The 72,089-nt window shown below is 32.0% G+C and overlaps 1 pseudogene; it reads right to left on the bottom strand.

The window, feature by feature from the left end:
• Window positions 1-16,658: 16,658 nt before the first annotated feature.
• LOC129302606 (probable LRR receptor-like serine/threonine-protein kinase At3g47570) lies at window positions 16,659-19,816 on the bottom strand (annotated as a pseudogene).
• Window positions 19,817-72,089: the final 52,273 nt, after the last annotated feature.

Raw genomic sequence — 72,089 nt, 5'->3', positions numbered from 1 at the left:
TAATGAACGTGGTAGGGATCATTTTCAATGTGTATGTGCCAAGGACCACTTAATTATATTAGTTAATGTAATTTCTTTTTAAGTTATCATATCATTAGTATATGCTTTTATTTCAATACCTGTGGTGGGGAGCACTTTAGTGTATGATTTCTTTTTAAGTAAAGATATCTTGACATCTTGACATTATGACAACTCTATGGCTTTAGAATGCCAAGCCATTATATTTTATAAGCAGGTGGTTAGAGTTTAGTTGTTGTGCTCTTACCACATGTTTAATTGGAAAGTCTGGCAAAGGTGCTTTTGTAAAAATTATCATTAAGAGTTTAATCCCAGCCAAAGTTTTGTTTAAAAAGATTTTAGAAAGGTTATAGGTTAACGCAACTCATAAAAAGTGAAATGAATTGATATTGAATGAGTCTTGAAGAGTTCATAATCAAACACGAAGAACAGAGCATAAAAAATGATGTTTATACCGAAATATGTGAGATTATATGGCAAGAGATCATTTGTACTAGTATAAGAGAGTTTTATATCGGTATAAGACAAGGATAAACTTAAAAATGAAGGTTTGTATTGGTACAAGGGGTTTGTGTACCGAAATAAGGAAGAATTATATGGTTTATATCAGAATAAGACTACCTATACCAGAGTAACGAATATAGTTATGGAATAAAATATGGATCAACTTGAAATAGTTATAACTATCTCATTTTAACTCCAAATTAGAAAAATGACCTTAGAAATCTCTAGATGTCTAGTTTCCAGAAAAAATAAGAACCACGAAAAAATTCAAATTATTTTGAGAGATATGATCAAAAAGTTGAGCAAAGGTCAATAGCATTTTTCTGACGAACTAGAAGATTCAACAGCCAACTTTGAAAAATCATATCTATTTCATATAAAATCCATTTTGAATGAAATTAAGTTCTTTGGAAATATGTTCAAGTCTATTTCAAATGAAGGAATAGGGAGTTAGAGATTTAAGCATATAGACCAATACCCTTAATTGCTATTAACACAAATTAGTTTCTCTGTAAAAACAAAATTTTCTTTATTTTATAATCATAAAAATTAGGGTTCAACAACTTCCGACCCCTAGCTAAGGACCTTTTTACCAAGCTTGAGCTTGATTCTTGTAATTGAATCACATAGACATATATTTCAATCTTATTTCTTCTCTTTTATTACACTTGCTAGTTATTTTCCTTTTCCTTATTTAGGCTTGTCTTTTAGTAGATCCTTATTCTTACGAGCTAGTTTCTTTATGGCATTTATGCTTGTACTATTAAATATGGTGATTGTTTTACATAGAGTCAATAACTTTTCTTTTGAAATGCTTCTACATATCACCATGTTTTTATTCCATAGGAGAATACCACCATCATGTATCAGATTACTAGTGCATTAGTTTCCATGTTGATGATATATGTTTTTTGGAATGGGGGACAAGGACAACTTAAGAATGAAATCCAAAGTAAATGGCATATTAATGTTAATCACAGTCATTAACACTAACTTACAAATAATAAAAATTACAAAGTATTCCTCATTCCTTCACAAAAGTTACACATGATTGTCATGAAATTATGCAAACAATGAAAAAGAGCCAAGAAACATTAAGAGCTATAATTTCCATTGTATATTTCTTCTTCTTAAGCTCTACTTCACTATCAAGTTTCCCTTATTACTTCTTCAACCCCTTCACCTCTGCATGAATGACATTGAGCTCTTTACATATGACTTCTCTCTCATCTCTTCCTCTCACAATAGCATTTTGATCACATAATCTATCAATGCGATCCAGTAACTCATGTATGATTTCCTTTTCCCTCAACCCTAATCTTTAATCATGCCATGAGAAGTACCTACAACCACCTCCCTGCCATTTTGTTTCAAATATATCAAAAATAATGAAATATATATTGAACAAATTACAAGCTTCAATTTACCTAGTGATACATTGGGGAACCATAAAACCTTCTCCCTAGGTTGTCATCACTCCATAAGGTCCATCACACAGCTGATAAGTCATAATGACAGTACTTAGGTAGACCTTTATAATCTTACTCCCTATCACATTGTCAAAGCATAGTGACCTTCCTTTTACTACTTCTCATTGAAGAAGATGAAGTCTTAGAAATTCTCAACACCTAAAATAGCTGCCGCTATAACTAGAAGGAAAAGGTTGAACCAAGTTAAGATTGCCTTTAATGTTAAAACAGGAAGCCACATATACGGCAAAAGAATGAAGTTTAGACATGTTAGAGGGCTACCTCAGATTTTTCTTGGGCCCTACAAGTCGCCACATCATGATATAATGGTGAATTTCATGGGCTCTTAATAGAAGGGCTTTTTTAGACCTTAGAAAAGTACGTCAGTGGGAAAATTGCCCCACTTGAGAGTATAGGGTGCCCAACACTCTTAAAAAATAAGTACAGGGATAAAATTAGACATTAACCCTTTATTGCCATTTGTATTTTTAATTCATATACAATTGTATAGACTAGGTCAACCTTGGTTACTGAGTGGTTGTACTCATCCCTCATTCTTTAATATTTTCAAGGCCTAGTTCATCAGATCAAGATAGAAGAAAATGACTAGAGGCCTAGGACTTAGTGGAAATTGTACTTATAGGCCTATAGTTTTTACTTATTTGTGTATTTAGATTGTTAACTTGCCAACTAGGATTTCATTCTATCATTTTGACTACTTGCATTATCATTGTGAAAATCATGTGTATTTTATGTGCTAAGTTAGTGAGATGTGGTTGTAAAACTTGTATGGGGCCAAAATACTAGTGTAAGAAGGGAAAAGTATGTTTTGGGTAGTTTTGGATGAAGATTGATGATTTATGTAGGATTACCTCCCCCTTTGTGTTCTTGTGAATTGAAGGAGGGTTGAGGTTGAATTTATGATATATATATATATATATATATATGTATTGGAATGATTGAGGTGCATTGCACGAGTCTTAGATGGTTTAGTAAGTATGGTTTAAAGGTTGGTGTAGGTTTTCGGCACATGTATGGGAGTTTGGGCACCCTAATTATATGCATTTGTGAAAAAGGAGTGAAATTGTTACTAGGTGTTCGACTTTTGATAAAAAATAATTTAGTTGTGAAACACCATTAGTTAGAGTTAGGAGAAAGCTCTCTATAGACACCTAAATTACCTCAATTGGACATTGGATGAAGAATTGGGATGCATTAAAAATTCATCCCTAATGTTGTCATTTGACAGCAAAATGCTATCAAATTCATCATCCCTAGTACACCTATATTTAGCCACGGTGCATGTGTTGTTTCCTGCACTATTTTACTATTTTGAGGTTATACACTATAACATCTTGAATTCCAGGAAGCTAGTTGCTAATTAAGAGTAAATTAGTAATTAGTGGATTGATTATAGTTTTGAGTGTTCGATTAATGTATGTTGCTGGTTGGTTGGTGTGGTTATAAAATTAGATGGTATAGTAGCAATTCAGGACATAATGTGGGAGCAACAGTAAGGATTGTCTCACTGTGCCATACACCACGACTTATGCTACGTGCGCTATAGCACATGGTACATAATTTTACTTAAGGGCTAGGTCTCAGCTTGTGGAATTAGAAAAGCAAGGAAGGGAAAATTATTTAAGATTTAAAAAGAAGGTTTCTCCACTAAGGCAACTAATATCTGGCAATCGAGAGTTTACTTCGGCTAGTGACTTGGTGGGTAATTGAATTAGGAAGTTTTAAGGGGTTATAATTTAAGGAAAAGGTTTAAAAAGGGCTTTCGAATGCAAAACTAAGGTTTTGTGATTGGTCAGAAGTTTAATGGTTAAACCTTTAGGATATGAGCAAAATTAATCCATATTATTATGTTAAAAATGAATAAAATTAGTAAATAGATGAGTTAGGAGGGTGTATTGGTCATTTGGATAACCTATAGGGCTAATGACGATAAATGATGGATTATGTGAATTCAAAATGCTTTAGTTAAATTATTTTATATAGTTAAATTGTTTTATATATTGAGAGATTTGGCTTGGCCAAATTAGTACCTGTAAGTATTAAGAATTGACTAAGGGACATTACATTATGTAGATTAAGCATTTGTGACGTTACTCGTGAGAATCTACACTCTTAGGAACTTTATGTGATTGGTACCCTTAGTAAGAAGGGTAGAAAGGTAACTAAAGTAACCCTTATACTTGTTTATTTGTGAAATTGTTTACAATTATGTTATATAACTATATGCATTGTGATTTTTAAACTGATAGAGTAGCAATATTGTGAAAGGAATATACATGCGGGTGAGTGAGTGAAATGCGTAAGATGAGACATATACATAGACATGTGCATTGCATCTTCAAGTATACCTTAGACTAGGATAAGGGGTCACAACTCTACTCTATGTAATGCTAGGATGTCTTAAAGGTCTTGAGCCTAGAGCTTGACTCTACCAGGAAGGACCAAAGAGATCCTGAAAGTCTTGAGTGTAGAGCTTGACTCTGCCAAGAAGGACCTAGGAAAATGATCCACGAGTATACCCTAAACTAGGGTAGGGGTCGTGGTCTTACTTTATGTAAGGTTAGGAAGTCCTGATAGTCTAAGCATTAAGAAAACTCCACTATGTAGGATTTAGGAGACTATCCATACGTGATGAGGATACCTAGCCTAAGACAAAGGTTTAGTAGGTCCTATTTATGTAAGGTTGGAAGTCTTGGTTCTAACATAGAGCTTGCTTCGCTAGGGAGAACTGGGAGTGCATGAGCATATTATCATATGAAAGATATCCTGTGAATGCATGCTTTACTATTTTATAAAATGATGCTACTTTATCTGTTGTTTATGATTTTACGTACTAATCAATATTTGGGGTTTATCCATATTACTGAAACAAATGTCTCACTTTGTTACCTTTGTATATAAGTGAAGAGAGCACAAGAAGGCCGAGAAAGGGAGTGAGGAAAGAGTAGCTTCAATTGGTAGTAGCATGCCCACTTGTGCATAATGAATATATAAAGTTATAGACAGAGATTTAAGTTGCCAATTAAGATGCATAGTGTATGTAAATATGAATATGTGAATATGTATATAATTTGTGGTTGAAAACTTACTTGTATATATGATTCTGAATCTCGTCGAGGGTACCATAATAGTGGGAATGTGGGTAGGCTTAGATGCTAATCAAGTAAGTACATGTTATTGTATAACTTGTTCCACTTGTATTGAATGTGGATTTTATTATGTGGAATTATGTGTATATGTGAGAAATTAACCCAAATAGTGAGGCTTGGACCTATTTAAAGGAGTCAAGTATGTTTTTGATTCCTGATCATATGTTGAAGCTTAGCTCTATATGAGGAAGTCGGATGATTGAAAGTGGAACAAGTTTATGTGTGTATGTAGTTATATGTATTGTGCCTCATATAAGTCCACAAGTGTGTAATATGGTGTTGAGAGGTCAAATTGAATATCTAATGTGATGTATGAGATTTAATGTGTTAGTTAGGTGTATATAGTCTTTCTGGACTTAGTTCAAGGCCCAAAGTCGTCTAATGAGACAAGGAATGATAATTGAACACTTAGGATGCAAGTTTTGAAGAAAAAGTAGCTTGTTGTACCCAGGTGTCTAATTTTATATCGAACTATTAGATCATGTCCAAACTTATCTCATTAGATAAAATATGTTATAAGCTTTGTGTGGGCACTTAAATCACTCCAATTAGATATTGGATGTGAAAATAGCGCATAGCAAAAGTTCACCCTGCGAACTATTATTTAACAATAAAAATTGTTATCATATGCACCATGGCTTATTATGTGCCATGCCACTACACATGGCAAAGAAGGGAGAGAGCTTGTGGCTCCATACCACATGCCACAGTGCATGATGGTCTGAGCTACAGCATATGACCCCTTTTCCAGGAAAAGTATTTGTGTTTTCTTGAGTTGTCTTTATGTTACGCTTCCGTTAGCCCTTTCATTTGAATATACTTTTTAAGAAGTTGAGATCCTGCATTTTTGAAAACAAATAAAAGGCTATTACTATGATATTATGTTATTATTATATTGTTGTTATTTGATGCTTGTGAGTTTTGGAATGGTAAAGTTCGAATGACACATGCGCAAATATTTTAAACTCTAATTTAGGAATATTAAAAGTGTATGAGATCATTTTAAATTGTGAAGACTTGATAATCCTTATTGGCTTTATTCCCTTGATTACCTTGGAATTTATAATTAATTGTGTTTAAGTAAGCAGATCTTACAATAGGTCCAAATTTCTCTAAAATTTCAAAGGGACCAATAAATGTAAGAGTCAATTTCTTAGCTTTTATTCATCTCCTAATACCAATCATTGGTGTGACTTTCAAGAACACATGGTCACCCGCCAGGAATTCTAATAGCCTCCTACGCTGATCGGTATAGCTCTTTTATCGATTCTGAGCTGTTACCAGCTTTTGCTTAATCATTTAGATCTTATAAGTGGTCAGGTCTACCAAATTTATACCTAACAAACTCCTCTCACTTAATTCCATCCAACACAGAGGTGATCAACATTTTCTTCCATACAAAGCTTCATACAGAGCCATTCCAATACTAGAATAGTAACTGTTGTTATAAGTGAATGTTGCCTATGGTAGATAAGTATCCCAGCTAACCCTTAACTCTAGAATACAGGCTTGTAACATATCCTCTAATATCAGAATAGTTCTCTCAATTTGGCCATCTGTTTATGGATGCTAGGCCGTGCTAAACCTCAATCTAGTTCCCATTGCTCTCTACAATAGCCTTCAAAAGTTCAATATGAATCTTGGATCATGGTCAGAGATAAATGTCCTTTGGTACTTTATGAAGCCTCACGATCTCATTCATATAGACCTCAGCATACTTATCAAGTGAATAGGTTATCTTCACTAGCAAGAAATGAGCTGACTTGGTCAAACGATCCACATTCACTCATATTACATCATGATCCGATTGAGTTCTAGGAAAAGTAGTGATGAAATCCATAGATATGTTATCCCATTTTCACTCAGGAATCTCGAGTGGTTGTAACATACTACTCAGCCTCTGGTGCTAAATCTTGACCTTTTAACATGTCAAGCATCGAGCCACAAGCTTTGTCACATCTTTCTTCATTCCTGGCTACCACCACATTTGCTTCATATCCTAATATATCTTGGTGACACTAAGGTGAATAGTGTATTTGCTATGGTGTGCTTCCTTTAGGATCGTGTTCCTTATCTCCTCATCACTCGGTACACAGATCCAATCTTAGTGAGTCACATTACACAACGTCATCTGTGGTGTTTTCCTCTAAGTATCCAAAAATGTTTCTAACAAGCGATACTCTCTAATCATCATGTGACTAACATGCATGGTGTTCTGGCTTCATACATTAGCTACTATATTGTCTTTACTTGGATGGTACTTAAGCTCAAAATTGTAGTCCTTAAGAAATACCATTCATCTATGTTGCATCATGTTAAGTTCTTTCTAATCTACCAAGTACTTCAAACTCTTATGGTCACTGAACATCTCAAACATAAAGACATACAGATAATGTCGCCATATATTCAAAGCAAAAACCACTACTGCCAACACCAAGTCATAAATCGAGTAATTCTCCTTATGTGGTTTCAATTTTCTAAAAGCGTAGGCCACAACATCCTCATCTTGCATTAGAACACACCCTAAGCCCTCCAACAAGGCATCTGTATAAACCACATACTATAGGCAAGGATCAGGGATGATAAGCAATGGAGCATACATCAGCTTCCTCTTCAACTCTTAAAATGCCAATTCCCACTTATCAGCCCATACATATGGCTGACCCTTTCAAGTTAACTTAGTTAATGGGGATGCAATCTGTGAAAATCCTTGAATGAATCACCGATAATACCTAGCTAATCCCAAAAAGCTTTTCATTTTTGTCACTGCAGTAGGTGGTTCCCACTTCAGAATGGCATCTACTTTATGTAGATCCATTGCAATCCCATTCACTGACACCATGTGACCTAAAAATCTTACTTCCTTTAGACAAAACTCACATTTACTGATCTTGGCATACAACTTGTTGTCCTTTAAAAGCTGTAGAATAGTAGAGAGATGCTTCACGTGCTCTTCCTCATCTTTTGAGTATATCAAAATGTTGTTGATGAACATAACTACAAACTTTTCGAGATAGGGATGAAATATTCTATTCATGTAGTCCATAAATACTACTGGAGCATTCATTAACCCAAACAGCATCACTAAAGATCATAATGGCCATATGTAGTACAAAAAGCAGTCTTCAGCAGATCCTCCACTCTAACTCATAGCTGATGGTAGCCTGATCATAGATCAATCTTAAAAAAATGCAATAGCTCTAACCAACTAATACAATAAATCATCAATCCTAGGTAATGCATACTTGTTCTTGACCGTTACCTTATTTAACTATCAATAGTCAATACACGATCTTATACTATCATCTTTCTTCTTCACAAACAATACCGGTGATTGCCACGGAGACATATTCAGCCTTATAAAACCCTTCTCTAGTAGTTCATCAAGTTGCTTCTTTAATTTTGCCAATTCAGATGGAGACGTTGGATACGGAGCCTTTAATATAGGTTCTATTCTGGGCATAAAGTCAATCAAAAATTTCACCTCTTTCTCAGGTAGCAACCCTGACACTTCTTTTGAGAAGACTTTGAGAAACTCATTTACTACCCTTATTTTCTCAATTCCTTTGTCATAGGTAGTGTGAACATAGAAGAACACCATGTAAGCCTAAAAACCATATTGGATACACTTTTATGCTTATATCACATACAAGAATTTCAATTAACTCAGTTTCATTATAGGTGCTATATACACTAGCAAGGATATTATCTTTCTTACACAGTCTGGTATCGTATTGTTTACCGACAACCAATCCATACTAACTACTACATCAATCTCAACCATGGGTAAATAGATTAAGTCAATGGTAGTTGACCTATTTTAAAACCTCATGTCAATACCCAGACAAGCACGGTTGGTCTTAACAAAAACTTCGCCGACATAGACATATTAATCACATAGGGTAAGGTATAAACAGACAATTTCAGCCTCAACATATAGTCATTAAATATACAAGAATGGGGTAGTATTGGAGTCAAAAAAGGTATCTATATCACAATTGTATAGAGAGATCTTACCTTTAATTAAATTTATAAATGCACTATCCTCCTCTTAGGACAATGCAAATACCCTCCTAAAAATAGTGGATATCTGCTCTGTGGTACCCATTCTACCCTCGTCACAATTTCTAGCTATATGTCCCCTTTTTCCATACTTGAAACAAGCCTAACACGTGCCCATATGATGCCTTTCATACTTAGCACACTACGAGGTCCTAACCATGCTACAAGTTGGTATAGGCACTGTAGAAGCCTGCTGAGATGGCTATGTACCACTAGTATTGTTCTTTAGCCCACTTCTTCTTTGAAAGAACCTCAAGACTAAGATCCCTTTTAAAGCGTCTTCTTTTTTCCAAAACTCTCAGAACTACTAAAGCTAAAACTAGATCTCTTGCTTACCCCTCTAGTAGGGATGAGAAATTATGAGAACTTGCCTTGACTATCTCATCTTTTCTCAATCTCTACCTCTCTACCTTTTCTCGTGATTATTCCATTTTCTCTAGTTGAGCAATTAGGGTTTGAGAAAACAAAGACCAAACATGATTCCTTTATTAAGACTTTTGGCATTGGAGGTTTGAGAGTATTTTAGAGCTAGATAACATCTAAAGTAAGGTTACTAAGCTCATTTCTTCTCTTTCTTTTCCATTTTCTCTAGTTGAAAAGTTCGGGTTTGAGTGTTAATGATGATTTTCCGTCCACATAAGTTATGGGTCTAAACCTAATACCCATTGGCTAAAATGCTTATAATGGGAGTTGTCTAGAGTATTCAAACTCCACATTAATGATTTTGAGAGTTGATAATTGTTAAGGGCCATTAATGGTTAAAAATTGGCATTTATTTGGGGAGTTAGGAGTGTTTGGTGATTATTAATGGTGTTTAATGGATCACTAATGGCAATGTGGGTTGTTCAGATCTAATAAACTCATTAGGCATGATTGGGAGTGGGTTTATGATTTTGATGAAAGGGAGAATATGGAGTGAAATGTTAGAAATTTCTCATAAAAAGATATTAATAAATGTCCTTATGATATAATTGTGGAGCAATCAATTGGCACCATTCAAGCTTAAGAAGAAGCTTTAGAAGTTAGCATTTTAAGGAGTAAACCTTTGACCTCTCAAATATTGAAGGTGGCTGGGGGGAAAGTCTAGTTTGTATAGTTATTTATCAATTAATTGTTTATTGAATTTATTGGTTTGAAACATGTTTGGTATTTTCAATACCTGTTGATGCAAATTTGGCATTGTTTGAAATTGTGTTGAATTATTGAAAGCAATATGTGTGTTTATACATTTGTGATTAATAACAATGATTAAAAGTATGTTATTATGTGTTGCTGGTATGTGGAGTATAGTAGAGAAAGAGAATTTTGTAAACATAATATGATAGGATTAATATGTATTGAATGGCATACAACTTGTTATTATATGCATAGTATAATCATTAGTAGGAGTTTTCTTAGGGAGAGAAGTAGATTAGTAAATCCACATGGTAATGGCGGCTTACCATTAGAATCAGAAGCTTGCCTTAGCACCGACTGTTAGAATTGGGAGGTAGCTAATGTTTCATAGTTGATTAAGGACTGTCTCACTTGTTATATGAGGGATTTGAACCTAATTAGTCTCTATCGATTCATAAGGATGCTAGGTTAGGGGTACACACCTCATGGTTGTTAGTTTGGGAAAAACTATGGTATGTAAGTGAGTGAGTTAACTCTGGCCTAGTAGCTCCTCGAGTTATGGATATAGCCACTAATAGCCACTAGCTTTATGTTGGAAGTAACAGGAAAGTATAAGGCTGGCATTGATCATAGAGTTATGGTTTCAGCTACATAGTTGTTATTATTGTGGATTGGCGTGTTATGGGGGCACATGGTTGTTATTATTACAATCCTATTATGTGCATTCTTGAATATATGAGACTATATGTGTTACATGCCTAGTCACATGGTTGTTATTTTTATAACTGAGGCTATATTTGATACATGTGATATTTGAGTTTGTTGCCATTTGCATCTATAATTAATTGATATGTAACTATATAAGCTAGGTTGACCTTGGTTATTGAGTGGTTATTGTCATAGGCCTAAAAAATGTTGCTTAAAGTTATAGGCAATAGTTTTTAAGTGTTTCTAATTTGAGTATTGCCTATTGCTTTAGGCAACATTTTTCTCATCTTTGGCCACATCTTTTGTAAAACTGTTGCCAAAAACTATCAGAATAGGCAACAGTTTTTAAGAGACCTATTGCAACACTTTTCAAATATTGCTTATCATGTAAAATAGGAAACATTTAAGAATTGTTTCAAAATAGTTAAATAGCTAAAATTTAATATTTCCTTCCTCTACCTAGATTTGAACCTTGAACCTATTGAAAAGAATAGGTGACTCCAACCACTCTTTTAACTTGAATTTTTGATATTATAATACAAAATATTATATATATATATATATATATATATAATTTTTTAATTAATTTTTAAAATTTATCCAAATAATGAATTTAAAAATTAAGAGAATAAATAAACAAAATTATATACAAAAATAGATTTAAAATAAATTTTTATATATAGAAAAACAACAAGCAGTAGTTCTTAAATTAAAGTTTCACAAATATGCAAAAGTATGGGATCATTTCAAACATGAGTGAATTTGCTAAAGAATGTGAAAACAAGATAATTCTTTAAAATTTTAGGCATGCACCATGGCTCGTCAAACGCATCATGCACCACGACTCACGGCACCCTACGTTGCAGCGTAATTGCATGATTTTTTATAGTAAATTCTGCTGTCAATTTAACAGCTTTTGGGGTAACTTTTGATGTGCCTTAATTCTCAATCCAATGTTTGATTGATGTGAACTAGGTATCTACGGAAAGCTTTTTCTGAGCTCTAACTAATGGCTTTGTTTTATAATCAAATTATTACTCAATCAAAATTTGGATACTCTTTTCTAAACAAGCACTTTTTCAACAATTTTTGCAAAACTAAGTGTCCAATTCTATTACCAAAAGCCAATAGCCATTCACACTAAATTGATTACATGCAAAATATCAAATCTAACTTGTGCACTGCACCATATCACATTAAACACTTATAGATCACATTTTCACTACTCATCCCATTAATCTCAAAAACATACAAGCGGGAGTTTAAGCACATTTTTATCAAGTAATCCTTAATCAACATATAATATTCTCAACTCTTACTTACATTAGAATTTTGGCCTTATCACAAATATCACATTTTATAAGCTCACTCTCTAGGACCCAAAATACACTTACAATTCACAAAACGCATAATACAAGTAAGGATTAAATGAACTATCCCTAGTTGATAATTGAAATTGTCAAATACACATAACGGCTCTAAAAATAAGAGGCATACTAAAAAGGATTATAGTCCTAAGCCTCCAGGTTCTTTCCTCTTTCTGATTCTCTTAAGCTATTTCTTGTAATATTGAAGATAGTGGGTTCAATACAATTACTCAGTAACCAAGGTCTAACTAACTCATATTAATACATGTCAATTAGTTTAAAATGCAAGTGGCAATTAAAATCAATTCTTTAAACCATGTAAAGTGTTGAAGAGTGCAACTTCACATTTTCAAGCATAATAGCACATATTCAAAAGTCAATGCTTTTTAACAATTTTCACCTCTAAGAGTTTGTCATATGATTCATTGACATAAACTCGAAAATGATTACGACTCAACTCATGATTATCATCATTAGGGTCATAATATAGACAACCATATGCCCTTACTCATTATATGCATGATCATACCTTCCTTGTATCCTCCTTATTCCTCTAGCATAAAAACGTGGGCTATAACATAATAGGGTAATCTATAATTCACGACTTCCCTAACCTAAATACTTGTGAGGGGATTACCTGGCCAAGGCTCACCCAACTTGCTTGTGAAACACAATTTCCTCATTTTCTCATGCTATGAGGTGCCATACTCCTTAGACTAGCTTCCTCGTTGAACTAGTGGATAGCTAGGTAGATTTAAGTCTCTCATTAAATTAGTGGGATAGTCCCTTATTGAATAAGTGGGATAATATGAATATAATCAATCCAGGCAAGCCATCACTCAGATTGAAGCCTTACCATATAGATTTAATTCTCTACTCCTCTTACTAGGCGAACCCCCACCTCTCAAAATTATGCAATGCATATTCATACAAAAATTCACATTTCACCTAATTCATAGAACTCCATATAACCGATTTAATTGAACTCTACCATTTTACAAATCATTGAACTCCTTAAACACATATTCATTGAACTCTAAATCACATTTTCATTGAACTTCTAATAAAACAAGTCATTGAACTCTAAATTTTAAAATCAATATACCTCACAGTTTCACAATCATTAAACTCCATAAATTTTAAAATCATTGTGCCTTACAATTTCACATTCATTGAACTCTATAAATTTTAAAATCATTAAATTCCTAGCAACTCAAATCATTGAACTCTCAATTACACAAATCATTGTACTCTTAAGTTTTCATAATCGTTGCACCTCACTCATTGGAAATCATTAGACTATATTAAATCACCATTTTAATAGTAGGCTTTTCAACTAAAATAAGCCACATTTGTATTTTAACCAATTTCACACAATTCAATCATCAAATATTATTCAACAAACTAATTAACAAACAAAAATATAGTATAGAATTCCTTTGGTTACCTCAAACCTTTGAGAGGTCAAAGGTTCTACCCTTTAAATACTCACTCTTAAAGCTTCCAAGAAGTTATAATGGTGCCTAGAATAGTCATTCTACAAGCATTTACAATGCAAGTTATCAATATTTATGTTTGAGATAATTTTCACTAATACTTCAACACTTCTTAATACTCAAGATTCATTCTTGACTCATGTAAAAGTACCCATAGGATTTCTTAGCTTCCTTTAATCCTCATTAATATCATTAAGCTCTCTAATGATTATTAATGGAACCACATTATTCTCAACCATCATATTTATGAGAATTTTCAGACATTTAATGTCCTTCAACCACCAATCAACATATACTCATAAATGCCAAGTTTACTTAGCTCAATCTACTTCTATTAAATCTATTTAAGTTAATGAGTTTGAACTCATAGCCTTTATGGACTGAAAATCACCATTATTAATCAAATCCTAACTTTTACCATCAAGAAAATAAAAGATGAGAGAAAGATTTAAGTGTAAGAAGCTTACCCTTGATGTTTATGAGCTCCAAATTACTCCTACTAGTTGGTTTCTTCAAGCCCTAACATAGCTCTTCAGACTCTTTCTCAATTTCCTTTATTTCTCCTTTGTTTTTTCTTTATTTTGCGACTTGTGACAGCAGGAATGTGACCGTGTGCCGCAGCGTATGGGACGAAGAGCACCTCCTAAGTGTGTTGCCACACATACACCGTGGTGGCTTATCCATAAGCCGTGGCATGTGGCACATAATCGGTCCCTTTTAGAATTTTTTTCCTCTCTAATTCTCGGGTAACTCGATTCTCCTTCGGACCTGCGTCTAGGGCTAAAATTGAAACCAAACATTCTTGTCAAGCCCTTCTAACTACACACCTCATTAACACACACTTAATAAATCTGATTAGGCTTATTTAACCTAATTTAAAATTGAGGATGTTACAGAAATGGTGCATGTCTCACATCTGTCAAACTTTCATGATAGTAAAAACTACCATGCATGTCACGGCGCATAATGTACATGCTGAAATACATGGTACAAAGCATGAATTTATGTTTTTGCACTACATGCCATAACACATGTGCCACAAATTGCTTGAAATTGCTATTTTGTCCTAAATGTGGCAATGATGCAATCCAAAAGCTTTTGTGGTGAATGAATATATATTTTTAGATGATTTGAAATATATAAAATAGTTATTGAAAATTTTGAGAAATAACGTAAATGAAATTGGATAAATATAAGTGGTAATGTTGAATAGATCATAATATATGTTTTTTTCTACTTTGAGACTTGAAAATTATAGAAATTGTTTAGATATATTTTGGAGATTTATGGATTAAGTCCACCATGATATGTTATATGTGAAAGATTAAGGCTGGGATTTTCTTTTATGCTTGATGGATTGTTATTTGGCATTTATGTTAATGATTAGATTCAATGTTACATTTTACATGTGGAAAATTGATATTAAGCTATGTTCTTTTGAATTTGTCATGGATTTAGGATGGGTGTGTGCCTTTTGGGTTGTTGAATATTAGCCCCAAGTAATTTAAAGATTTTGGATTGATACTCAGATAAAGTTTATATAAGAAAAATGACAATAGTATTACTTTGAGTATTAAGGAATTAAGAGGCGACCCATATTATAAAAGTAACTAACTAGGAGTAAGTTATATATTTGAATATGCATTAGGTAAGTGAATAACATTCAAATTAACTTATCAACGAATTTATTTTTATTGAAGTAGTATTTCCTTAAATAGATCACTCGCACAATTTCAAGTGGTGAATATTTGGTTAATTAAATTATTTGAGCTTGTGAAATCACATTATATATTATGATGGATAGATAAACTTCAGTATATGTGTGTATATCTTCTTGTAAAACATGCCTTCCAAATTGACAAAAATATTTTTACAAATTCTAGTAAGTCTTTACATGATAAAAGCAAGCATGGAAATTGGCAAATAAATATACTAATTAGTTTTTAAAGGAAGAGCTAGAATTATCCCATGATTGAACATTCTTACTAATTAAATATATTGATGATGGCTTAATGGTTGATTAAACATTGTGAGTTATGCCTAGAAAAGTTGGAAGAATATCTTCAATGTGAGATATGATTGGTTATGTTGGATTAAAAAATTATTTATATATTTTAAGAATGATTTTTAGTTGAAGAAGTCATGCATGAAATTTATTTATTTTTTAAAAAAGAAATTATGAAATGTGATTTTGAGAAGGATTGAGATTTTAAAAGTTTATGTGAGTCTCTTATTGAGAAGAAAAAAATTATATTTTGATAGTGATTATTTTATCACATGTTTGAAAATTAATTTTAAAGGGACTATATACAGAATACTAGTTGCTAACGGTAGTTGTGTTTGTTCGTAGCACTATAGTTAATGCCTAGATAGCTCAATATTCATGGAAAAATTACTCACATTTGATATTCATGAGCATCATACTCACATTTGTTATTAGTGGGTCTTGTACCTGTGTTTAATTTCATAGCTTCGAGTTACGTTTGATTAATATTACCCTCATGAATTGTGTGAAGATTTTTAAGGCATGACATTGTTAAGCCTAATTGAGGGCAGCTCTCTAAATGGTATTTTTTGCATTATCATTGACCATTTGAATAAAAATTTTCAATCCTTCTCATGGCTAAAATCCAAACACAATACAAAATACAAAAAAGAAATACATAAATAACTACATTCAAAAGCAAGCCATTGCTTACAACTACTAAATATGCTAGCTTCTAATCCATATAAAGAAATACAGCTTATTCATATGAGAATGTTGAATTGGGATAGCTTTTGCTTAATTGCAAGTAACTCTACTAAGACATCTTTTATCTCCATTCGTTTACTAGGAAATTGAGCACAACATACGACTCCAATCCTGGCAAAGCTAACTAGAGACTCTTGAACTTTATGTTTCATATTTGAATTCTGCAAAACCCTCGAATGGTCTCTATCAAAGACAACAAGAAAACTTGAATCCACTATCTTTGTGACTCCTTCTAGCAATGCTAACTCACAAAACTTGGGAAGGCTTAGATTTTCACTAAACATGCCATCTGTTGGCTTTTTTCCAGAGAGCATCTCTAGTAGAAGTATCCCATAGCTGTATACATCCCCTTGTGTTGTTACTCGGCCACCTTCTCCATACTCTAACCAAACATCAAGTGTGTATATATATATACATATAAGCACATTAAGATTAGAAGCCATAGTTATGCCAAAAGTGACGTTTTCCATAATTCTAGGTACCAATATTCAAAATTACATTTTCATTTACTCATAATATTTAATAAACATTGAAATTATTTTCTATTATTAACCTCAAGGTAAAATAAAAATAAGTACTAGTTGAAAAAATTCAAGTTCAACTACATAAAAGGAATTGTACCTGGAGGAATATACCCAATTGTTCCTTTAATTGATGAAGATGTAGTTTGATCTCTACTATCATCGCTTGTATGAAGAAGCATGGCTAATCCAAAGTCTCCTAAGTGTGCAACCATGTCATCATCAAGAAGAACATTACTTGGCTTGATGTCACAATGAACTATAGCTTCTCTAAAATCATGATGAAGATAATCCAAAGCATAAGCCACATCAATAGCAATATTGAGTCTTTGTGTGAAGTTTAGATATAAATTTCTAGGCTCACCATATCTACTTGACAACCAGTTCTCCAAACTCCATTAGGCATGAACTCAAAAACTATAGCCTTGAAATCATCACCTTTGTAATCGACACTTGAACATGAAGTTATGATCTTCAAAAGATTTCGATGTTGGACTTTGCTAAGAGCTTTGCATTCAGAGATAAAACTCTTTGTTGCCCCATGTGTTTGAAGATTTAGTACCTTTACAGCAATAGGTCTTTCAAAGTGATGAAGAAACCCACGGTACACAGAGCCAAAGCTTCCTATGCCAACCAAATTGGAAAAAGAAAATCCATTGGTTGCATTATGGAGCTCTCCATAAGAAATCCTCATATGTGTATTTTGTAGAGAAGAGGGGAAGGAAGACAAATTTTTTTTCTTTCTCCTCACACAAATTAGGAGGAATGTTGCTAAACATATAAGAGAACCACTTATCATGATGATGAGAATTATTATTTTGAAATACTTTGATTTACTCGAGCACGTAGGTAGCTTTAGCTGAGGTATTCCGCCACAAAGATTGCCATTCCCTATGAGTGAAATAGCAGTGATATTATCAAACACTCCTCCTTTTGGAACCTCACCATGAAAATGGTTGTGATAGGTTCAAGGACTCTAATATTGGAAGATCTTTTAGTTCATGTGGGATTGTGCCAAAAAAGTTATTGTTAGAAAGATCAAAGTTTTGGAGGGATTTTAAGGAACTAAAGGTTAATGGGATACTTCCTTGAAAAAAATTTCCCCTCATATTAAGATCTGTCAACATAAAGCATTTCCCAAGTTCCATTGGAATCTCGTTTTCTCCCAAATATAACTCTTGTAGATGCTCCAAGCTACCAAGATCATATGGAAGGCGGCCACTCAAGGAATTGCAAGTTGTGTCAAGAGTTATTAAGCCTTCTTGATGACCAAATATTTCATTGGGTATATTGCCATTCAAGTTATTTTTATGTAGATATAATTTTTGCATGCCCTTGCAATATCTAAAGCTAGCAGGAATGACTCCCTCTAAGTTATTGTCATGCAAGTCAAGATAAAACAACTTGGTAAGATTTCCAAATGCATCAGGAATTTGTCCTGAGAAGTGGTTTTCACCCAAGAATATTTTTCCAACACTGTCAAGCCTTCCAATCTCTTCAGGTATGTTGCCAGATATATTATTGGAACTTAGAGAAAGGTAAATGAGCTGAGACGAGAAATTACTAATTGATTTTGGCAATACACCACCAAATCCATTATTATCCAATTCTAACCATTCCATTTGACTACAATTTGTTAATGACAAGATGAAACCCAAATCATAACTTCCAAACCCCCCTAAATTATTATCAGTAGCTATAATTTCTTGAAGGTTCTGTAACCTTCCAAAAGTGGTTGGGAATGGGCCACTAAAAGCATTACCAAAAATTTCTAAAATTGCGAACCTAGAAATGTTGGAGAATGAAGATGGAATTGTTCCAGTCAACTTGTTGGATCCAACATTAAATGCTATAAGATTAGGGAAAACATGACCAATATTTGATGGAATGGTTCCATACAATTGGTTCATAGGAATGTCAAGACGTTGCATGTAGGAAAGATTATATAATTGATGAGGGATCATACCAGAAAAATTGTTATGACCGAGATAGAGCACGCGATGAGGGATCATACCAGAAAAATTGTTATGACCGAGATAGAGCACGCACAATTTTGACAATTGACCTAGAAATTTAGGTATATTTCCTTCCAAATTGTTATTTCCAAGAGTCAAGACTTCTAGTGATGAAAGATTTGCTAAGGAAGGTGGAACATTTCCATGAAATTTGTTGTCACCAAGTCTCAACATTGTAAGGTGTTGCATATATCCAAGCCAAAAGGGAATTTTGCCTGTCAAATTATTGTAACTAAAAAAAATCCCTTGAAGTTTAGAACAGTTAGCTAACTCAATAGGGGGCTCCCCATTGAGATTATTTTTACGCAAATCAAGAATTTGCAACCATTTAAGACGGCCAACTTGATTGGGAATTTCATCATGCAATCCATTATTCGAAAGATTGAGCAGCTTGAGAAAGGTTAAGTTACCTAATGTTGGTGCAATAGTGCCCCTCAAATCTTGATTTGTCACTTCCAAAGCTAAGACTCTCATGTGACGGAGATCACATGAAACACCTTCCCATTTGCAGAAGTGGACGGAATCATTCCATGAAGGTAGAGCTTCTGGATTGCCATTGGTTAACTTGTCCCTCACAGCAAGCAAAGCAAGCCTATCAGTCCCTAACCCAGTGGCCATGGCAGCTCTTGTTGGCCATGTAGTTTGAGAAGCTATGCAAAGCAGAAGATTGATGATAATGGACAGCAACATTGTGATTGTGGTGAAGTAATGTGCGAAAGGAAGCCTAGTGGTGTTAGCTTTATATTACTTTTAGGCATTGACGGCGAAATCTGAAATATCCAAGTCAACAAATTTTAATTTTCTTCTTCACTTCCAAAAAAAAAAAAAAATAGCTATATTTGAAAAAAAAATTCTCACGCGTTTGTTAAAAGATTTGAATGCGTATAATAGTGAAATGTTAAATTGCAAATATAAAAGTTTAAATAGAAAATTTGAAATTTTAAATAATATATAGGTTGTTATTTTTTTAACTATTTCAATACGGCAATAAAAGTTACATAAACAGTGCATACTTTTATATATAGAGATACATATTATATATATTATTGATATATATATACATATATAATATTCTACTAACTGCTGTTTCTAAAGTTGTTAAACTGGCGAGTTTAAATAAACTCATAATAGAAATGTAAATTTGTATCGCAAATTCAGATCGTAAACTAATAAGAGTTTATTTTTATTAAAATTAAATCCATATACATTGATAAATTATCATATACAAGACATAAAAATTTTGAAAAGGGGAAACTTATTTTTGGTATTTTTGTTTTCTTTTTTTTTTATTAATATTAGTTTTTGCATTTTATTTTTTTTTCTTTGAATCATGCTTTATAACTTTTATGAACTAAATTGTTCATAGTATATAATTAACTCGCTCAACTCAAAAAAAAAATTGATGAACTTAACAAGTTTAACCAAGCTCGCATCTAGTTCGAGTTTATGAATTAGTTAATACGATTTTATAAATTAGAAACATAAAAAAAGTAAACTCGAAGATAAACTCGCAAGTTTAACTAAATTTATATTTAGTCTGAACTTATGAGTGAGTTGATATGATTTTATAAACTAAAAATGTAAAAATATTAAATTCATATAATCAATTCGAGAATTTAACAATTACAACTGCTTTGTTTATTTGCTTCTTGGCTCCATTGATCTCGACCTTTATGCATTCACAATCTCTCCCAATCACCCCATTGGCGCTAGCGTGCGTTCTCTATTGAAGGCGTCGTGGTTCAACTTATTAATTGCTCCTTCGCTTCTTGGGTTCATCGGGTAGAAGCCAACCCTGCACGTGTGGGGTCTTGAATTCCAAGCCCCGATCGATGTTAAGTCTGTGAACATGAGAGGAAAATATCTGCCGTGGGACCCACACGCCGAAGGGGTCCATGTTAACATGACCTCTGCGAATGTTTTGGATGAGCGTTAAAGCAATCACGTCTCTTAGTTGTATTATTGTGGCGTGAAGAATGGATCCTAGACGTCTGAATTAAAAAATTTATAATTAAAGTTAAGATTTGATTGAGATTAGAAAAAAAATGTAATGTAATTTATGTTTAAATATTTTTTTTAAAATCAATTAAATAAATTGAATTTTGTTTAAAAGATTTAATTTAAAAACCAGTTGAGATGTATAATAATTAAAATGAAAATAAGTTTTTATATATATTTGTTTAAATATTAAACTTCAAATTATAATTTTTTAAAAAAGAGTCTATATTTTCATCAAGCTTGTTTTGATATTTTCTAAATATAAGCTATTTCCAAAAAAAAAAAAACAAGAAGACTATTCTTCTGCATTCAGTTTAGTGCTTTCTTGTCAATCGTATACTTGTTCAAATTTTTAAAGATTAAAAAATAGTCAAAAATATTTTCTTTAAAAAATTTATTCAAAAGGCAGTTGAGATATATAATGATAAAAATGTATGTATATATATATATATTGTGATTAAATTGATATTTTTTAAAAATATTAAAGCTAATAAGTTTTTTTAGAAGAGTAGATTAAAAATAAGGGTGTGCTAACAAACAAACATGAAACCTGAATAAATGTGGAAAAGGCAGAGTAAAGAAGAGGTAATAGGACAAGGTGAGAGAATAAAAAAAGAGAAATTGATAATTATTTTAAAGCCTCCCAGTATTGCGTCAGTGAAGAAGCTCCTTTAGGCAGCTTCTTTGAAAACGCTCATTTAACCCCAAAAGCTCTTTTGACATTTTTTTATCCAAACATGATTTTATATCTTGTAATGTACTTTATATTTTTTAACTAAGGTTTAGGCTCTCCCAACTTCAATTAGAAAATACAACAAACATGCCACTAGTCCCGGTTGATATTAAGTCTGTGAACATGAGAGGAAAAATCTGCCGTGGGACCCACACGCCGAAGGGGTTCATGTTAACATGCCCTCTGCGAATGTTTTGGTTGAGCCTTTAAAGTGATCCCCACGATGTCTAAAGGAAGAGTACGTCTCTTATTTGTTGGACTTTTAGTTGCATTATTATTGTGGCGTGAAGAATGGGTACTATAATTAGCGATCATATCCAATAAGAAACAACCTTAACATTAATTAACATTTGATTTTCCAATACAAAGGATATAGGTCCAATTATTTATGGGACCTTTATCAATTCCACAATGGACCAAATTGAAATTTGGCGGACGTATTTGTCCATTATTCGTTCCATAGAACAAGAAGTATGAATGTTGATGTTTGGCAAAAATGAGTAAGTTTTCAAGACAACTAAGGACACTTGCAAGCTAATTAAATGAAGACTTGTGCCTTCTCTAAACATTTTTCATTTTGTAACAATTAAACCCAAAGACTTTGGCCAAAAAAAAAAAACAAAAACCCAAAGATTCTGACATGGAAAATGAGGCACTTCACGCCCATGGAAACACCCATGAAATCACTCATTATTATCAAAGGCCAATTGAAAATCAAAGTAAGGGCTCACAAAAGAACTAAAAAGGACATGAACATTGGACCTCTGGATACACACTAGTAGTAGTTACTGCTAAACTACCAAGGGTGGTGAGCTACTATAAAAGCGGAATGCTCTACATTCTTTGAAAGTCGCCCTAAAGGGGAACCCCCACCACACCCAGATGGTGATCGGTACACAAAGAAGGTTAAGATAAGGAAGGAGAATAAGGAAGACGGTGATGACAATGCTATGGATGTTGATATTTCTTCATAAGCCTCTAAAGAGGAAACTCACGTCTCTCCGACCGCTGAGATGGTCCCTGAAATGCAAGAGGAGGCAGAGGTTGTTATGGTTCTTGCTAAGACACAACCAGAGAAGAAAGTGCTGTCCTTCAAGGATAAGCTACTTAACACTAATAGGACGCCATCAGAGGATGAGAGTAATATCAAGCTCCAAGAAGGTGATGTCACCATTGGTATGAATGAGGGGATTCCTACAATCAACTTCTCTGCTTAAGTTCTCAATGCATTGAATAAGATGGGTTTCGTGGTGGTCATTAAATTACTTGGTAGAACAATTAGTTACCGGTAGCTACGCATACATCTATGGAATACATAGCGCCCTACTGGACAATTCCAACTTATTGATCTTAATGATGAATGCTTTTTAGTTAAGTTTAGGGAAGAAGATTTTTAGAAAGCGTTAGTGGTTGGACTATGGGTTATCTTTGGATACTACCTAACAGTTCAACTATGGACTCCAACATTCAAACCTCAAGAGCACACTATCAACCAAGTGATTGGATAGGTGTACCTCCCTAGATTGCCAGCATGATATTATCACAAGAATATCATTCATTTTATGGGAAGCATTTTTAGAGCAGTCATTAAAGTGGATTACAACACTGATTTAGGAGATTGAGGGAAGTTTGCTCGCCTGGCTGTCAATATCAACCTTACTAAACCACTAACCTCAAAGATCTAGGTTGATGGGGAAATCATATACATAGAATATGAAAGCTTATCGCTGATTTGCTTTCACTGTGGAAGATATGGTTACCTTGAGGAAAGATGCCTAGAGACACTAGGTACGACGGCCATTGTTACATTTGAGCAACAGCAGCACAGCATGATGAGTGTCCCTCGAACAACCACAGACATGCTTGAAAAAGCCAAATATAGCTCTTGGATGCACCTACCTCCTCGCTACAGGCGCCAGTATGACAAAGGATATAAGAAGGACGACACCACCACTATCAAGGGTATTCCTACAGCATCAAAGTTTGAGGTGCTCATTAAGGTAAAGGAATTCGAGGAGCCAAGGCATGAAGTGTACGACACAATCAGGAATGTCAGATCTGCAAATAATGGTAACTCCACTATAATGAGGCCCTACGGCAAAGACCCACATCCTTCAAAGAAGAATGAAGTGGTGTACAGACCTAAGACACCAAAAGTGATGACTCCCAATATAGACTGCATCTTTAATGCACCATGTTATGCGGCTATAACTGCTCTAATATCATTGGATAAGAATTATCACCAGGAAATCATTATTAATTATCCTCGGCAACCTCCAAGAAAGCAAACCTCAGAATATATCAGCCAACCATCAAACTATAAGACCCAATCACTAAATGTTAACTTGCTGGACCATTAGCCAAAAACTCCAAATCCAGACCCAGACCGAAGAGGCATCAAATCAAATGTTGGGCTTCATCTTTAAAATCTAAAAGTGAAGCCAAATACAACAGCCACAGGGCCTTCTGTGAGAGCTTTAAAAGAAATAGCTCGAGGAATGCAAGAAGAGAATGCAAAAGAGATTAAGGATGAGGCAATTGCCATGCTTATTAAGGGAGTAGAATTTAGCTCAACTTTCGAGCATTAGTTTCTCCTTTTATTTATATCTATTTTCATCTGGAATTGTCAGGGAGCCTCTGGTAAAAAGGTTTCCCCCTGTTTTAAAATCGTTTATATCTAACTATAAACTAGATATAATTGTGATTGTAGAACCACATATCTCTGGCAATAAAGCAGACAAAGTCATCATGAGAATTGGATTTAAAACTTCTCACAAAATTGAGGCTTTTAGATTTTTTAGAGGCATTTGGATTCTTTGGTCGAACAAAGTGGATGTGAAAATCATTGTTAATCATATCAAATTTGTTCACATGGAAATCTGTAACAAGCTGGATAGCAAAAGGTTCTTTTTCTTAACCGTATATGAAGCCAACAAGCTTGTTTCAGGAATCTACTTTAGTCTGATTTATCTAATTTGGCCCCTTTTGTAACATCCTGAATTTCTAATCCTGTGTTAATGATTGATTAGGAAATGAGTTAGTGATTTAATGTGAGATTAGGGTTCTGGATAATGAAGTATTGTTTTGACTTATTGGGATGTTATATGAACAGATATGAGCAAAAGAGTAAAATCCCAAGGCAGAGCATGTGAGCATAGTGAGATTTCCCTCACTGTGTCAGCGCCGCGGTGCATGTTGCAAAACTTTGATTAATAGGGAGTGTCTATCTTGTGAAGAATAGAAGGGAAATAAGGAGAAGAAGGTATGGCATGGAGGAAGACCCAGGCTGTGCTAGGGCAAGTGATTTTGAGAGCAAGGATGACATTTCTAACCTATTTTTTATCGGGTAAGTCTCGTACTGCCTTAAGCTCTGATTCTACCCTATTTTCTCTTAGTTTTAACTATTGAGAAATTGAATTTGGGAGTTTAAAGGAGTTAATTTCTTACCCTATAATAATAGAAAGGTTCTTTCAAATTATACTAGTACTTTGTGACTGGTTTAAGTCGAAACGATAAAGCTTTGAAGTTATAGGCATAATTTGCCCCAATCTAGAGAAAGAGTAGTGAGAGAAAGTTGGCTAGAAAAGGTTAAAGTTTGTAGTGAGGGGTAATCAGTGGTAATATGCATAACCAAGTGTAAAGTGTGAAAATGATAGTGATTAGGTGCTTAATTGCGATAATTGGCACTTTTTGTCAATAGTGAAATTGACTTTGAATGTCAATTTTATGTCAATTCTAGTGTATGATGAGTAGATAAACAAAAAGAGATTCAAGTAAGGAAGTTACATGGGTAAATATTTCTATCGGACAGAAGGTTTGAGGTAACCATATAGTTTATTATGTTTATTAACTATTATAACTGTGTAGAAGTAAATATTAAATGAGAAATTATGGTTTTATGAGTTTTTATGCATGATTTGTTATTGAAAATGGTTTTAACATGAACATTGGTTTGTGAAATAAAATCTAAAAGGTGATTGATTTTAATTGATATATATATATATATATATATATGTATATATGTATACGTTATGACATTATATGCTATGGAAATATGAAGAAAAGCAGTGATAATTGTGAAAAGAGTATGATCATAAGGGGTGGGAGTTCACCCAAGATATATGGGGATGTGTGTGTATGGAGACATATGAGTGAAAAATTCATATGGTCGGGCTGGTACTATGAGACATTCGATGCAATATTATATGGGCTAATAGCATAGGTAATTTGATATGGCATACTATGGGACTGTTACTATAGGAAATTCAGGTAGTTTAGCAACTCCTTAGTGCCCGTTAGGGTACAGTTAAGAGTCAATATTGCCTTTACCACAAGTGTGTAAAGAGGGAAATCATAGTCCATAGGTGGGTTGGATTACCTTTGGCCAGATATTTCTACTACTAAAAGTGTGCTTAAGTCGATAAGTGGTTGATCCAGGAGAGCCTATGGTTTCATGTTAGGGAGCATTAGAGATTTGGTGGCTAGACAATCATGCTAGTATGTATTTGTGTGGAATTTCTTTGAAAAGATATAATTTCCTTATACATTACTATATATTTTATATTACTTTAGTCTTGTTACTTTGGCATGGTCATTTGTGGTAGTAAAAATTAAATGGACTATATTGGTTACTCAGATTTTTATCTCACTCGTAGTTATTCATATATTTTAGGTTATGGCACTAATAGGTTAAAGGAAAAGGACATAGTTTGAGTTAACATCTCTCACCTAAGCCTTTGTAAAAATTAGTGTAATGACTCTATAAATTGTTAGATATGAATATGTATAAGTTGCCTTAGGAATCAAAACATGTGCATAGTGTGTTGAATGTTATGTTTATTGGTTCTAAGCTCCCTAGCCCTTTGTATATGTATGAATGGTGAAATGATTGAATGGGCTAGCAAAGGAAAATGTGTATGTGTGAATATGCAATGTTAAAATTGTACGTGAAAATTATTGGCTTGTATGAGATTGAGAAATAAAAATGTGATTTTAGCCCAAAAATATAAAATGGACAGTTTACAGGCCAAATGCATGTATATGTGTTATGTTATGCATGTGTATAGTCAATCAAATGTGTATTGTCTATTTGGACATGATTAAGGCCCAAAAAGTGGCTAATGATGTTTGGTTTCAAAATGAGACACTTGAATGGCAAAATTTTGGCATAAAATAGTCAAAATGCACTTGGATGTCCCATTTTTGATAGAAATATCAGATTGAAATAAAACCAACGTCATTAGTTAGATTTTAAAATAAGCTTTGTGTGGGCGCTTAAACCACCCCAATCGAATATCGAATGTGGAAACGGTGCACATCTAAAATTCACACCACAAATCTACATTTTGATAGCAATGTCAAGTGTGTACGCCGTGACACATGTACCTGCATGTCATGGTGCATGGCACAAAGCAAACGGCTGTGGTCTCTGTACCATATGCCGTAGCACATGTGGTACAAGCTGCGGTGCGCGATGCCAAATTTAACTTTGTTTTATTAAAATGCACATTTTTTTAGAATTGGATGTACTCTTATATATTGCTTTTGTCATGCATAATATTTTAGATTCAAGTAATTTGTAAATGATTATCTGGAAATCTTTTATTGAGATCCCAATGTTTTCAAAGTTTTCCAATTAAATGATTAGGGATTGATTGTAGTTGAGTGCATGGTAATGTCAATAAGGGCATTACACCTTCTAGTGATCAAATTTGGCTCCTTGCTAGAGATTTCAATGCTACCCTAAATAATGTTGAACGCTGTGGTAGATCTGTACATACTAACTCTAGCTATAAGTTATTTCAAAGCTTTATGCATTAGCATGGGCTTCTAGACTTGGGATTTAATGGTCCTAAATATACATGGAGGAGGGGCACACTAATGGTTTTCTTAGACAGGGCTCTTTATAACTCTACATGGGCTACTAATTATATTTCTAGTTGGGTTGACCATTTTCCTAAGACTTTATCAGATCACATACCAATATTGGTTCATTTAGGCCTCCAAGCAAGTTAGGACTATCAACGAAGTCCTTTTTGATTTTTGGCTTCATGGCTCTCACATCCTAACTTTAAAGATCTTATAAAATGTACTTAGGCCTCAAATAACAACATCATGGAAAATATCACAAATTTCATAAAGGAAGCCAAAAATTGGAACACTAAAGACTTTAGTAATATCAAGAAAAGGAAAAACAAGCTACTAGTATGCATTTTAGGGGATCCAATAGAGACTTAAACATTCACCAAGTTACATCTTCCTTCAGGATCTAGATCAAGCATTACTTAGGTGACAAAAACACCTTATTTTATCACACTAAAACCTTGATTCGGTAAAGGCATAATCACATCTCCAAACTTCATAATGGGCAAGGTGATTGGATAAGAGATAAAGTGTCGCTCTCTAAAATGGCACGAGAATTCTTTATGAATCTATACTCATTAAAAGATCCTATTTTCATGCCTTCTCCAATCTCAAGTGCTTTCCCCATACTCTCTGATTCTTCTTATGCTATGATAGATAGAATGCTTTCTCATGAAGAAGTTAAACAAGCTTTATTTAAGATGAAGCCTCTTAAATCCCTTGGGATAGATGGTCTACATGCACTATTTTTTCAAAGTCAATGGGATGTGGTTGGATAAAATCTTTTCAATTTTGTAAGGACTTATGGCGAGGTCGAAGTCTTGATCCAAGGGTTAATCATACTTTGATTGCCATTATCCTCAAAATTAATAAGCCTCAGTACCTGAAAGAATTTTGACCCATTAGCCTCTATTTTATTGTCTAAAAGGTTACCACAAAGGTCCTTACTAATCAACTTCAGATTATCTTACTTGAAATCATAGCCCCTTTCTAATCGAGCTTCATATAAAACAAAAATATTGTTGATAATATCATCATACCGCAGGAAGTCATGTACTTTATGAGAAAGAAAAATAGGAGACATGGCTGGATGGCTATCAAGGTAGATCTCAAAATAGCCTTTAATAAACTAAGATGGGATTTCATAGAGGACACTCTGCATGATGCCTGAATCCTTGATTCAATAGTTTGACTAATTATGACTTATATCACAACTCTTATTATGCAAGTCCTCTAGAATGGAAACCATTTGCAACTTTCTCACCTAAAAGAGGTGTGAGACAGGGTGATCCTTTATCACCCTATGTCTTTGCCTTGTGAATGGAATGGCTTTCCCAAGCTATCTCTTGAAGTTAATCAAGGTTCTTGGCACACTATAAAAATAGGACATAAAGGAGTTCTTCTCTCCTACCTCTTTTTTTTATTGATAACCTCATTCTTTTTAGGGATACTTCTGCTTCTCAATGTGAGGCTATCCAATGTATTTTACAACAATTTTGTGCTTCTTTTGGTCAGGTGGTTAGCCAATCTAAAACGTAAATTTACTTCTCCTGAAATGTTAATGCTGCTACTACAAATGACATCTGCCTTAAGTTAGCTTTCAACGTACCACCTCCTTAAGGAGATACATAAGGGTACCTTTAATCATAGGGAGAGTTACTTCAAGAACCTACTCATATATTCTAGAAATACATCACCATAAGCTTGCAAGATAGAAAAGTCAACATCTTTTTCTTGTTAGACGCATTACTCTTACTAAGTTCGTTCACACTTTTCTCCTATTCTATACTATGCAAAGCACGGTCTTGCTACCTTTTAATTGTAATGAAATTGAGAAATTGATCAAAAACTTAATTTGTGGCCACACCAAAGACCATCATGGTGTTAACTTGGTTAAGTGGAGTAAGCTTTGTCAACCCCTAAACAAAAGCATTCATTAAGAAGCTTGCTTGCAAACTTATATATGAACTAAACCTACTATGGGTAAAGGTTTTGAGAGGAAAATATAATTTCCAATATAAAAACCTTGAAGATATCAGCAAAAGTAAGCCATCCTATTTATGGAGGAATATGTCTAAGGCTTGGCATGACACATTACTTCATACTAAATGAAATTTAGGGAATGACAGAGGACTTAAGTTTTAGATAGAATTCTAGATTAGTGAGTTAGGTCCTCTAAAATAGATGTCCTTCCTTTATTGATACACTTGAGTATGACCTTCTTAGACCTATATCAGATTATGTTGATGCTAACGGACAATAGAAGTAGCCCTTTTTCCAACATGTAGTACCTGATATAGTCTTTCAGGAACTCAGGAAACTATCTATAAATGTCAATAGTCAAAAGGCATTATCATGTTACTGGAATCTTCATGCCAATGTGAAATTTAGTATTAAGTCAGCATACAGAAAATCACAAGAAATAATGCTGATGCAATTTGGTAAAAAAATTTAGAATCTCCCTACTACTCAATGAGTTTATACTTTTATATGGCTCTTATTCAAAGAGAAATTGCTCACTAATACAGAAAGATTTTGAAGGAAGATGGCATTAGATCATGCATAATTGCCCATTATGTCATGATGTTTAAGAGGACATAAATTATGTTTTTAAAGGGTAAAAATTTGTAGCAGCTGTTTGGAAAAAGACATCACCAATTGACATGCATAGAGACTTCTATAGCAAGAGTATTAATGTGTGGTTTGTAATATTCTAAAAATTTTAAATTACGGATAATTGGGTAATTAAGGATAAATTAGACAATTGAGAGTTAACTTGGACTGCTGAAGATGATGATGATGATTATGATGATGATGTATGAATGGCTAATAGGTATATCGAATCCTAATTAGGGCTTAGAATTGGACCCTAAGTGGTATTGGGCTATATTTAGACTCAATTAGATGAATAGTGTTTGGAATTTGAAATTTCAATCTTTGGTCGCAGCCAAATTTCAAGTTTTAAGCTTTTAGACTTGCTTTTCAACTCAAAAAATTAGAGTTTTAAGTAGAAGTTCAAAGGTAAACAAAGAGGGCTCTGCTAGGGTTTATTTTAGACATCCAATTGAGTCTGTTTTGAGCTTCTAATAACTTAGGTAAGCATTTTCACCATGGTTTTTGTGTAGTTCTTAGGGAATCTGAAAATGAGTTGTAAGTTTGCTTAAAATTTTGACTTCAATGGGATTAATGAAAGTTTATTTAAGTGTCTAATATGTGGGTTATGATGCTATTGATGTTTTAAGATTTCAATGTGGTTTTGGAATAAACCTTAGAGCTAATTAGTTGAGCTCGAGAGATTATGAGTTATTAGTAGTGTTGGTTAGGCTAATAAGAGTCTAAGTGAACTAATGGAACCTAAAAATGAATTTGGTTGTAGGTAGATGACCATAATAGGATTTTTGGATTTAGGCTTTAATTAGAGTTAATTAAGGATAATTAATCATTAATGACTATAGGTGTATTTAATTGTAGATTGACCATTATCGGTGCTATTGAGCTTATTAGAGGCTCAATTTCATATTCACGAATATTCTTGGTTGGTAAACCAAGAGTTAAGGTAACCGAGAATTTTAATCATTGTATATCATAATGTCTATAACTATAAGTTATGCTGAGTTATCATTGGCTTGAGATGGGTTATATGGCCATGTTAGTTAATATAATGACTTTAAGTTAATGTTATGTAATAAACAAGCCTAATAGTGATAAAATTTCTTTATGGGTATGTGATAACCTACAAGTTTTGTTTATGAATGTGTTGAGTTATTGAGATATGTATGAATATATATTTGTATATGTTGACTAAACTTGTATGATCATAATGGGTGAGAGTTCACCCTAGAATAGTAAAAGATTATAATGGAACGTGGTGTGACCTCCATTAAATTTGCACACAGTGATTGACATATTTCATTGTTATATATGCTCAGTATTACCAACAACCTATAGGTATGGCATAGGTTAGGCACAATGCTCAGTATCACTGATCCTGGATTGGATGGTATGGGTCAAGCACTTATAATACCTTAAAATTTGAGTAAGGTGAACCCATGGTCTTAAAGTGAGTACGGGAGAGCCTTTGGCTGAGTAATCCCTCACAATTGGAGAGTAGGGCTAATCTAGTCACATGGGCTAGACTTATACGAGTTGTTAGCCTATGTGTTCAATCTGAAGATATAAGGAGGGATATAAGGTGGTTGCATTGATCATGCGGTGTACTATCTTGTGTTATAATGTGATTAATGTGTGATTGACCCATATGATATAAATTACCTATTAGTTTATATGTGCCACACTTTAATATGCTTTAATTAAGTTTCTTGGTTACTAAGATTGTTTAATCTCACTTTCGTTTGTTAATATCATTATAAGAGATGATAAAGATAAGGAAAAGGGGAAGGCATCAATGCCAAAAAAAGTAGAGCTTATCTTGTAAAATCTCTAGTTAATCTATGTGTAATTGACATTATTTTGCCAACACTAAGGGTTTTTTATATGGATTTATGTTTATTTAAAATTCACTTGTAATGGTAGCCTTAAACTTTGATTTTAGGCATTTCTAGACTGTCTTGACCATAGTAGAGTCCCAACACCTAAACTAACTATGGTAATAGGCCAAGATAGTTTCAAAAAGTATATTTTAACAAGGTAAATAAGTTTTATATTTTTTGGGTGATTATTTAGCTTGAATGCAAAAAGTTACATTTTTACCCCCTCATTATCTGTCTTATAGAGGTTGAGTAGTTAATTCTTATATTAAAAGTTGTTTGATGCTTTTATCTATTTGGATAAGTGTATTAGGATTTATGGAGTGTGGTTCAAGCCCTTGTGTGGGTTAATGGCTTATGGTTTCAGATTTGGACACTTGGTTGATGGTTTAGAGGAAAAAATGTAAAGTTTTGGTTTCGGGTGTCCAAATTCTCTATTTGATATCGGATTGATGTGAAACCAAAACCATTAGATACATTATGCAATTTTTGATATGTTGGCACTTGAATCACCTCAATCAAAGGTCTAAGTCAAAAGTTATATGTGTCAAAAATTCATGGTAAGGAGCTGTCATGACAGATGTCATGACAGATGTTGTTGAAGTCTTGGCTGTAGCCAAAGGGTGGCTGAGAGCATTTAGCCACAGCCAAAAGGGAATTGATTGCAGCCAAGTCTTCACTGGAAGTGTTGATAGTGGCTTCTTATGCTTTGGTCGTAGCTAAGTACTCCAGTTAAGCAAAAATAACTCTTTTTATTTTATTTTGACTTGTTTTTAACTCTAATTGATATTCATGCCTCCCAAATATCTTTTACTCTGATTTATAATGTGTAAATAACCTTTTACACTTGATTTTGAGATTAAATAATTAATGGAATCTCATTTCTACAAGATTTTCCTTACTTAACCTTTTGAGCTTTTATACTATCAAGGTTAATCTTCTTCTTTTCATAATATCTCTTATTATTGATTTAATTAATTGAAGTTATCATTAAATCTTTACCTTAAGGTTAATTTCTATGCTAATTATGTGTTTAATTAATAGAGGTATTACATGGTTGGCTGACACTTTAATTTGGATAACCCTTGAATTGACAATTCTTGAAAAGTTGATGCTAGTGTCCTATGCTGGAAATTATGGAATGTTAGGAACCGTGGTAGTTTTAAAAATGAAAATTTCAATGTGGATATCTTTTTAGCAGAAATTAGAGCTATAGTTGATCACTCGACTAGGACTTATATATAGTACTATGAAGTAATTCTCCGTCTTTTTGTATCTTGTACAGTTTAATTAATGAATTTATTCCATTTCCACTCCAAAAAAAAAAAAATCAAAGTACTACTCAATTTTACTTTAACGATATTTTATGGCCGTACAGTGCAAAGGAATATCAATCCACATTGTTTAAGAGAAACGGGAGAGAAAAGTGAATTTTATTAATTCTTTTAGAAAGACACCAAAAAGCAATTATAATTTTTTATTTCTTTAATAACTTCTATTAATTATATTTTTTATTTCTAGTATAATATTAGAATTCTTTTTAGTTATTAGAATATATAAATATAAATAATAATTTATTGTATTTTCACATATTATACAAAAAATATTACTAACATTTTATGTACGAGAGGATACATCTGCAGCACCATTCGTCCTGTCACACGGGAGACCAGCGAAGCACTGTCACTCTCAAACAAAACCATTCGATGACCCATGTCTATTGCAAGCAGTAAGGCCTTTTTCAGAGCTAAGGCCTCAGTCATGAAGGCAGGCAATGACTTAATTTTCTCAACAAACCCCCAAAGGTAATCACCCAAATGGTCTTTACAAACAATTCCAAGAGCTGTAGTTTTTGTTTTTGGCTTAAACGCCCCATCTAAATTAATCTTTAAATAACCAGCTGAAGGAAAATGCCATTTACTAACATGCTTGACACTATGTGCTCTTCCGATTTTATTTATAAATTATTTTTATTAGCTTTATCAATATTGATATAATAAAAATAAATGAAATTTTAAATACAATCCTTACAAAAAGTTAAAAAAAAATATAATATTAATTTTTTATCTCTTTCTCTTATTTTTTAAGAATAATTTAAAAATTTTAATTTACAATAAAATAATTTTATTAACCAATAACTTATGGAGTATATGCAAGGCACCAAGCATACAAGATTGGGAGTAATCAATAACCCCAAGAAACTGCGTTCTCTGAAGTGATGGCCGACACAAATTTTCTTGGCATATTCCGAGATGGTCACTGTCAAATGCACAAAGCATCATTACTTTTGATTTTATTGCTTGCACCGACCAAGAGTTTGTTTTTAGAAGTGAACATCGAAAAAGAGGAGTCTCTTCACATTTATTTTTTTCTTCCATTTCTTTTTATTTCTTCCAAATTCATTGTTTATTAATTTTACCATTTCTTTTCATTTCTTTCAAATTCATTGTTTATTAATTTTATTATTTAAAAAAATTATTTAATAAAATAATAAAAATGGTGGAAATAGGAGAAATGAAAAGAAAAAAATTGAAGATATTCTTCTCCCGAACACTAGACTAATATTAGTGAGGCTATAAAAGTCAATAAAGAACCACGTGTCACTTTGCCATCTGATAACCAGTGGCCCCAAGTTATTATAGCAAGGGTTGTAATTTTTCCACGCGTATTGACCATCCAAACGACAATCATGTGTCCATTATTTATTTATTTATTTATGCGTAGTTAAAGAAAATCAAATACGTACATCACTTAAATTTTATTTAAATGTGAGGGTTCATAACTGAAATTTTATCCAAATATAATTTTGACATTGTTTTATAAACAAAATTATACTTATTTTTAAATAAATTTGGGGTGTGGGGGGCCACAGCCCAAGCAAGATTGAAGAAACAGAATAGAGAGGGAATCGAAAATGGGAGATGTTCAAAAGCTTTATATTTCGATAGGGGGTTCCAAATTAAGTTTTCGTGTGGGAAATGAAAGACGTTAATTTCAAACTGACGGTTTGAAGTAAGAATAGTGTTGCGAGAGTGATTGCTTGAGAAAAAAGGTGAAGTGAAATAAAGACTCGTTTTTTAAAAAAAAAAAAAAATTGACAAGAAAGGATGGTGTAAGTAATAAGGGAGTGGATTTTTAAAGTAGGGCATTTTTAGAAGTCATGTTTGATTCAGAATGTAAAGTAATATTGAATAGTTTTTATATTTTTTTCAATTATATCCTTAACTTATATATACTATTCTTTTTTTAAATATGGTCCAATAAAACTTCAATTATCATTATTAATACACTTAGTATGTTGAAAAGATATGTAATTTTTTTAAAAGATTAAAATTTTAACTAATTTTTTAAACAGTAAAATGTTACCACTATCTTATGTTATGTATGGCATGGAGTAACCATTAGTTTATTATCATTTATTCATTGTAAATTTATAATTAATTAAAAGTTGACAAAAATGATTTAGTATTCTAAGATTTTAATTTTTTTCATTTTTTAATGGAAAATATAATTTTAAATTTTTATAACATTTAAATATATTTTTATATAATTATTATTAAATATATTTTTAAAAAACCTTATTAAATATCCCCCTCCCCACCCCCCCCCTCCGAGGTGGGGGGCGGGGGCGCTGGGCTAAGGTCCCCCGTCCAGGCGTCCACCGAACAGGTTATCCCATTACACTGCTAAGGTGTGGTTCTTTGACCTTCTAAAAAATTTTCACACTGAAAAAACAAATTTTATGACTCTGGAGAGAACCTGATAAATTTATAAATCATTATGCAAGATATAACATCATAAAACGTATAAAACTGAATATTTAAGCAAAAGGATTGGAGCTATTGAGACAACAGAAGAAGGCTTCAAAATGAAAATCAAGACCCAAATAATTTAATGTGTTTTTGCATTTATTGTATGGAGTATTTCTAACTTAAATTGGATTTCAAACTTAGCATTTTAAGATTCCTAACTTATTTGTGGTCAGGGTTATTTTTGTTGAATGGAGCTCTTCGAACTGATCATGTCGCCAGAAGAAACAAATAAACGAAGAGAAAGGTGAGATGGAGGAGATTTTTCAAGTTCTGATCCACATGAAATGCCAAACACAACTTTAAATATCCACATGGTATGACATGTTGGCAAGAATTAGTCAGATCACTACTTATGTCTCTATATAAAATCAGTGAGAAAATTAAATGCACCTCGTCCTCGTGAACTCATCCCACCAATAAGTTATCAACCCTAATCATGCTTATGAATTTAACTAACAAATAAGTAACCCGATAAAAAATTAAGTGCAATTGAGTTCAAAATAAAATAATCATATACATTCTAAGCTATAATAATAATCATATCGCATATCCAGATTATAACAAATATCTTTTTTTGACATTTCTTTTAATATAATAATAATAACAATTGTGTGTGGATCTTTCACCACTAATAAATGTTAAAAATTTGTCACATTGAAAAAAAAATCAATTTTTGGCTATAGAGAAAATAAGCTAATAATTTTTTAAATCATTATCCGAGATGTAACATCATATAACTTATAGAACTGTAGATTTAAGCGAGAGCATTGGGGTAGTGAGACATTGGAAGAAGGCTTCAAAATGAAAATCAAGATCCAAAGAATATCTGTCAACAAGGCCATCTGGGCCGAACATCGTGAGAACAAGCAAAAAAGGAGGAATTCAAGCTAGGATGCACAAATATTAATACGTGTCTAATACGATACATATTCAATATTTTGATATTTTTATTTTCAAAATATAAAATACGATCAATTTTCAATATGTGCATATATATACTTATAAAAAATAATAAAAACATTAAAATCATAATTATAATTTAAAAAATATCAAAAATAGCATACATATATAGTCCAGTAAAATAATATCAAGCAAAATATAGTCATTATTTGTACTTTTATTCCATCTAACAATTGCCTACCATCTACTCTTTACTTTTAAATGCCAAAAGATTATATTCTTATATTTTTATAATTAAAAATATAATTTTTATCTTTTTATTATATATAAAACTTATTTTTAAGGAAAATTTAATCTTTGATTTTAAAAGCAAATCACAAAAATATATTAGGAATAAAAAAGATTAATATATCAATATTTAATAAAATTTAATTTCTTAAAAATAGTTTTAAAGTATAGGTAGTCTAGAAGTATTAGATATATATATCGAAAATAATTTTTTTAAAATTAAAAAATAATATTTTGATATTCTACAGATGCGTATCGAAGAAGTATCAGTGAATATCAGTATCGAACACTATACCGATACGTAGGGATGTTCGATTTGTACCCATCCTGATTAGCCCAATTTTGTCCTAATTCGAAAACAATCAGGACTAGACTTTATAGGATAGAAAAAGGGTTCAGGACATGACAGACACGGGATTGCCTTTAGGACATCTCGTCCCATCCCGAATATTATATAGATATATATACATTAAATATATTAATTATTTAATATAATTTATACTTATGTTAATTATAATTTCATTAGCTTCCATTTTCATTTAAAACTAAAAGTCTTTTATATTGATAATTTTAATGACACCAAGTAAGTAGTACAGTGTAATATCTTTTTTTTATAGTATATTAATTATATTAATATAATTTATTATTATAGCTACCTATTTAATGAATTTTATTTATATCATATTTCTTGCTTTATTTTTGAAAGAGTCGCTAGCTTAACATATTTCAACTAAAAAAAAAGAATAATGACTTGATGCTGTGTTTCCCTCGTTTGCTGTTGTTACTCTTATAACTTAAATATCACATAGTTTAGAGATCACTTGTAATTATTTTCATAATATGTTATGTCTTAAATATTCTTGACTTTAAGTTATATACTTGTAGTTGTTATTGATGTAATTCAATAACTGTTGTAATTTATGTATTTATATTGTTTTGGCTTTAAGTTTAATAAGTCATGTGATTGAAAATTTTAATCAATGAATGTTATTATCTAGACTTTTTTCCCATATTGTCCACTTTGATATCCCGATCTCCTTCTGATTTCTAACAAGACGTAGGGCTGTGCAAAAGTCTCGTGGTCTCGTTCGGTCCGGTCCAACCCATGAAAATTCGGTCCTGCCCAGTCCTGTAAAATGCTGGTCCTATAGGACTAAAAAGACCAAAAAATAGGACTGATTTTTTAGGTAAGATCAGACTAGAGACCAAGCATCTGAACTAAGTGGTCCGGTTTGGTCCTATATAATTATTTTAATATAATTAAAATTAATTTATAAATTATTAATTAATAAGCCTTAGAAAAAAAGTCTTAATCCTGCCTTGCACTTTGCACTCTGATCGAAAAAAAACCTCAACACTGTTACTCAACAACACTTAGCATATGAGCCACTCACTCAACTTTGCTCTCACTCTCAATTTCTTCATTGTGCCAAAGCCCTAGCCCCTGCCTTGCACCTTGCACTCTGATCTTGATCTGTTTGAACTTTGAAGGAACATGTCTGTGGGCTGATTTTTATTACTTCTATTCTTGCTGATTTTTTTCCTCTGGTCTATTTTCGGTCTTTCCTCTGATTTTTTTATTAAAGTTATGTATTTAAATCATTTAGAGTTTGGACTGTAACTAAAATATTATTTTCTTGGTGTTAGAAATTATTATGGATTTATTATGATTATAAGTGTTTTTATTATCTTAATTGAGTTTGTTAAGTTGAAATAGATTATTGGTCATCATAGAGAAAAAAAAGAAAAAAAAGGCCAAGTGAGTATTGGACTAACAGGACCAGTCTCCCAGTCCTATGGACCAAGTCCAGTCTTGTTAATCTCCGAGTTTTCACAGGACCAGACCGGACTATGGGTTACCTAATCCAGTCCTTTTCATGAAAAGGACCAGACTCCGGGTTAGGTTAAAGTTCAATCCCGTCCAGTCTTTTATGCAGCCCTAACGAGACGGGACAAGGGAAAAAATTATAGTCCTAATTATTTTTTGGGACGGGACACTGGATAAGGGTATCCCGATCCTATCTTGTCCTATAAACACCCCTACCAATATAGATACGTGAGAAAATTTGAGATATCAATACTTTGTAGAATTCAAGCAATTCACTAGAAGAAATTCCCAAGTGAGATTGTGAGAAATTTGCCACTGCCAACAATAGACCATGGAATTAAGTAATACAGGATTTAGATTATCATATAATTTGTAATTAGGATAAATATATACTTAAGTGCATGTATAATCATTGTAGAGTGAGTTAAATTAGATTTCCTTTTGAATAATTATTTTAGACATAATATCATTAACTTGAGAGAAGGTTATAGGTGGATTAAAAGATATTTGTGCCTATTAATACTCTAGATTTACAAAATTAACCTTGGCATTAATTAGTTAGTTAAAAACAAAGTCTAAGAAGTTGCTTAGGGATTATTGTGTGATTATAGGTTGCCTTTAACATAAGTAGTTGTTGGATAATGTCACGGCCCAAAATATGAGTTGTGACTATCGTATAGGCTATGTTAATTTAGTTCCACTTAGCCTAGCAAGCCTTTAACTCATTACACCTCTCACACAAAATATCACAACAATAAATAAAATCAAATGAGAAAAACAAGCTTCATATGAAACCACGACTATTCATCTCACATTATACATTGACTCTAACACCACCATTATAGTCACAACATCATGAAATCTCATAAGACTTTTCAACTATTTGCAATATACTCCATCCATCTAAAGATAGCTACTCATAAAGCACTTTAACAGTTGTCTCATTTGAAAAAAAATAAATTAAAAGAGAAGTGAGTTTGCCATTGACTCAATAAGTATAAATAACAAAGTTTGCGGAAGGGAAGTAAACACACACAAGTGTTTTTCACAATTGACATTCAATGATAAATAAATGTATATCATAGTATTCAAAACTTCAAATATTCACTTTTACAAATTCTTTATATGTTAGAGAAAACCAATATTTCAAAGCTTTACTAATAGGTCAAACAATTATGTAACAACCACTAATTGTTCAATCCCAACATTTTCTACAATCAATAAACAATCACCAATTTTGGTGGGTAATAATCGTCCCACCTATAATACTGTATATGCATATTCTTTTCATGTACAATGATGAGGAATAACCATCTCACCCTTTGGCCCCAAAAAAAAAAACCATCTCACCCTTATATCATATAATGTATAACTTATGAGGAATAATCATCTCACCTACATAATATATCTTATATACATCTCCTGTATATAATTGTAAGGAATAATCATCTCACTTAATAGCATATCCATATATATAAATACTTGAAAGGGAGAGAAGTTGAATAGAAAGACAAACGGAAAACAATTGAAATAGGATTTTTAAAGAAAACAAATACAACCTTTTTTAAATAGAAATTAAAATTAAATTATTTTTTTAAAAAGAAAAAAATATATGATAATATGACTATAATTGTTCCTACAATCTAAAATTGCAGAGAAAGAAAAATAAAATTTAGATTTGCTTCCCAAACAAGGTAGATTAAAAGTTAAAAACAAAGAAAATGTTAGGTCTTAACGAGATAACAAAGGTTAAAATAAATAATGTCATCTTACTATTCATATACTCACCTATTGGGATCGTCAGTAGATATTCCTTTTTAGCCACTCTAAGATTTAACACCAGTTAAGAAGTTTTCATGAATATTACCTATAGATAATATTTTTATATAATCATTATAAATTATTAAGAACCAAAATTCCTTTCTTCTTTTTAATCAAAGGTATCCTATTTTTCATCTAAATTCCTAATACAGTTACTACTAGCAGTCAATAATTTTCTATTTAATATAATATAAATTGAGAGTAGGATTTATCTTATGGAGCCAAAAGGTTGTAATTTGAATATATAATTGGAGAAGATAAATTTTCAAACCCAAGATTCACATCAGCCATGCTCTGGAGATTGGTATTCCAAATAATCAATTAATTTTGTTTTCTTTTATAAAATACAAGAGGTGAGGAAGGAAGTGATTGATTGTTTCAATGAGTGTGGTACTGTCGCGCATAGCGAAGCAAAGTGAAAAAGGAGAGCAGAAATAAGGCAAGAAGGTTTAGGATACGGACGCCCATGACAAAATATAGGATAACATCATGAATAACCACCGTGTAATTAAAGAAATAAAAGCCAACGGGTTGGAGGAACTTGAGGATGAATTCCTAATGTATGAAGGGATAAAATACCCCGTATACAAGAAAGGCAAAATACTGAACAGAAATTGAAGGGGAGGAAAAAGAAAAAAAAAGGTTAAAATATATATTTAGTTCTTTAATTTTATACAACATTTTATTTTAGTTTTTTTAACTTTATAAAATATCTTTTTAATCCTTTAACCTTAATGTTGTTGGTTTTATCCCAATAAATTTTGACATTGAATGTTTAAATATTAACAAAACATTCTTAAATATTGACATATTAAGTTTAACTTTTTTTAAAATAATAATGAGTGACAAAAAATAATCATTTAAAACTAATAATGTTAGGGTTAAATGATTAAAAAGATATTTTATAAAATTAAAGGATTAAATTAAAATCTTATATAAAATTAGAGGACTAAAAGCATACTTTTTTTTTTAAATAACAAAGGATTACAAGGTAACACTAGGTCCCAAGCAGTTTAGCCCAAAGGTATAGAACCTACCCTATCATCATTCACCGCCTTACAGTAGCATAGATAATCCAACCTAGGCTATTGCTAGCATTAGCAATCAAAATATGGGCACCACAATTTGCCTCACGAAACATAAGGTTAATAGAAACATCCCAATTCCTACACAAAAGTAATCTAACTTGATCCACAATATTTATAAATGGGTGTTGATCATAATCACTACAAAAGATAAGGTTGATAGCATCAGCGCAGTCAGTAAAGACTCTTATCTTACGATATCCCTTGATCCAGCACAGTTGTAAACCATGTATGATCCCAAGAATCTCAATAATGGTCACCGGGAAATTTCCCACACAAGCATTAAATCCCATAATCTAATTAGCACTACTATCCCGGATAACTCTTCCACATTTAGCAATACCATCCTTCAGTGATCCATCAACATCAAGACGAACAGCGTTAAATTCCGGTCTAGTCTAACACTTCATATGAGAACGATGCCACCTTCCTAGATTATTATAAGGGCTTTGGATAAGACTCAGATCTGCTTTAGCTTCATGTAATGTAGCCAAACTAGATTTAGTCTTATCCAACCCTCCTTTGAGAAAATAAGCTTGCAGCAATCACACCAAATATCCCAACAAGTATAGCGAAACAAAAAATCCCAATTCCCATGGTACCTGCTCAGTAAATTCTCTTCCAGCTTCTCTTTTAAAGTTCCAGGTGATCCATTCATCTTTGTTTAGCTATTTAAATTGATTCCAAAGCTTCAGTTTGATCAGCATCTTCCATCTTTCTTCGGCGTGAGGACAATCTCTCAAGAGATGAAGCATATCCTCAGTTCTGTTCCATCCTAATGGGCAGACATCAGATAGTAGCAAACCCCAATTATATCTTAGTTCTGATGTGTGTAGTCTATCATTTGCCATTAGCCACATGAGGACTTTAATATTTTTCGGACCTTTCCATCTCCAAATTCTTGACTAGATGGTACCAGGGAGATGTATACGTACCTGCAAAAATGAAACCATATGCAGAATGAATGTTAAAATTACCATCCGAAGATGGTTTCCAAATAAATTTGTCCTGTCCTCTTGCAGCTCTCGAGGTCGAGGTGCAAGCAATTTGGTGAGTAATATGGCTAGGCAAAGAACCTTTTCCATCCGACTTATATCCCACCGCCCATTCCAAGTAGCATGATCAGCAACAAGTTCATTGACATCAAGGCCAGCATGAGTCACAAGTCTAATGAGGGGCAGGGAGCCCAATTTTTAGACCAGAATTTTGTATTATTCCCATTTCCAATCCTTTTGCCCACCTCCTTTATTAAACCTCTCCCAACATTTGTAGATACTCCGCTAGGTTAAAGTGGCACTGATTTGTTCTTTATAGTAGGTATTTCACCATCTCCGCAATTGTATTTGGCTCTTAGCACTTCAACCCACAAAGCATCTTCATTTTGAAGGAGCTTCCAGCAGAGCTTGTATACGAAAGCTCAATTTTGCTTCTCCAAGTCTTTAATTCCCAATCCTCCATCTTGCTTTCCTTTTTGAATGACATTCCAGGATATAAGATGTATCTTCTTCTGCTCATCAGTTGCCCCCTAGAGAAAGCTCCTATACAGTTTATCTATTTCCACGAGAAGCTTCTTTGGGAGTAACATGGTTTGCATTTAGTAAGCAAGCATTGCGGATGTGACAGATTTAATTAGCACTGCACGCCAAGCAATATTAAAGTATCCTCTTTTCCATCTGGATAAACGAGCTCTAGTCTTCTCCACGATCGGGGAGAATAGTGAAAAGGAGGCTCTCTTATGAATTAATGGGATTCCGAGGTATTTTCCCAAATCCCCTGTATATCCCACCTATAATTTTCTATTCAATTCCACACCCTTGTTGAAATGCACATTCCTAGAGCAACACATCTTTGTTTTCCTTCTATTCATTTTCTGCCTTGAGGATCAAAAGTATATTTTAACAAAAAATAAAAATAGAGAGAACATAGATGACATAAAAGATAGAAAAGCAAGAACGAAGAAAAGAAAAGAGCAAAGGTCACCTTAGCATATGCGGCAGGAATGAATGGATGGACTTTAAAAATATAGTCTAGGGTTTTCCTTTTTTCACAGTTAAGTTATTAGAATATATATATATATATATATATTTAAATTATATGTTTATTGTTTCATACAAAATAAGATTTTATAAAAAATTTAAAAGTTATTAAAATATTAAAATCAGATCATATATATGAATTATCTAAATAGCTCCCTAAGCTAACTTCCTAATCTCTTAAGATCTAAACTGATGTCAAATTATTATTATTATTATTATTATTATTACTATATCTTTCCACCAGAATCTTATTTAAGATTATCTGTTCTTTTTATTATTGTTTCCTACTTTATTATGATTTAATTTATCTATTTATTTTGCTCTCTTTATTTGATGGGTTTTCACAGATAATGTCACATCCACTTCATCATTCCATAGAAGCCAGATGCCCCCAAGAAGCCACTGGCTTCAATTCTAAGGGAGTAAACTCATCCCAATCTTCTTAATCACCTTATTAGCGTTGGTAACTGAATGCGAAGTTGCACGAGAACACTAACATCAAATTGAAAGATTTGAACAGAAGTCTTAAGAATTGGGATGTAGCTCCATTACAATTCCAAACTAATATTGATCGACATAATCATAAGAGAAGAAGAAATTAAAACTCTGTATTGGACTGCTTCTCGTCCTTGTCTTTCTTCTTCTTGCACGTAGACTCTTCATCTCATCCTGTTCCATGGCCTTAAAAGCAACCTCAAGGGCCTTTTTTCAATTTATCCAAGGGTTAAGATGCATTTTTGCTCCCGAATTATTTTTGAAGAGTACCAAGTGTTCTAAACTATTTGCATCATAATAATTTTATCCTAAAATAATTAAAATCTAATAAAAATGTACCTTAGCTTGAACCCACTTAACAAAACATGTGGCTTAGGGGCGGAGCAAAAAAATTTTATTAAGGAAGGCCGAGATGACGAAGTATAATTCAAAAAAAGTTATGTATATATATATATATATGTATATATATCACCGATATAATATAAATATTTTAACATATATATTTATATTTAACTTTGCACATGTATAACAATGTGTGTGTGTATTAAGTTTCTCATTGATTTTTTATGATATAACATCATTAGTTATTATATCTACGATAAATGTTTTAGCAATTTCCTTCTTAATATAAATTATTATTAAATTGGTGAAAATTTTATCATCTCTATGAGCATTAAATGATTTAAATACATTATTAGAATCTAAAGTTTTGTTCAATATAATAAACTATATTACTTATTAAATTTAGTATTTAATTTTTTAATTGATAATTGTAGTAAAAAAAATATATCAATACATTAGCAATGCTCAATTGTCATAAAATTTTTATGTCAATGAGATCAAATTATATTAAAGTAAAAACCATTCATATAATAAATTTCAATAGCTTAATTATTTAGAAAAAAGTAATTTTTTTAGAAGAAAATTTTCATCAAACCTCTTAACTTATGGGTAAGTAATTTTATGATAAATATCAAACACATAGCATTTAATACATCTTAAGATTTTTATTACAATGCTTAACAAAATTTGTTAATAATAATTCTCACAATTTCTTTCATTAAATATAAAATGAAAGAAAAATATAATGATATCCATACTTTAAGAGCATATATAGCATTATTTTGTTGAAAATCAATAGATTCTATGATAGTTATATCTTCAAGCTACTAAAATAATTGTTCTATAAATATGTAAAAAATTATATATAGAATTAAAATGAGAATTTCATCAAGTGTTTTATAACTTCTATCATATGCTAACTTAGGGGAGCCAAAAATATATAACTTCTATATTTTATTAAGAAAAAATTAAAATGTTAGGAAGAGCCGTGGTCTCTATCGGTCCCCTCCACCCCTAATGGCATTGTTGATCAAATTTAAATTTCAATTAGTATTTTTAACATTTAATGTTAGGGTATATTACACTTTATTTTTTTTAAGGAAAAATTATTATAATAAATAATTCAGGAGTAAAAATATACATCAACTTTTTTATTTAGCGTTGCCCCTTTGATCTTTAGGCTGAGTTTCTATTGGCAATCTTAAGGTTGGGTTGGACTTCATGACCGGCAGTAGCAGGAGGTGCATAAGGTGCTTTGGGCTTTTGAGGTTCCCTCTTCCTGATCGGTAGGTGGGCTGAGGAGGAAGTGGATTTTAATGTAACTCTAGCATTGTTGACAACTAGTGCTTTATTTTGTTTTTGTCTTGTTCTTGATAGTTGGCTACGTGATGAGCCAGGTAGGCTTTGGATATAAAAATTAAGTGTGTGTTTGAGTTTCAATTTGTTAAAAATTTATTTAGTGAAAAGTTCATTTGGTGAAAGTTAATTTAGTAAAAATCAGTTATTGTAATGAAATTTGTGTTTAGATATAATTTTTTAAAAGTTAATTTAGTAAGCTAAAAATTGTTTAGATTAATGATGATTTGTGCTTTTGAAATGAACTTTTGAATATATAATGACAAAAAAAATATTAATTTATGATAATTTATAATTTTTGTTATACAAACATAATATATTAAAAATGTTTAAAAATGTGAAAAAAATTTAAAATAACATAAAATTTAATATGTTAAATAATAAGAATAAAAATATAAAGTTTAATATTGAAAACAATTATGTAATAAATAGTTCAAGAGTCATTAATATTAAATGGCATACCTTATAAATAAGATTAAAAATATTATTTTCTCTCTTTTTCATATACAGAAGGTTTACAAAATTGCCTTCCCATATAATCTATTTAGTCTTATAGCTATTGTACTAAATTCAAATTCTAATAAAATAGAAACGCAATAAGTAATGTAAGGGAATAAAGGCAGTATAGTAAATTCTCAATACCAGAAAGTCAGTTTGAAAGGCTCTAAAAAATTAAGTTCTCAAATCCACTTCTAATAGCTTTCTCAATGTGCACTCAAAAAGTCATTTTGTCCAATCATAAAATTTTCAAATAACATCCTACATCCCAAAAGTATAAAAGTATATTCTAAAAGTCAAAAGTCATGTATCTAAATGGGCTCTTAACCTTTCTACACTCAAGATTTGGCAGGCCTAGGTGGACTTTTGGGAGCATGGGATGGTTTGGCTTTGTCAAAGGAAAAAAGCTTTTGGTCCTTTTGAAAAGCTTTTTTTAAGAGGAAGAAGAAGAATTTAGTTGCATTGTTTACTAACTCAAAGTTGGGTGAAGCTTAATGTAGGCTTGAGTAAATCAGTGTGCAATTTATACTGTTGAAGTTTGGGTTCCCACACTGAAACTTTGGTATCTTTAGGTTGGGATTTTCATTTGTTTGCGCTTTCTCATTCTCCTTCTTGTTCATTTGCTAGATGAGTTTAAGCTCTACTAGTTCATTCAAGCCTAACAATTGAGTTGGGAATATGGATTCACCCAATATGTAATGACCTTAAATTTTAAATTAAATAAAATTTTCTCCCAATAGATATTTTATTTAAATAAGTTTTATAGCAAGTAGAAAAAGGGTAATTTATAAGAATTTATGCTAGAAATTTTCTTAAGAATCCAAGGTTTAAAATTTTCTTAGCAAAAGTTCAGTTTTAAAATTAGAGGAAAATGTATTGCCCTTTCCCATAATTTTATTGTGCCTTTCCTTGTGATTTTTCATGCTCTTTCTTGTACTTTTCTCGAATACTTCTTTGATTAGATTTTATATTTTTCGTGATTGAAAAATAGAGCATTCTCGTCACTTCTCTTCACTGACCTAGACTTCCTTTCTCATCACTGTCGAGCCCTTCCTCTTTACCTTTGACTTGTTCTTCTCCTCACTATCGGCATGCCTCTTGCTTTACTAGATCATCTCTATTGTTCGTATATTTTTTTTGTCTTGTGCTGAGCTAAATCTTGGCTTTTTTTCTTTGCTGCTCTGGGGTGGAAAAAGGTGCGCTCATACGTGTATGTTCAGCTTTTCTTTTCTTTCCCCTCAATAGTTAGAAGTATATATGTGTATGGTAATTTGATTTGTGTGTTTGTTGGCTGAAATTTTTTGTCTTCTTCCTTCCTTAGTTCTACTTTGTTTTGTGGCTTATAAAGATGGTGTATGCACGCATGTTCGGTCCTTCTCCTCAATTGCTGAAAGTTTCGTGTGTATGTGTATGGTAGCTCAACTATTTTGTTTGCTGGATGAATTTTGGTCTTCTTTCTCCTTGTGTGTATGGAAACTTGCAGCTTTTCTTAGTTCCTTCTTCAGTGTTAAGCACATTTGATTTAAGTTGCTGTCACTGTGTTTCGTTGATGAAAGTTGCTACTTTTCTTCTTCCTTTTTGGTTTCTATAGTAGCATGGTACCTTCAATTTCCCTCCTTTGCTGATGGGTGATGTTCCTATTCCATTGCTACTGTTATGCACTTCTAGCAAGAGTTGAGGTGTATGTGTCGGTTAGTGCTAAATATTATCATACAGTGATGCTAAATCAATTTTTGGGATGGAATTAACAATTTGAAAGTTATTGAATTGCATGGATGCTTATCATATAAATTTGTCAATGATAAATGCATATTCTTAAAGTATTTGTAAAATGTGTGAAAGAAAAAGTTGGTGAATTATGGATTGTTATAGCTTGGAGAAGTCTCTATAATTTTGAATCAAGTTATTAATTGAAAAATTTAAAATACCAAAATTGGAGAAAGGATTACATAGCATGTTTGTTTCACTTTTGTTTTTAGTCTAGAGGAAGCTTAAGAATGATCGATATAGTTTATTATTATCTATGAATGAGTATGGGTCATAAGAAAGTATGAGGATAAATTAAAAGCTGTCAAATGATTTAACTAACTCAAGAGTATTTGAAACATAAATTATAAGAGTATTATCTTTGATATTATTTGGATTGAATTCAAATGTCCAGTAAGTGATTGAAAAATTTCTTGATAATTGATTTTAGAATTATGATTTATTTGTCAGAAAATCAAGAACACCATTGGAATTAAAGTGAAAGATTAAGAGAAGCATGTTTTAGAATTTTTGAAAATTATTGGGCGAGTGGGTGGCATTTCAAATATATTTTCAGTAAAATATTTATAAAAACTTCTTTATTTAAATATTATTATTATTGCTTTATAAATTATTTACATATTCTTGTTAATCCTAATTCCATTTTAATAGTATTGTTTCTCATAAACAGTTTAATTATTTGATTATATATTGATATAAAAAAAATTTTATTGCAATGATTTGTGTATAGAAGAAATGATAATAATTTTGGGCAATGGAAAATAATAATTAAATGATATTTGAAAGTGAGAATTTTAAAACTATTTTTCTTTCTCTATACACACTTGATTTTGATGAGGGGACTAAGTTCAGAATGTTAGATACTAATAGTAATTCTATTAGCCCTTGGCACACCATGGTACACCTAACTAGCAAAGTGCTTATAGGGGGTGCTAGTCCTATGTGATGGCCAATGCACATGGACGATTATTCGTGAGCATCACACTCATGCTTGTTTTTTATGGGCTTCATGCTTGCCCTTCATTCGTGGCTCTTACCATGCTTGTTTCGTAGCTTTTAACTGCACTTGACTGGTTACTTACCCTCCGTAGACTGTGTATCCACATTTAATTAGTTATTTATCCTCATAGACTGTGTGTTTATGCTTGTTATTCGTTTTGATAAAGTCCTCCTAAATTTAAATCAAAATTTTCATTTCTCTATTAATGCTCTGAAAGTATTTTTTCAAATTTCACTATTATTGAAAATTTTTATATTTTATGAGCTATATAAATTTTAAACATTTATGTTATTCTAATAGTATTGTTTAATTTTACAGGTATATTCTTGAGAAAACTCGTTATCTATTGTTAGCTTAAGTATATGTTTCATTATTTCATGAAGTTATTTTGAATTGAATTTATCATTTACTATTTTCATAATTTTTTTAATTATAATTTTGATTGGAACGCTGCTCACTAAAAAATTTTTTAGTCTTAGATATTGTAGTTGACCCTACACCTCTTGCTAATCATCGAGGGGCACTATTGCTTTTGGTCAGTGGAAGCATATATTGATATTTAGTTTGATGTCAATATGCATTATATTATACGATTATAGTTTAATGCTCCACGTATATCGTAATTAGGTCCTAGTAATATTTTATTATTGTGAAATCTGTTGGTGTGGAGTTAAATTCCCTTTCTAGTTTGGCTGACAAGTTTTTGTTATTATAGAAATTTTGGAGAGGTTCTAATTACAAGAAAAATTCTACTGAAATTTTTACAAAATAGTTAAAATTTTATAAATTTTAAATTTAAATGTAAATTATATTATTATTTTGAATTAATTTTTTTAATTATTTAAGGTTTATAAAATATAAGTCTATCTCATATTTCATGCTGGTCACATCTTAAATATTAGGGGTGTGACACAACAAGTCAAATTGGGCCTACGATAGGTCATGTTTAAAACTTCAGCCCGAAATCAATAAAGTTAAAGATTGGAGGGAAGTTCTTAGTTTTAAGCTGTACTTGCTCTTTAATCTTCATTCTTCCCTGCCTTCCGAAAATATATGCACGGAACTTAACAAGTATGTTTATCTCATACTCTAAAATAGTCATATCTATTTTAGGCAATTTGCGACCAATTAGCAATGATAATACTATAATTTTCTTTTGTTGCAAATATGAAGGAACTTGACCTGATTGAAAATTTGCTTTTCCAGTGGACGGTATGTGTTGAAAATGGGTTTTGTGCACACTTTTCATTGGAAGAAGTTGTGTACAATTTATACCGTTGAAGCTTGGGTTCCTAACATTTTCTTTAAAAAAATAATAATAAAATCTCTCTAAATTATATAAATAACACCTGATCTCTTAAAATACTATAATTTCACTGAAGTTCTTAAAAACTTTTTTGTCATTAATTAATTTATATAAATAACCAAATTGTCCTTGTAACAACATCAAACATTTGACCAGCGAACTTGTGATTTGCTATTATATTGTTGCAAATATAAAAAGCAAAGTTGTAATTATTTAAACAAAACATGTAATTATTACTTGTTATTTTTAACATTTGTAGCAACATTAATAATTTGATATGCGAAGTTGTGATTTACTATTGCATTATTGTAAATATAAAAAGAAAAGTTGTGATTATTTAAACAAAATTTGTAATCATTACTTGTTATTTTTAACAAGAATAATTTAATTATTTGTATAAATTCATTAATGACGGAAAAGTTTTTAAGGACTTTACTATAATTATGGTTTTTTAAGGGACCAAATTGTCATTTATATAATTCAAAAGAATTTTATTGTCATTTTTCCTTTTTCTTTTGCTGAAACTTTGGTATCTTTAGGAACTTAAGTGCACAATTATAAATGATAAAGATTAAAATGAAATTTATAATAAATTTATATAAAGCAGAATATTTTTTTAAAATAAATAATGGCAAAATTTATATGAATTACAAATTATTACTTATAAGTTACTTTCATCTTTGGTGTGAACCATTATATATTTAATATGAATAGCCTAGAATAAAGGCATTAATTTGAGTCATGCCCGACAAGTTAGCTCGAAAAAGCTTATGGCTATATTTGGGAATTTAAAAGATTTTCTTTACTTTGAGTTTATTTGGGATGCTCGAATAAACCTAGAGAAATTCGAGCAATTCTCAAACTCAAGTGGGCTTATATTAAATATCCGAATTTCTTTTTTATTGTTAATAAAATAATATAAAAATAAAATAAAAATTAAAAATAAATTTTTTAAAATAAAAATTGAAATTACATAAAAATAAAAAAGGAAATAAAATAAAATAATATTTAACAATTTGAGTGTTTGGGCAAGCTTGAATGAGCTTGAAAGTCTGAGGGGTTAAAGATAGACTTAATCATATGAGCTTCTTTTATATATGAAGGTATTTTAAGTCTAGCTTAAATAAATTCAGTCCATTTGAATTACTGATTCTAGTGAAGAATGGGCAAAAACTAGCGTCTCATGGTTTAGAAGTTTTGTACCAATTCCTAACAGCGAATATTGACTAGGCCCTATTATGATCCCTTTTTTTGGCCAATGCATTGCTTTCTAGTATTGAAATGCTTAAGATAATGATATTTAAGATTTGTTGATTTGATTACTGTGAACTGAATGAATAGTGATAAATATAATATATTTTTAATATTGTGTCTAAATTTTGGAATTTGGTGTTGGAATGGATAATAAATTTAGTTTCAGTAATTGAAAAATAAATATATGAAGACAACAATCTAGAAATTTACGAGTGAGGACGTATTGATATTTAAATACTTTTCAAATTCTTGAAATATATGAATAGTTGTCAAAACATTTGGATATAAAAAAAGAAAATTCTATTTTACTACTCCCTCCGTTCAAAAATATAAAGCATTTTTTGAAAAATTGAATGTTAAAAAATATAAGGCATTTTTAGTCTTTCAAGGTGTAATCATTGTTTTTTTCTAAAAGTGCCTCTATTAATAATGACTTTATATTTATTATAGAGTGTTTAATAGGGGTAAATATGAAAAGATACGGTTAATTGAAAAGTAGGTAACTACTTTATTGAAAGGTGAGATTCAATTAAAAATACCTTATATTTTTAAATGGAGGGAGTAATTGTTATCTTTCATAATTAAATGTTATTATATATCTTAAAAAAAGTTGTGAAATGAGGAGAATCCATAACAAATTTCTTATTAATATCACACTTCATTAATAGGGGAAAAATAAGGATTAAAAAAAAACTTAGACCGGCATGGAATTGAATGAAGAACTTTATAGTTTAGTGATAAATAATCAGACCGCAGTCAAACATTAGTCGAATTAATCATTATTGAATGAATATATTTTAAATATATACTAATTATTTTAAATTAGGGAAAAAAAAACATGTTTGAGATAAGCAGTTATTTTATTTGACATTTTGCAATGCAGATAGCCTCTCCTCTATAGCGAGCAACTCCACCAAAACATGCTTTATTCCCATTCGTTCACTTGGTAATTGTGCACAACATGCAATCCTAGCAAAACTGACTAGATAGCAATTTGTATGATAATGTTCAATCTTTCTCAACCTTAGAAGCTTCCCAAAACAAACGTAAGAATACATAAATAGTAACATTCTAAAGCCAGCTATTGCTTATAACTACTAAATATATATACAAACTCCTTATAGAGAAGAACCATCATAAGAGCTATGAGACTAATTCATATGACAATGTTGAAAGTGGACAGCTTCATGCTTAATTGCAAGTAACTCTTCTATAACATCTTGTATACCCATCCATTCATTACTATAAAAATAACTTATGGGGGCACTTATATTTGCCCAAGTAATATATACAGGAGCACTTTTATTCAAAGTGCTCTTATAGGTTTCGCTTATGGGAGTGCTATTCATAGAAGCTCTCTCATAAGTTTTAAAAAATAAAAAAAAAAATCCAACAAACATACGGGAGCATTCTCCATAAAAGTGCTCTCGTATGTCATTAACAAGAGTGCTTTTTGGTGGAGCGCTCGCTCCTGTATGTCTGGACACTGGAGTTTTCTTGAAAAAAATGCTTTTATGAGAGCGCTCTTGAAAAAAACTCTCCCATTACAAATAACAATTATTTCATACCTATATAAAAAAGATTAATCCAGCAACAATATAGTTAAACCTTAAAAATTATATATAACTAAGGAACTTAAAATTAAAACAAACTTAGGTTAAATGTCTATCCTATAAGAGTGCTTATAAAATAAGCGCTCCTAAACATTTTTTAAATTTTTTAATTTTTTTGAAATTTAACCTAGAGGATAAGCTCTCCTATAGGCTTTTATAAAATAAGCGCTCAACGCTTCTAAAGGTTTTTTTTTTGTTTTAATATAACTTGTAGAAGCACTTATCAAATAAGAGCTCCTAAAAGTATATTTTAACTTTTTTTATTTTTTATTGTAACATATAAGAGTGCTTATATAGTAAGCACTTTTGAAGGTCAGCATTTTTTTATTTTGTTTAATTCTTTAGCTTTTAGAACACTTTATTAGAGAGCACTCCTAAATCCTTTTTTTTTTAGCATTTTTTCATTGATGTATAAGAGTGATTTATTTTTGAGTGCTCTTATAGAATATATTTTTCAGAGCACTTTTTCATAAAAGCGCTCCTGTATCTTTCGCATATTGTAATGGGAGGACTTTTTTCCAAAAGCACTCCTGAAAGCATATTTTGTAATAGTGGTTCAACAAGCAATTCTGCATAGCATGTCAGTCCAATCTAAGGAAAGCAAGCTATGGACTCTTGAATGTTATGTTCCATGTCTGAATTTTGTATAAACTTCCTATGATTTCTATCAGATTGGACAAGAAAACTTGAATACCTTATCTCGAGGACTCCATCTGGCAATGCTAACCTGAAAAACTTGGGTAGGCTTAGATCACCATTAAATAATATGCTATCTGTTGGCTTCATTCCTGTGAGCATCTCCAACAAAAGAACTCCATAACATAGCTATGCTTATCACCTTGTGTTGTCACTAGTCCGCCCCCTCCATACTCTAACCAAACAATAATTCTTTAGATAATATAAAAGCATAGAACATTCTAGGTTTTGTTATGTAAAAAGTAATTAACATTCTCCATAATTTTTTTCACAAATAAAATTTTCAAGTTCTCTCACTGTTTAACAAACATTGAACATCCTTTCCATTAAAAATCTTGGTAAAATTAAAAAAGAATATTTTTTTTTAAATATAGGTTCATCAATATAACAGGAGTTGTATCAGGAGTAATATATCCAGTAGTTCCCTTAATGATTAAAAATTCTCTCTCCGTAGTGAGAGTTTCTCTCTCCTTAGTGAGGGTTTGTGCGAGGTCCATGGAGTGATCTTGCTGGTGGGGATCCTTTTGACCGTCACCTAGCTCTTTCTTTAAAGAGATTACATCTCTTTTGTGTGAGTGTGTAGTGGTGTGCCGATGTGTGTGTGTCTATGGGGTGGAGGTCTAGAGGTATGGAAGAGGGACAAGGAAGTAGGGGGAGAAGGAAGGGGAAGGAGATTATACTAGAATTTCAAGGGGAACAAGTAGAAATAGGAGGTGCTTCAGTATGAAAGATCATTACTGAGAAAAATTTGAATAGAGCAATAATTATCTCAATGATCAAGAAGGGCTGGAACAAGGATGAGGAAGTAGAAATTTGTGATCTGGATACGGCCACCGATGCGCCATGAAAATCTTAGCTTGGAATTGCCAGGGTCTTGGGGTTCCCCTGGCAATTATATTAGAAGCTGAAAAAGGGATGCAAAAATCATAAACCCGATACAATTAAAATTTCATAGCTATATGTTTGCAACCTAAGCCTATCCACTCACACGTTGATCCTTTGGTCTACCGATATAATTTCAGTCTCAAGGAAAGACTTACTAACAATTTTCTTTTATTAAAAACAGTGTGAAATCTTTATTTTTTAAAAAATTTAAAAATACTGTTTGTTTAATAAGAGAGAGGGAGAAAGAGATATGTTTAAAAAGGGTAATAGGAGAGTCACATTCAACCTCTCTCAAGGAAATTAATCACAAATAAAGATCAATGCAGAACGGATTGTTGTTAAAATAAAGACATGATTTGTTTTTTTTCCATATAGAACTTGTTATTGGTCCTTATCTATGATTAATTTTCATAGGGTGGCTGGATGTGATTCTCCCAAGGGTAATATTAAAAGGATAATTTTAAAATAAGCTCATTAATAAAGTTTTATTTACTTTAAAATGTATTATATTATGAGATGTTAAATCATTCTAAAAAATATTTTATAAAATAAAATGGAGGGAGTAGACTGTTTTCGTTGAATCATGCCAGTCTTGCCATTTCTTTAATGAAAAAACAGAGGGGAAAAAAACTCATTGCACAATTAACGCCAGCAGGAGTCCCAATCGAATTTTGATTTGTTAGTCTTTAAAGAAACCAATAAATATACTGATCCACTGGCGCATGAAGTTTTAAATAATAATTTAGCTGTTAGAATTTTTAATATTTTATCCAATAAGTATAGGAATTTTTTATACTTTAACATGATGCAACGTATCATCATTTTGCACTGATTTTTTTTATGGCCTTGTAATAATAATAATAATAATAATAAAATTGATTTGTCGTATGCAAAACAGAGACTCTCATGTCATCAGAGAGACGGCATGAAAATCCCTTCCATCCACGGATTTTAAAAATCTGTGGCATCCAATGGCACTGTGACATTATCCATTATTATTATTATTATTTCTTTTTGTAAATTAAAGTTGGCGGTCACAGTTTAAAATTTAATTTTAAAACAACTTCAATTTTTTTAAAAAAATTTATGTTTAAATTACTTACGAATATATACTTGATTCAACTAGTCAAAAGAATTGAATAAGCTTATTTAAAATCGATTAAGGGATAGTTTATACTTATGAAATTAAGGGATCACCAATGCAAAGCCTCACCATAGACTACTAGTTTAATAACTTAGGAATTTCAATTTTAATTATAATATATTTATTATATATATATGGGTTGAATCTGGCCCTCTCCAACTGAGTACCAAATATATAATGAAGGTGCAAAGATCTATTTTGTTCATTCTTATGCATCTTTCGAACTTCCCGGCCAAGACTTCCAAACTACAAGCTTGTACCCAATTCAAGGTCGCGTCATAACCCCAAAAGCAACTAATTACCATTAAAGCCTAAACATGTGTTTTAGGATCCGAAACACACAGATTCCATACCCATTTCTCAAGGTTTTCTGTATGGTTTAGTAGAATTCAAAGTGTTTTGTTCTTTCATTGGGGTTTCTTACGAACTTGTGAGTAAGACGACTTAATATAAATTTATAGTAAAAGTATACAATTTGACAATGAACATAGGAAATCATATAAATAAGTTGCGCTTCTGATGAATTGCAAGCAGTAAGGCTTAAAATAAACTACTTTGTGAATTGGAATGTGCTGTAAATGATATAATAATCAAGTTAGTGTCTTCACATAGCTCTCTTGGGCGGTGCGTAGATTCTTAGTCTTAGGTGATGTGTCTGTGTCTTTGCCCATGTTTCTTGTAATAATATGCTTCAATTTATCACACGCGCGCGCGCGCACAATATTGATTAACTCGTAACAATAGCATTTTTATTGTTTTTCTGCTAAATTACACGAGACAAAGTCTCTTTGGGACACAGATTATAGATGATTATGAATTACATATATATAACTCTGCGTGTAATGCAACAAAGATTAATAGATTATAGATGAAGTATACATATGACACACACACACTTATGATGAGAGAAAAGTTATTTAAGATCAATTATCTACGAAAGAGCAGATTAAGCTATGGTAGTTGCACGTAAACGGACATGGCCCTCAAGACTTCAGTTCGCTGCAACAGTGAAAGAAGATGAGTCGCATTTAATGCTTAACCTTGTATGTATATATAAAAGTACTTATGTTTGCAGGAGATATCAATTATATATATATGTTCTATAATTAATTAACTAACTGGAAAAGTTGACTGTGTACGTATTTTCAAGAGGCATTCAAGTTTTTAAATAGCTCTAATCCATATATATATATATATATATATTGAAGCTGAGATCTGATGAGTACGTACCTGGACAATTGGGTGTTCTAAGACCACACTTAGGGGGCAAGGCCAAGACATTCTTTAGGTCAATCTGAAGTGGAGGCAGCACATACTTGTGTTGGCACGGCAGATCTGCATGTCGAGCCACCGCGCAGCATGTCTTGGTCGGTGGTGGTGGGTTCTATCCGGGGACAGCAGCCCGGCACAGTTTGAGCTTCTCGGTGTCGGTGTTTTCACAGTGCCACACCTTCGGCTGCACCGCCCAACAAGATAATGGCCATTATTGTTGTAGCTATCACCAACTGTGGAACCACCACGGCTTTGAGTCTGAGAGCCATGTTGCCTTCTCTAAGGTTGCTTGTGAGTCTCTGTACTTCGTGTGCTTCTTGCTATGATTTTGAGGTAATATATATAGGGAAGCTTGGAGTCACAATTTGTGTGGAATGAATGGTGCTTTAATTTTGAGAGAAGGATTTCAACTTTCTTCTTTTATTTTTAAGGTTTTAATATGTAATATAAAATTTATGATAAATTATATTATTTACACAAAGCATGGTTTGTATTAGAAAATAGATTATTGGAAAACTGCGCAACATATTGTGTAAAGTCTTAATAAGTTTTGCATCTTACTTAAAATACCATTTCTCACAAATTCGTAGATATATAAATTCTATGCGATCAAAACAATATAAAAATATATAAATATAAAAATTATAGTATTTAAATTGTATAATTCTCAAAATGTAAAATAGTTGGATTTATTTATAATTTTCATAATACATGGAGGTCCACATTTTTTTCACTATTCTCGAGATATAAGTTGAAGGATTTCTTTATGCTTTGTAAAATGCACTGAAGTCAACACTCTTATTTTGTTTTTAAAAAATTATATTAGTCGTTGGGAGAATAACTTCTGGGCAAGTTGCTTTGTTTGCGTCAATGGATGAAGCTAGATGGCCGTGTTCTTTTGCCATTTGTAGTCTTTTATTACTTGTTGCATAAAAAAAAAAAACCTTTCAATTTAAACTTTTTTTTCCCCTTCATATTGAAACCTACTTGTATTCTATCATAATATCTTGTACCTAATATAATTTTATATATATTGGGTCAAGAAATTTAATTAAATACAATTCTTTTTTTTTTGCCAGCTAATTATATACAATTCACTAATTCAATCGAAAAATAATTTTAATGTTCGAATCTTAACACTATAATGGTAATTTGAATCTTTATATCGTAAAGGAAATAACAGGCAAGTTCAGGATGACAATCACGTTCCTGTCTTGCTTTAAATACAAGTTATAGAACGATTATATTTTTTTGCTAACCCTTAATCCACGTTAATTTTTATACCTCATTCAAATCACAACAGGCAACCAAATACTCAGGAATTGGCCGGCATAAATTTTTATTCCTATATAACACCTTCTCACACCTATTTTTATTCTTCCCTTGTATAATTTTCTTCCTAATACACGCATGAAAATATCTCTAATCTATATATGCTTATATTTTTATTCTATTCAATTTTTTATACACAAAATTAATTCGTCCCAAATGCTAAGATATATAAATTCTTTAAAAGAACAAATTTATCGGATGAGTGATAAGTTTTGTTTTCCAGAGATGAGTGATGAGTAGAGTTCATATATTTTAATAGGTAATTAAAAGGGATAATAAAAATTTTAATCCTTCAAATTTGCTCCAATTATCAATTTGATTTTTATTATTTAATTATGACGTAGTACTGTCAAAATTTGCTTTTTTTGCACCCTCAAGCTTTGTACATAACTAGTTATTGGATTTGAGATTTGGCAATGGATCACGCATATTTGACGGTTACTCCACTTTGAGCTTTATCGTTGCATAGGCCTCCAATTCCATGCAATAGATCTCAAACTTGGGCTCTCTTCTTTGTCATGGATTTAGAACATGTTTAAGCTGCTCTTGGTAAATCCAATGCCATCGAGGACTTGGCGTCTACCATATAAGATTTTTTTATATAACAATGTATATTCAAGGGATTTTGTTGTAAATCAACCTTTAAATAAGATTATATAATAAATCAGTTTTTACTCACAGTAGAATACACATAAATAGTAACATTCTAAAGCTAGCAATTGTTTACAAATGCTAAACATGCCAACTCCATATAGAGAACAAACCTTATCATAAGAGCCATGCATGCAACTAATTCATATGATAATGCTAAAAGCAGATAGCTTTTGCTTGACTACAAGCAACTCCGCTAAAACATCTTTTTACTCCCATTTGTTTCCTAGGCAATAATACATAACAAGGCACTCCAATCTTAGCAAAGCTCTCTAGGCACTCTTGAATTTCACGCTCCATATCTGAAGTTTGTAAAACCTTCATGTGACCTCTATGAGATAGAATAAGAAAACGTGAATCCACTATCTCAAGAACTCCATTTGGCAATGCCAACTTGCAGAATTTGGGTAGGCTTAGATCGCCACTAAACATGCTATTTGTTGGTTTCTTTCCAATGAACAACTCAAGCATAAGAACCCCATAGCTGTAGATACCTTGTATTGTAACTTGGCCACTTTCTTCATACTCTAACAAAAAATAACTCTAAATCTTTAGATAATATAAAAAAAACCATAATACTTAAAAGTTATTCTTCATTAAAAATAGAGCCTTTTTGCAAAACTTCTTAATACTAAAATACTAAAATTTTATATACTCTTAAAGTTTAGCACACTCATAATGTAGTTTCCAATCATTAATAATTATTAGAAAAGAATCAAATATTGAAGAACACAAAATCAATATAACATAAAAGGATGAGTCTTACTTGGAGGAATATACCCAATAGTTACTTTAATTGCTGAGGATGTAGTTTGACTTTTGCTAGAATAGCTTGTAACCTCATGAAGAAGCCTAGGCAATTAAGTGTGTGCAACCATATCATCACCAAGAAGAACATTACTTGGCTTGATGTCGCAATGAACAATAGTCTCTTCAAAATTATGAAGAAAATAATCTAAAGCATGAGCCATACCAACAGCCTCATCCAATCTTTATGCAAAATTCATATGTAAGTTTCTAGGTTCACCAAGTTCATTTGTTGAGAACCAATTCTCCAAGCTCCCATTAGGCATAAACAAGGACCTTAAAGTCATTGCTTTGGTAATCAACACTTGAACATGAATTCAAAATCTTCAAAAGATTCCTATGCTATACTTTACCCAAAGTTTTGCATTCTATGATGAAACTCTTTGTTGCCCTCCGTGTTTGAACATTTAGCACTTTTACAGTTATAGGCATTTTTAAAGTGGTGAAGAGTTCCTTTGTATACTGAACCAAAGCTTCCAACAACAATCAAATTGGATTATGAAGAAAATCCATTGGTTGCATAATGTAGCTCTTTATAAGAAATCCTTAAATGACTATTATGTGGAGAAGATGTGGACGAATACAACTTTTTATGTTCTCATGCAAATGATTAGACAAATTGCAAAACAAAGACCTCCACTTATTACAATAATAAGGATTATAACTTTGATATGCTTCTTTGACTTATTTGGAAATGTAGGTGCGTAGCTTTAGTTGAGGTATTTCCATCACAAAGATTCCCATTTCCTAGGAGTGAAATAGCTATAATGTTATCAAACACTTTCTCCTTTTTGGACCTCACCATAGAAACAGTTGTGAGAAAGGTTCAACACCTTCAATATTGGAAGACCATTTAATTCTCTAGGGATTTTGCTTGACAAGTTATTGTTGGAAAGATCTAAGGTGATAAGAGATTTTGAGGGACTAAAGGATAAGGGGATACTTTTATGAAGGAAGTTCCCACTTATATCAAGATTTGTCAATTAAGCATTGCTCAAGTTCTATAGGAATATTACTAGAAAAATTTTTATCACTCAGATTTAGTTTCACTAATTGCTTCATGTTACCAATCTCAGTTGGAATTGGACCAATCAATAAATTTGAAGACATGTCAAGATGTATTAAGTCTTCTAGATGAGTAAAAGTTAAATTTGGTATATTATCGCTCAAGGTATTTTAATTTATGTCTAAGGATTGCATTCCTTTGCAATGCTTGAGGCTTACTGGAATGGTTCTCCTAATTATTTTTAGGCAATTGAAGATCAAATAACTTAGTAAGGTTTCCAAAAATATTAGGAATTCTTTGAGATAATTGATTGTCTCCTAAGTAAAGCTTTCCAAGCTTTCCTATTGAATGTGGAATTATGCCTTGAAGGAGGTTATGTTCCAAATTAAGGAATATTAAGCCATATGGTTGCCCAATCTCTTTAGGTATGCTTCCAAAGATATGATTTTATCCCATACTAAGCCCTCAAGTTAGGAAGAGAGATTCGTAATTGAATTTGGCAATACACCACTAGGTTTTGGATGAACCCTAGGCTTAAATTTGAATATTAGGAGCAATGTGGGTAGAAATTTGATGTTATCCAAGTTTACAAATGTTAAATAGGATTAATGAAATATATGAGGGGTGTTGTTTATGCCAAAGAGGAAATTTGAAGGGGGCTTGTTAGAGTTGTAAATTGATAATTAGTATTTAATCTTATAGATTAAATATTGATTGGACCTCTTTGAGATAACAGAGTCTAAAGGAGTCATTAAATTGCCATTGTAACCCTTTTACAATAAAAAGTTGAGGTAACTAGATAATCTAATCCTTTTACTTGTGTGTTTGGATGGTTATGAGATTTACAAAACTATAATCTATTGTTCTTACACTTATATTACATCAATATGAATGTTTATTTCTGGTTTAAAAACCTATGTGAAGAAGAAAAATTTATATATGCGTGTGTAAATTTGAAAGATTAACTTTATGCTAATACCATGTATATGAATATACTCATAAAGTTATAAATTGCTATGCTCATGATCAATTTGGAAATATCTATCTTGTAAATGTGATGATGTTTAATTAAACTGTATGAGCATGATCATTATGAGAAGATGGGAGTTCTCCTTAGTATTATGGGGTTGTATTGTTTGAAATGCATATGGTATATTGGCACAATGAAGGCCCAATACTCAATTCTTTATTGTTTGAAAGTCCTAGTACTATCATTGTAATGATCCAAAATTTAAAATTAAATAAATTTGTTCCTAATTGATATTTAATTTATTTATCTTAATTTTAGGACAAGTGAGGAATAATAGTTTAGCAAAATTGTTACTGGCTACTTATATAGAGATTTAGAGTTTGAATCTTATTTAAATTAAATGTTAGTTTATTTTCTTTTATTGGGAGAAAGAGTTAAAATGCCTTTGCCTTTTATTATAGAATATAATATTAATAAAAAAAATCTGAGGGGTCTTCATTGTAATTTTCCCACCAACTTTTACATGTTATATTTGTTTCTTCCTTCTTTGTCGGTGAGGGGACAGACGCGAGAGAGAGACGCGAGAAAGAGAGAGAGAGAGCTTCAGCCCTCTGCATCTGGAAATTTCGACCATTTGAACTCTTCTCTCCACCGTCCAGCTCGTCACCGGTGGTGCGGGTCGCCGGAAAATATTCTTTTTCCCTTCTGTTCTTCGCTCCTCCCCTTGTGTTCATTTCTCTGCTGTGGGTGTTATTGGAGCTCATCTTCCGTCTAAGAGCAAGAGAAAATTTGTTGCTCAGAGCTTTAAATCCTTGATCCAGCCACTTCTATCCTTTGCTATTCAACATGCTGTTAATGAGAATAGAAGTTCCGCTCACCGTTGCTGTGATGTCTGCCCGAAACCACAACGTTGTGGTGCGAATCGTGAGTTTTTCCCTCCCCTGTTCTGTGTTGAATTTAATCTTTTTCTTTCCTTGATCTATGCTTGCCGTGAATCTCTACTTTTGAGCATGGTTGTCGAAATTTTTCTCCTTCCCTGTATTATCGCTGTTCTCACTGGTTCGGTGTGCTGTGGGCACTATTGTTGGTTCATGATTTTCCACCTCCGTTGTTTCTACTAATTTCTTCTTTTTTTATACCTTTTCTGTCGAGGTTGAATCCTGGTAGCAGCTTAGAATTTTTCCCTTCATTGAATCCCCTGTGTGCGTGTGTTTTAATGGGCGATGTTGTAATTTGTTCCTCCTGGCTGATTCTATGTGTGTGAGAGAATGATTAGTGCGAATTTATATTTATTTTCTGTTCAATGTGCTGTGTGTATTTAATTGAAGGCAATCACAGTGCGGTTAAGCAAGCTAGAATTTTGTTCATGGAAGAAGAGAAAGTAGTGTGGGCTTAAATTGTATTTAAATCATAGTACTCTTGTGGAAGGAATGAACTTGGGATGCTTGAATAAGTTATGTATTGATGCTGTATAAATGTTGAAGGAATTGTGGGATTGGATATGAAGGAAGAGCTTAGTGTTAAAATTTGAATATTGGTGCCTATAAGGTATTGGGTAAAAGTTTGTTAGGGGAAGTGTTGATTGTTCATGATCTTTTCCTTAAATATCAATAATCCTCATGAAGCATAGTTGGCTCGGACGCTAATTACTTGTGAGTTTAATTTGAGTGTTACAAGAGATTTTGTCAATTATAAAGCTAATATGTTATTAATTGAATTCTTGAGAGCTGTATGATTGGACAGAGAAATGAGCATGTAAAGTATTGAATGGATTGAAAATAATAATAATAATAATAAGTATGTAGATTTTAAATGACTGGTGGCTTAAGGATAAGTCAAACTTTATCATGCATTAGGCAAGACATCAGGTTGTTGAATAATTGATGTAGTTTTATTTATTTGAGTTATTGTTAAAGAAATTTATTGTTATTCTTGTCTAGGTAATAGAGTAGTTAAAGGACAATTGAGAGGTTTATGAGGCATAAACTATTATTTTGGGCATTTATTAGGTAAGTGGATAGCGTTCCAACTAATTTTTTTTTAAATTTCCTTTACTAAAATATTACATTTTTTAAAATCATTTTAATAGCATTAATGTGATTATTGGATATTTTTTGATTAACATTTCTTTATGATTGAGAAATTAGCTTTACCAAATTTGAAATGTTATTTGATCAATTAAGTCAAGTTTGAACTTTGATTATGAGATTTTTATTTTATCAAATGTTGAATTGATACAGAGAATGATTCATGCGAGTTCGACGTTGAATTTTTTTCAATAAATGCAAGCATGAGCATCTGATATGAAATTTGATTCTGGCAAGTTTTAATGCCTAAAAGTATTCATGCGAGTTTGATTTTGAGAATGAGAACTGTATCTAAAAAGTGATAATTTTCTCGCATGTTTGAAAATGATTTTAAAAGGGGACTTTATATAGAACACTGGTTGCTAACGGCAGTTCCGTTAGCCCTTGGCGCGCCATGGCACACCTAGCTAGCAGGGTGTGTATAGGAGGTGCTAGCCCCGTGCGATGGCCAACGCACGTGGAATGGAGGGATGGTTATTCGTGAGTATTGTACTCACGTTTGTTTTCGTGGCAAGAGCCGCGTTTGGTTATTTACCCTCGTGGATTGTGTGTCCACGTTTGATTCGTGGCTTCGGCTGCGTTTGGTTACATACCCTCGTGGACTATGTGTCCACGTTTGTTTTCGTGGCAAGAGCCGCGTTTGGTTATTTACCCTCGTGGACTGTGTGTCCATGTTTGTTCATTGTTCTGATAAGTCCCTATTACATGAATTTGATTATTTGGTAACTTTACATCCCATTGGTTTTAAATAGTAAATTATTTATAATTATTGATTTTGTTATTTGTTTCCTTGCAATCAAATGATAATATTATTTATTATGAGATTTTAATGGTTTGAGATTTTATTTAAAATTTTATAGAATCGTTTTATTTCGAAGTTTATTAAATTTTTATAAAGATCGTTGTCTCTTTATCTTACATAATCATTTAAATTTTTTATGTTTAATTATTTATTGTTGGGACGTTATTCACTGGAAAATTATTTTTGGTCTCAGATACCCTAGTTGATGCCGATCCCCCGTTGATCCATGAGAATTCATAGATGTGCTGGGTAAAGAACTGATCAAAAATTTTCCTTTTTATGTAACTATCAATGCTTATGTATTTTATTTTGGAGAGGTCTGGTTAGGTGCTCCACATATGCTACATCCAGGGCTTCTATTTTGGTATATATACTGTCTGTTCATTGGAAGAGCTAAGCTCCTGATTGACATGGTATCCTGTGAATATTTTTGTATTGTAGAGTTTTGGATGATCCTATTTACAAGCAAGGTTTTGTCGATATTTTTACAAAATTTTTTTTTAAATTTATTTTGATGACAAAAAAAATGTTAAAATTTCAATATAAATTTGATTACATTTTTAGAAATGAAATGAGTTTAAAGTTAGAGGCTTGCGGAGATGTGTTATATGATTCACATCCCGTGCCGGTTACCCTCTGTTTTTGGGGCGTGACAATTATTAGGATAGACTAAGTATATGACACCCCTAGTATTGAAGAAAGAGGGAATTTGTGGTCTAAGAATAGGTGAAGGTGTCTTTAGCTAAGGTTATCTCCCATATTTTGTGAGCTTGGGTTAGTCCAGTTATATGGATTTAGCCCTATTGAATTGTTAGCCCACAAATTTAGTTGGAGAAAATAAGGAGCATATAAGGTGGTGTGTTGATCATGCATTTGTTTGGATGTACATATATTCATACGTTGATGGTTTCGAATGACTTGTTTTTACTTTCTACTTTACATACTCATCTACTATTCTATCATACTCATAGATTAGATTATTTCATTATTGAGACATTGTCTCACTCCTATAATTATATTTTATAAGTGAAAGCTCTGATAGGGGCAAATGGAAGGAAGATACTATTAGGAATTGGGGAGCTTGTGATTGTATAGCTCTTCCTTTTAGTATTTTGTGTAATAGAGAATATATATATATATATATATTTGCCAACTTAGGGACATCTATTGTTTTGGTGCACTGGTATGATCAGATGATGTTACTACTATGCATTTCGGCCTAGGATATGTTATTTGTAATGGGAATTATCATGAGAGGTCAAAATATTAGTGCAAATATCTTTATTATGGTGATTGTATGTGTATGGATAGTCATGAGATGTTATGTTAAATTATGCCTATACCCCTTAATTTATGTAGAATCAGGGTTTTAATGGCCTAGCTGTGTTTGAGATATATGTATGTGTATTTGTTGATTCAGTTAGGTGTATTGTGGTCTATTTGAATTGGTTCATGTGATTCCTGACCTATTGGCACTTGGTTTGTGGTTTTAGACACCTTAAGGTATGTTTTGAATTAGAAAAATGTCTTTTTTTGGCACTCAAGTCTCCAAATTTTAAATGGTGAAGTATTTTGATATAGAACCAGTGCTAATAGTTAGATGGCTTATACAGCTACATGTGGACATTTTAGTCACTCGAATTGGACATCGGATGGTAAAACGGCACATTCCAGAAGTTGGTCTTAAAGTATTATCATGACAACAATTGCTTTTATGATAGTAGGAGTGTGCCACGATACATTACACAGTAAGAGGGCTTTACCCTCTATGCCATCTACCACAACGGCATATGTATTGTGGTGGATGGTGCATATTAGATCTTGTCCAATTTTCTTTCCTTTGATGTATAAATATGATAAATTCTTTTTCGTGCTTTTATATCTTTTCCTTTTATGTTTCAAACTATTGTATGAACTTAAACGCATTTCAAAAACCCTTGACTATTATGGTGATCTCATATAAGAATTTTCTTAGTCTTGATTATCATAATAGTGTTTATGTGGTGTTCTAGTAATCATTGAGCTTAAGTAACTTTGATTCAAGTGTGAAATATAGAGACAAACAAAGTGAGTTCAATAATGAATAATTACTATTATAAAAACTCTTTCTTTAAAGTGAATACTGTAACATCCTCAAATTTTAATATAGTTATTTAAGCCTAATTAGATTAAGTTTATTAGTAAGGAGTGTGGCTAAAGAGGTCTAACTGACATGTTTGGTTATATTTCTAGCCCTAAATGCATATTCAAAGGAAATTGGGTCACCTGGATATGAAAACAAGAAGAAAATTGAAGGGTAAAGGTTCTGTGCCACGATCATAGCTTCTGGATCAGGTTGCCATAGCACATGTGCCCTGACAGGCTTAGGGAGATGCTCTTTGTGCCATGAGCTGTGGCGCATTGTGCATCTGCTGTGGTGCATGGACACTTTCTGTTGTAATAAGATTGTGAAATGAAGCAAAAAAAGAGAAGAAACAATGGAGAGGCGAAGAAGCAACTAAAGAGCGGTGCTAGGGCTTGGGAGTCAAAGTTTTAGAGTGATTTAAAGTCTCCAAACATTAAAGGTAAGATCCCTTAGCTTAAATCTACTCACTTCTTCCATTTTTCTTTATGTTAAAAGTTAGGGTTTAGTTAATAATGATGATTTTTGGTCTATAAAGACTATGGGTCCAAACCCATTGACTTAATTAGAGTTAATGGGAGTAGCTGAGCTAATAAAACTTAATATTTATGGATTTATGATGATTAATAGTTGGGGAGCATTTAATATCCAAAAATTCCCCATAAATGTGTTAGCTGGGGATAATGTAGCTCCATTTATTTCTATAAAAGAGTTCAATGAGATTAATGTAGATTAGAGGAAACTAACAAACCTTATGGGTATTTTTATATGAGTAAAGAATGAATCTTGAGAGTGAATAAGTATTGAGTTAGTAGTAAAAATTTGCCCAAAGGTAGGTATTGATGAATCATATTGTAAATGTTTATAGAGTAACCTTATTGGCACCATTCACGCATTTTGAAAGCTTTAGGAGTGAGTATTTGAGGGGTGAAACCTTAACCTCTCAAATGTTTGAGGTAATCAGGAGAATTTTATCTTGTGTTTTTGTGTATTAATTAGTTTATTGATTAGTAATTGATCATTGAAATGTATGAAAGAAAATGAAATGCAAGTATGGTAGAAAATATTTGAGAAATCCACTATCAAGATTTTTCAAATCTTAATATTATGTGGTGTGAAAATTTTATGAAATATGGCTAGTGGAGTTCCATAAATGCAATTCATTAGAGTTCAATGATATGAAATGATAATGAGTTCAATGACTTGATTGTGAATAATCCAATCATAGAAGGAATTGATAATTATGAAGTTTAATGAAAAGTAAAGTTGAGGAGTTTGATGAATATGAGGAGTTCAACAATTGAATTATATATGTTAATGTGATTTTTATGTATGAGATGCGTAGATGATATGTTTGTGCATGCTTGACATTAAGTAATTACATGCCTCAAAATATTGCATAATGTATGCATTATATGATCATGAGAGGCGGGAGTTCACCTAGAGAGAGAAGTAAAGAATTAAATTCACATGATAAGGCTTCCATTCGAGTTGATGGTATGCATAGATTATTGTTTATATACTGTCCCATTGGCTTAACAAGGGACTCGAACCTAGCTAGCTATCCACTGGTTCAACAAGGAAGCCCTTTTAGGGAGAATGACACTCTATAGCGTGAGAAAATGAGGAAATCATGTTTCACAAGTGAGGTGGAAAAAACCTTAACTAGGTAACCCCTTATGAGTGTTTAGGATAGGGATGTCCCAAATTATAGACTATCCCAGTTTGCTATAGCCCACAATTTCATGTTAGAGGAATAAGAAAGATATAAAGGAGGTGTGATCATGCATATAGTAAGAAAGGACACATGGTTGCTACATTGTGACCCTAGTGAAATAAAATGTGTGAAAGCCTTGTTCTTTATGAAGTTGCATTTATTTGATTAATATCTTATGAGTTGTATCATTGTGCATAAGAATGAGGTTGTAAACTATTGAAACATGTTTTATGATTTGTTGTTAATCACTATGTTGTGTGTATGTATTGATGAGCACTATATGGTTGAGTTATGTTCTTGAACATATGATGTTCCAAAATTGTTTAATGACTTGCCATTTGCATTTAAATTAATTGACATGTATTAGTATGAGTTAGTTGGACCTTGGTTATTGAGTGTTTGTACTCACCCCATCATCTTCAATATTTTAGAAAATAGCTCAGGATGTTCGGATAGAGGAAAACAGCACGACATATAAGATTGTCATCCTATTAGTAGTCCTATTCTATTTTAAGCATTTATGTGTATGTGATGATTGATATTGCCAACTAAGATTTATTTCCATTTTAGAGCTTACTTGCATTATGTGTTTTGTAAATTGTAAAGTGTATTTTGAGCCCTAGGATGTAAGTATATGATTTATGATATCTATAGCAGGGCCAAAATACTAGTGCAAATAAGAAGTGATTATAATTTGTGATTTTATGGAATATAGGATGAAATGTGAGTTTTGGGTTCCCTCTTATGCTTTTATGATTAAGGGATTGAGCGTCGAAAATGTGACTTATAAGCATTATGTGTAAGGTGGTGTGTTGCACAGTTTTATTTTAGTTTATTAAATGTGGATGAAATGGTAATCTTATCTTTTGGTTTGTGGAATCAGTTTTGGACACTTTGTTTTGTGAATAATGTTATAAAAATGTAAGTTTTGAAAAGAGTATTCAAATTTTGAATGAGGAATATTTTGAGCATGTAACCTAAGCTATTAGTTAGAGCTTGGAAAGAGTTTTCTATAAGCACCTAGCTCACATCAATCAGACATCAGATTGAGGAATGGGGTGCGTTGGAAGTTACCATGAAAGCTATCAATTTGATAGCAGAATTTTGCTGTCATAGAATGTGCAATGCATCGCACGGCATTGTGACATGAGCTGCAGTGCACGGCATAGAGGCGAATAAGCCACGATGCTTGTATTATGAGCCACAATGCACGCCCTTAAAAACTACATAATTGCATTGTTTTATGACTTCTAAGCAAATGTATTAATTTTTTAAATAATCCCTTGCTTTCACATAGTTAATAACTCTGATTTGTCAATTGCAAATCTTTTTGTATTGGTTGTAAATTTCTAATAGTTGGGGTCTTACCTTTACTGATTATTTACAAACTGGGAAAAGTTATTTTTACCTTAATTCAATCTCTCAATTATTTGAGATTTGGAGTTAACCATGACTAGTGAAGGAGGATATTACAAATACAATCAATAAAGCTCTCATAATAATAAATGTAATATCAAAAAGTTGTTAGAAAATAAATGTGAGTAGTTAGCTCAATTAACTTCGTTACTTTTTGGCTTCATAAATGAGTCCTATTTAACGTTAATTGATAACTTCCAATATTTTAATGATTTTAATAATGTTTTTAATACAATTGGAAGTCATCATGTGAAATTAATTAGCAAAGATGTGGTTAATTGGATAATTATTTGTGAGATTAGAGGTAGATGAAGTTGAAGATAATTTTAGAAGTTATTGGATCAATTATGACATTAAATATGACTTTTATTCATATGAGGCCCAATTTATGGGCCTAAAGCTGATAATTTCAAAGCCCACAAGAAATTGAATATTGTCCAATGATGCTGTAGCACCAATTTTAGATGTCATGACATAAAACCAGCTTTCAACAAAACGCACAGCTTCATTTAAAATTATGTTTTAAGGGTTTCTAGCTATCATTTTCATTCCAGTTCGTCTTCAACTAGCAGCTGTACATCCAGGGAGCATTTGGAGGTGGAGAAAGAGTTGGAGAAGTTTAGGGAATACTTGGCTCTTGTAATAGAAATCATCCCTCCTAAGCCTTCTTTTTCCTTTTCTCTAGATTTTGATGTATTTTTTGTTGAATATTATTGCTTTATGCTATTTTAATGGCTGTTAATGGCTGAACACATTTGACTTAGAGTAATTATGAACTTGTTGGTAGATTAGAGCTTGTTTTTACCCATTTGTTATGCTTAATATTAATTTTGGTTGCTCAATCTTGCATTTATTTGTCTATTTAATGTTTGGTCCTAATTAAATATGAATTTGGGTATTGGGGTTTTTTCTTGACAAAGGAGAATTTCATGTGGACCCTTAGATTGAGTAATATGGGATTAAATTATTATCTAATTCGTAATTAGGATAGAAATATACCTAATTACCTTATATAATCAAATTAGGGTGAGTTAGAATTAAAGTTGTCTCTTGGATAATTTTGTTAAAAATAACATAATTAATTTGATAGAGGGTTATTTAAGGTTCAAGAGGCCCTTATAGCCACTAATATTCTAGATTAACAAAATTAGTATTAAAATTAATTAATTGAGTAAAAGCAAGATCTATGAAGCTAGCAAGGGATTAGTAATTAGTAACTCTAGATTGCCTTGGTCATTTGTAATTGTTGGATTGGAAATCTCATTGCATTTTATTCATTTCACTTTTTAATTTTGCTTAATCAATCAATTTTAATTAGTTTTGCTTAACGTGAAAAAATGAAAACTTTATTGCCTGATTGCTATTGTGCTTGATTGTGGGATCGACCTTGATGTACTATTATATTACACTTTGACATTTGTGGTGAAACATTTTGTGTGCATCATTAATTCTTGAAATAAATTTGTTAGACTCATGAGTTTGTCGTTGAAGACTACTTCTTGT

This window comes from Prosopis cineraria, unplaced genomic scaffold (genome assembly GCF_029017545.1).
Source record: "Prosopis cineraria cultivar Desert tree isolate PC_DT_omini unplaced genomic scaffold, ASM2901754v1 PC2, whole genome shotgun sequence".
Lineage (NCBI taxonomy): Eukaryota > Viridiplantae > Streptophyta > Magnoliopsida > Fabales > Fabaceae > Prosopis > Prosopis cineraria.
Note: the sequence above shows the minus strand (reverse complement) of the source record. Positions and strands in the feature narration are given on the sequence as shown.